General features: G+C 43.5%; 4 protein-coding genes across 7 annotated transcripts in view; 1 reads left to right on the forward strand and 3 right to left on the reverse strand.

Moving 5' to 3' along the window:
- Nucleotides 1-2,504, reverse strand: part of LOC146547110 (vesicle transport protein SFT2B-like) — an 8,704-nt gene extending 6,200 nt beyond the window's left edge. The window contains exons 1-4 of the mRNA XM_085264844.1: nucleotides 2,300-2,504; nucleotides 565-654; nucleotides 395-480; nucleotides 171-252 (exon numbers count right to left, since the gene is read on the reverse strand). Coding sequence (XP_085120970.1) covers nucleotides 171-252; nucleotides 395-480; nucleotides 565-654; nucleotides 2,300-2,368 — 327 coding nt within the window. The 5' untranslated portion in view covers nucleotides 2,369-2,504. The remainder of the gene's footprint in view (nucleotides 1-170; nucleotides 253-394; nucleotides 481-564; nucleotides 655-2,299) is intronic.
- Nucleotides 2,505-2,573: 69 nt separating this feature from the next.
- Nucleotides 2,574-8,010, reverse strand: LOC146547111 (uncharacterized). Of its 2 annotated transcripts, none has more exons than XM_085264842.1 (5): nucleotides 7,991-8,010; nucleotides 6,695-7,390; nucleotides 3,983-4,207; nucleotides 3,796-3,894; nucleotides 2,574-3,362 (listed from the first exon to the last, which is right to left on the reverse strand). In XM_085264842.1, the coding sequence occupies exons 2-5, from the start codon at nucleotides 6,986-6,988 to the stop codon at nucleotides 3,255-3,257; spliced, it is 726 nt and encodes a 241-aa protein (XP_085120968.1). In that variant the 5' UTR covers nucleotides 6,989-7,390; nucleotides 7,991-8,010; the 3' UTR covers nucleotides 2,574-3,254. The 2 variants fall into 2 exon arrangements, with proteins under 2 accessions (XP_085120968.1, XP_085120969.1); XM_085264843.1 differs by lacking the exon at nucleotides 7,991-8,010 and adding an exon at nucleotides 7,896-7,911.
- Nucleotides 8,011-8,084: 74 nt separating this feature from the next.
- Nucleotides 8,085-20,485, forward strand: LOC146547112 (uncharacterized). Of its 3 annotated transcripts, none has more exons than XM_085265098.1 (12): nucleotides 8,085-8,188; nucleotides 9,359-9,561; nucleotides 10,322-10,390; nucleotides 13,107-13,202; nucleotides 13,290-13,388; nucleotides 13,471-13,594; nucleotides 13,686-13,986; nucleotides 14,080-14,126; nucleotides 14,979-15,091; nucleotides 15,296-15,809; nucleotides 18,326-18,781; nucleotides 18,892-20,485. In XM_085265098.1, the coding sequence occupies exons 1-12, from the start codon at nucleotides 8,185-8,187 to the stop codon at nucleotides 19,104-19,106; spliced, it is 2,241 nt and encodes a 746-aa protein (XP_085121224.1). In that variant the 5' UTR covers nucleotides 8,085-8,184; the 3' UTR covers nucleotides 19,107-20,485. The 3 variants fall into 3 exon arrangements, with proteins under 3 accessions (XP_085121224.1, XP_085121225.1, XP_085121226.1); XM_085265099.1 differs by having other exon boundaries at nucleotides 13,110-13,202; XM_085265100.1 differs by lacking the exons at nucleotides 8,085-8,188; nucleotides 9,359-9,561; nucleotides 10,322-10,390 and adding an exon at nucleotides 11,715-11,849.
- Nucleotides 20,486-21,914: 1,429 nt separating this feature from the next.
- Nucleotides 21,915-60,123, reverse strand: LOC146547113 (prothrombin-like). The gene is made up of 9 exons (XM_085265101.1): nucleotides 59,966-60,123; nucleotides 40,813-41,106; nucleotides 40,608-40,724; nucleotides 40,322-40,445; nucleotides 25,519-25,686; nucleotides 25,270-25,443; nucleotides 24,510-24,688; nucleotides 24,206-24,276; nucleotides 21,915-22,151 (listed from the first exon to the last, which is right to left on the reverse strand). The coding sequence occupies exons 1-9, from the start codon at nucleotides 60,036-60,038 to the stop codon at nucleotides 21,996-21,998; spliced, it is 1,356 nt and encodes a 451-aa protein (XP_085121227.1). The 5' UTR covers nucleotides 60,039-60,123; the 3' UTR covers nucleotides 21,915-21,995.
- Between the last annotated feature and the right edge of the window lie 2,650 nt (nucleotides 60,124-62,773).

The raw sequence follows: 62,773 nt of genomic DNA on the forward strand, positions 1-62,773 counted from the left end.
TGAAGATGTCTCAACTTTCATCCAAGAGCTGAAGAAGCTTCTTGGATGAGAGGTGAAATCTACATGAAGCTTAAGTGAGTCCAGTAGCTTTCTTTTCAAGCTCCTTAGACTACCTTGATCTGGATGACTGAGAAACTTACAGACAATAATGAAAAGTTATTTGTTCTCACCAGCATGATGACGGTGGCGAGCACTCGCTCTTTAGCCCACATGGTCTTCAGCTGCCGGCACGGACCCATCAGGAACATGGTGCTGAAAAAGAAAAAGATTTCGTCAGTCAAAGCTCTGATTTCTACCACTAGAGGACGACGTTTCCCTTCATAAAAACACTGAAGTCAATACCGGCCCTCAGTGATGATGGGTAATGTAGTATCAGGTTAGGTCTGCTTATTACCTGGACAGAGCGCAGATGTTTCCCAGACTGTAGAGGACAGCGAACACAGCGAGACCAAAGCCAGGGACCCACAACAAGCAGGTACCCTGATAAAGGAAAACAGGAAGTCACCACAGCAAATCTTTTGTCATAGAAACAGTAAACACAGTCCAGGAGTGTCTTTTACTCACCAGGATGGAGCACACGACTCCTAAAACGAAGCAGATCAGGAAACCCTTCACCCGTGTCCCCCAGGACAGCGTCGATGCCTGATTGGCTCTCTGCACAGAATTTGTCGTCATTAGCATCATGATGATCTCACAGACTAAATGTTTGCTATTGATGTTTATTTTTTAGTTGGTGACTTTAGTATTAAAGGAGTTTAAATTGAAGATTGTATATTGACTCAGAATTCATGAAATTGACATTAAGAGTCTTTAGGTTATTCTTCTTTGTGTCAAAGGCAAGTAACTAAAAGCTTTAAAGTGAATGAAGACTAATAACAGCTGTTACTATTGTGACATTAAAGTGTAATATCTCAGAAACATTGTTCAACTAACATTTACTCTTCTTCAGTTAACCAAATTTAAACGGTTTTAGCACTTGTTTAGTGCAGGCGAGTCTAACACGGCACCAAAGCGTCCGATTCGACCCACTGGACGCTCATTCATCACTCCAGCTTTTCAATAAAAAGCACTTTTGTTCATTTTGTGGCGATGCTTGATGGAAATGTTTGGCAAGTTCAAACCACAAAACCACCACTAAAAAAAACAACTGAGGTAAAATAACATTGCCTTATTGGATAAAACAGACAAATTTTACCTGTTACTTAATTATTCAGCGAATCACAAATCTTAAAAAAATTGCAATAATATTGTATCGCAGGATTCCTGTTGATTCCCACCTTTAGTACCTGGGTTTAAAATCTCAGTTTTTCCACCTTTGCTGAGTCTGAAAAGGGAAAGTGACTCTTCACTAATCCTTTCAACTATTAATTTAAAAGATGATTAAGTGGGGAGGGTGTGGGAAAATGTGACACTTTAAACAGCTGCATATATTGACAATAGACAATAGAGTGTGGGAAACTGAGCTGTTTTAATTCTCAGGCCGTCAGGTGGATGAGGTGACAGGTGTTTTACTCTAATTTAAGGTTAGAGATTTTTTAAATCCTGGTTATGGTTCATGTGAGCGTGAGCAGAAACTTCCATATACTCTTTAATGAGGGAGGTCTGTTGTATTTGAGCTTATGTGGCCTAACAGTTAAAATGAGTGTGACAGCCCTGGTTCATGACAGCAGTGGTAGTCTATCCAACAGATGTCAATTTGATGATAATAAAAACACAATCCCGCCCCGAAATGTACATTTGCGAGCCTCTAAGTATTTCAAATGTGGAAGTTATTAATGCATTGACTTCCTTAAGTTACAACTGTCAAAGTTATTAACTATCAAAAGTAACTTTATTGCCTTACTTCTAGTGCAGTTTTATGATTTGTGCAGAGGTTAAACAGAAAGAAGCAGTAGTTTCGCCTGAATTAACTATACTTTACATGAACATTTGCTTTTATCTTATAACACCAAGTATGCCGAATTAAACACTATAGGTTCCTCTTCGTTATATATATTATCCATGTAATGATATCTATCTGAGAATAACCGGGACATTGAAGGAAAATTAAAATCGGTTCACTTCTCAGCCATGTTCTGCAGCGTGTTACTTTCTAAAAGCGCTTTTACGAAGGTTTACTCTGGATGAACATCACACATAATGTTTTCCCCTGGAGGTCCAAGTCACACTGGATCTAAAAGTACCATTTTGAAGTCTGTGAGTTCACACCTGGCTGAGTTATATCTGCAGATTCTGGCACTACGTCCGTTTTAACAGGTTAATTTAGCGAAACCAGCTAACCGGCTAAAAACAACATCACCTCCAGTATGCCGCTCCCATCTGCGTTCCCATCATCCTGCCCGCTCAAAACCTTCTTCAATTTATCCATGAACTCCTTTTGTTCTTCAATAAAGGCGATAAAACGCTTCTAAAATTTCCAGAAGCTTCCCAAGCGCTGGAAGTTTCAGGTGTTTTGGGGCGGTGAAGTTACACCGAAGAGAAGAGCACATCAACAGGTGCAGCACTTCCGCCTGCAGTACCGCCCCTGGCCACAATGCACACAAAGGAGGCGCTGTTTCCTTCAGTTCATTTATTGGTAGAGCTCGTTCAAAATTGATTACAGAGATAACTGAGTGATTATCCGCAAATAAAATATAGGAATATTCACACCAAAAGACAAATGAAATGATAAAATATAGAACAAGAAAAAAACAAATAAAAACAGAGCATAACAGACTAGCAGAAGAAACTATAATTAATTTTAGAAATAAAAAAAACCCAAACTTTTTCTAAGACTGAGAATTTGTTATGTCTGCACCATATTTTTCTCCTCGGACACAATTACATTTTATTTTAAAGTCATTACTGATTACTGTTAAAGTTGCCATAAAAAGAAGACAAAAAGAAAAAAACATACATGAGGTTATTTTGGTTGTTCTCCAGCTTCAGCGCTGGTCCTTTACTATATGACTTATTTGTATCACACTGAGACGATATGGGTGTTAAAACAGGGAATACACTCCCTTATTCTCAGGATAACCTGGTTGTTGAAGCCAGTGTGGCTCAAAATGGAGACAAATAAAAGACAGAGGATGTTTCCTTATATAAATACTGAGTGCTAATCTTTTTGTCTTTTAATCTATTAAATAACGTTTTGCGTCAAAAGTCAGGCTCCTCTTCTGATAATATTCTGAAAGACAATGATAAATTCACTGGGCTCTAATAAAGCGGTTATCCAATAAAGTCCAGTTTAACTGACATTTTTCTTGGTGATGTTAGGGGATTATGACCCTGCTGGAGCTCCAGTAAGATGGCTGTGGCATGGACACCTGAACGTGACATGTTGGACAGCACTGTTTCCTCCACAACCACTCCTCGATACACTGAGGAGAGAGAAGGCATGAGAGAGTACGTTACCATCATGGAGTCCTGGAGCATCAGCATGTAGAGGAACAAGACCATTGAGTCAAAAAGATGTCTTTGTAGTGGTTGCATCTTTTTCTCACTAATGAATGGCCTAAAATGTCTCAGAGGAAGACTGGACTAACATGTCTTTCATTTCTTACAAAATCTTAAAAAGGGGGAAATCAAACTTGTTTTAAACCTATTTTAGTGACTCTGTCATTGTATGAGTGTCTGCAGTCATCTACTTGACCTCTTCAGTGTCATCCACCTTAGACAGGGCCTTCATTGGACCTCTATAACCCTCCAGGGTCCATCTGTCTGTGCTGAGTTTACTTGTGACCCGTCTATAGTTGCCCAACTTTTAACGCAAGAAAAGGTTTATGTGTTGATGTTGTTGCTGGTATGTGCTACCTCTTTGTGGAAGGTGTGTGTGCACTGTAGCTCTCTGGTGCCGCCAGCGCCGTTATTTAAGTCGTTATGACAGATCAGACACACACTATAAGCATCGCTCTGGAACACACAAACAATTAAAGTCACAAAGAGCCTAAAAACACAATTTAATTTTGTCTTATAAAAATCGGGAAGTGCGTCTACACACCAGCGACATGACGTTACGTCTTCTGAACTGTCCCCGCCTCTCAGGTGGCACAACCTCGGGGATTGTGGTTATGAGAGATTGCCTGCGCTCTGAGGTGGGCACAGCGGCCTCCATAGGTGATGGAAGAAGGCGGCGGGAGGAAGAGCGACGCAACAAAACCCTCGCCGTCACCGGAGCCTGAGTGGACGAGTGGAGACGAGACAGCTGCATGGCCGACAGAGTGGACTGAAGACAAAAGATCAATTAATCAATCAAACTTGATGCAGGGAGCATAAACGCTAAATGCAATTCAAAGTAATTTACAGGCACAAAATGCTGAATACGAACTGCAAATATAGTATATAAGATCATAAAGCAAATTAAGGAGAAAAATATGACTAATAAAGTTAAAAAGTACACATTAAAGTCAATACTCACTATACAAAACTGAAGGATGATTTAAAAAACTGAAATGTCAGTGGACTGCTTATAATAAACATTTAACTCATTACTCTCTGTAAATATTTGCCTTCCTTCTTTCACACAGTTTTATTTCTTTGTTTCTAATTTTTTTCTGCCGTTAAAAAAAGTCTTGAACAAACAAAAGACTCACTGATCCAGTTATCCCATTAACAAAAAACAAACAAGAACATGTACCTAAAAGCTCCATTAGCACCTCTGGGAGTCTTTACTTCCCCTATAACCAAACTGCAAGGCTGAAGCTTAGAAAACAGTAAACAAGACATTGGTTTATGGATGACAGAGTGTTCATGAGCTGTGAACACCCTGAAGACTGAAAGTATGACTGATATAAACTGATACAACTGGTTTGTAATGGTAACTGCATTAAAACGGGCACCATTTTCTCCTGATCATCCTTCACTACAATGTTATGAAAAAAGGAAAGAGCTAGATGATAAAGTCTTGAAACAAGATATCCATCAGTCTCCTACTCGCTAGCCACCTCCTCCAGGACCTCTGAGGGGGGAGCAAGGTGAATCCAAGACAACTCGAGGACAGACCATCTCCAACTTCTTTCTTCTGGTTGCAAATACCTGAATCCCCTCACCTATGAGGCGTCCAGGATGCATCATAACTCGATGTCCAAACTACCTCAACTGGCTTCTTTCAGTGTGCAGGAGTAGCAGCTCTGCTCTGATCCCCTGTCTCAAAGGGAGACCACAGCCATCAAAGGGAACTCGTATCTTCTGCTTCTATGTGAGATCTGATTCTTTTAACTCTTTCTTAACTGCAACAGACAAATACAGTGCCACCTCAGTGCAGACACTGCACCAATCTGACTGTCAATCACGTGCTCCTCTCTTCCCTGACTTGTAAACAAACCCTGATATAAACTCCTTCACTTTGGGCAGCAGCTCACACCCAATCCATAGTCGGAACCCATTACAACACATTATTGTGAACTCACGGTCCCTCCAAGAGAAGGATGAAGTCACTTTGATTACTGGCAAAATTTATCTCTCTAAAAATTATTGAGATACATGATGATACATCAAGACACACGTTTCACGATATTCCAACAACATGAGTAGGGTTATCTTGCACTGGATTACAAATTTCTAGAAGTTGTTTGTGACATTAACCCAAAAAAAGCACAGACAATGTAACCACAGTTAAATTACCACACTGGTTAAAGGGCAGACATTCTTAATGCATCATCGGTTGCCATCCACTGGAATCTAAGAGCAAGCCCGGCACATTTTCAATTCCAGAGTCCTATGATGCTCTCTTCCAGTTATTTTTCTTGTGATATGTGATTGTTGTATTTTTCAGGGTAAATTATATAGTGGTGCAGAAAAGTAAATGGCTGTGTTTACCTTGTGGGATGGACATGAAAGGTCTCCATGCTTGTCTGTTGGGTTTTTCTGGTAGCAGGCTAAGGATTTGTTCAAGTTGGAGGCAAATTAGATTAATTATTAGGTTCCTGCCAGGTACTCTGATAGTAGCTCTATGGATTCTGGATACAGTCTGAATACATCAAAAAATAGACCTCAGCTGGGAAGCTAAGGCTTAAGTAATGTTTGCCAGATATCATCCCAAGTTGTTCTTACCCAGTGTGCTCTGGGACTGCCACCAGGAGCATCAGATGCCCACACCAGTTTTCAGACTGAACTTCTTCTGGTAGCCTGAGCACTATATCTTATCTTTGAAAGCAAGACCAAAGACTGCATCAAAAAAAACTCTTTGGCTCCAAGAATTTCCCAAATTCCCAAATGCCTGTGGACAAGATATTGCAATGCATGAATTCAAATCTCATTACCTTCCCCATCATGGCAAGACGGGAAGCAGGTCATGCACAAGTTAAAAGGAGCGACTGACCACTGTATCCCAATTAGACCGAGTATCCACACAGCCAGATGGCCATGACCGTCTGGACTAAATGACTCTTCCTGAATGATAAAGGAAATGAACTTTTTCTTGACCTTGAAGACAGCACTTGACAAAATGAACAAAATCTCAACAAACAACCTATTACTGTCTGCTCTTGAGCTTAGGACTGTATCACTAAGGAATGTTTCCAATTTTTAAGTATTTGAAGAACTTCTTGTGCTTAAGTTCCTGTGATTGACGACTTGTCCACAACAACATTTGAATCTTGATTATGGCTCAGCATATCAAAGAAGGCAAGCATTAATGACTACCCCTCCCTTTGACCACACACTACTGCACTTTACAGTTGGTCTGGAGTTGTACAGTTACTGGTGTTCTTACCGGACATGGCAGTGATGCTCGGCGGCCCGACTTTACCGCTGCCGGAGGCTCTGGGCTGCTTCTGCTTTTAAGTCTTCCTCCCTCTGACTCGTCATCTTCATCTTCTTCCTCTCCTACTTTACTCTGCTGTTCCCCTCCCCGGTACCGCTGCATCCAAGCGTTGAAAATCCTGGCATCTTCCTCATCATCATCCTCTTCCTCCTCATCCTCCTCCTGTTCCTTATCCTCTGCTGTTAGAGCAAATGGGTCCTCGGGGTCCGAAAATACTTCAGCTTCTTCTCTGTCAGGATCCATTACGAGGATATGTATGTTTACCCTTGTGGTGCAGAACACTACAGCAGCAACAAACAGACTGTTTCCTGATAAAACTGTGGTGTAAATCGTGAAAAAGCTACAAGCACACTTTGTTAAAAGCTACAATAAATTATTTCAATGAAGAAACAAGAAACACAGCGGCTCATTTCCAGCATTTGGCAACCAGACGGCCATAGAGGAGGCCAGCAGGAGCCGAGGAGCCTCCAAGGAACAGGCCTGACTGTCGACCTTTCTCCACCCCCCGCAGATCCATCCGAAGTCCACACAAAGTCCGGCCTCCAGCTCTTCCACATTCACTGCTGGTATTGTTTGTGTTTTCTGTATTTCGAGCGTCTCTTTGCTCTCTGTGCTGCTCTGGCCTCAAGCCTGTTAATCCAGCTACTGAAATCCAGGAGAGAGAGCAGGGAGATTACTGGACAGGCTTACAGGATCTGTGTCACTTCACTGCACCCCAGCTCTTTATTGATTAATGGTGTAATCAATCTGATAAATGTTGGAAACCAACACCAGCCCTGTGTGTTTTATTTTGGCTTAAAAAAAATTCTAATTAACAATATAATATTTTATAACAAATATTTAAGATGGAACATCCTGCACCTTTATCAATGTACTAAAATGTATTTAAATATATATTTTAAATAACTGAAAATGCCTCATATCAGTATTCATATCAGTATTTAAACATTAATTGTAATATTTATTTAAATTACAAACAATTTCAACTAATGATTTTTTTTAATTGTTAACATTTTTTCTTTAAAGTAATTATCAATATCAGATTTTGGATTTTAGTTAATTGATACAATTTTGTCCTAATCATGATTTTTGCTCTCTAACTCTTTATAGAATTAAATACAATCATATTAAATAAATAAAGTTTCTCAACTTGTTCAGGAGTGAACCTGCTGAGGAGGTAAAACGAGGATAAACTCTATTCTTAAGCACAAATAATGACCTTTGAGCCACACCTGTTCCACTCACCTGGATCACCGACGAAAATAAACCCCACTTCTACGCACGCGTGCACCGGATGTGTTTCTTTGGCTTTTCAAAAAAGGTTCCGGTATAAAGGGGGCGGAGCCGTCGGTAGCTGTAGTGTAAACAGTTAACCGTTAGCCTCTGTAGCTAACATTTTGGAAAAAATTGGGCTTACAGTGAGTGGGTTTGCACGCGGAATGGGTATGTGCTTACTACTCTGTTCTCTTATCGGTTATTTTGGTGCTCTTTAAAAATAAATCAGATTTTTGTCTCTTTTGATAATTACCGAGCTATAGCCAGCTAGCACCAACTTGTGCGCATGCACCCATACTAACCAAACTCTATGCAAAAAATTAGCTTTTTAAATATGTTCTTAGTTTTTGAAACGTTAATCTTTATTGATTAGCCTCTACCAGCTGATAATAAGTCGATTGTAGCTACATTTTAATTCGGCGTATTTGTAACGCATCAAGCGTGGATTGCTTATGATAAAAGTCGTATATATCACTGATAGCAGATGGCTGCTTGTATTTTAACGGTATTTAAACTGTTAATTAGCAGCAGTTTGGCTGTCATGTAAGTCACTAATCCCTGTATTGCCAACAGTGCATTCACAATAGTAGAATAAGCTGTAATTCACCAACACACCAATCATTTAACGATCACTAATGTGACTAAAGGTAAACATGACACTCCAAGGTCTAAATAAAGCTATATTATATCAAACTGTGCCGATTTAAAACTATATATTGTAATTATTTAGATGTATTTAGTGCGGTTTTATTAAATGCATTCAGTCGATCATAAGCATTGACTTTTAAAATGCTGAGACTTTTTTTTTAAACAGAGTTTGGTAGCTTCTTTTGTCAGGCAAACTCCCAAGTTACATTTTTCAAACTTCTGAATTCTCTGGTTTAATCAGAAGATCTTCAACATCCTGAAATATTTCCACCTCATTTGTTTACTGATAACAGTTTGTCTGTTTATAAATTGTAATAATTATCAATATGATTAGGGTGTGGCCAAATTGGCACACCTTAATGAGCCTTTTTTTATTTTATTTTATATGGGCACATCTCTAATTTACCTCCCCTGACAAACTAAAGTATGTTACATTCTGAGTTTCCTACATATTGTTACAGTTGCATTAAGTAAATGGTAAATGACCTGTATTTATATAGCGCTTTACTAGTCCCTAAGGACCCCAAAGCGCTTTACATATCCAGTCATCCACCCATTCACACACACATTAAGTCACTGTAAGTAAGAATAACATTAGAGTCCTGGTTGGTGTGGGTGCAGCAGCTCCTGACACTGACCCAGATAAGTGATGCTTCCTGCTCTGACATGTCAACCTGTCCTCTCCGGCAGCTTCCCTCCTCTCCCTCTCCTCCCTGCGTCTCCTCGTCCCGCCTCTCCGCCTGCTAACAGCGGCGATGTGGCAGGTCGCACGGCACGAAATGGTGAGGCATTATGGGATGCTGGAGGACTTTGTTTCCCTGGTGACTGAGGCCGTCCCGCAACTGCTGACGGACAGACAGAGGTGTCTGCTGCTGCTGGCTCTGAGGGCAAAGGTTGGTGTTTTGCAAGGAGAGAATGTAACACCTGAATTTGAAGGTTTCATGCACTATCCAATAGTTCCCTTTTCCCACCTGTTTTTAACACATTATGTTGGCTGGATAAGGAATAACAACTTTAAGTGTTAATTAAATCTTTACCACACCTGGTGTAAATGATGTATATGTCATGCATGCTGTACAACATCTGAGAGAGGAGCCTATAATCTGTGTGCCTGGGTATTAGTATAATAGCAACAAAGATACTGATGCAATTTTCATCTCCAAGTGACCTTCGATATTAAAAATAAATAAAGCTTCTGAACAAGTGATGAAATATAGTAAGTGTCGGAAGTCTTTATCAAGATGGTTGCATACTGGCTAGACTTTACTTAAAGGTTCCTCTTGTGCTGCAGAGTGCCTGTTCTGTAGTAGAAAACCCCCAAAGTCCCCAGAATGGTTTTATATTAACATTGATAATTCCTAGTTTCCACAGTGTTTAGAGGACGAAACAGTTACAGGAACTCAGGAAAGTTCATGCACAAGTGTTAGATAAGCAATGTAAATGTAATAAATAGGGGGGGGGGGTTCTCCGTGGTGTTCCTCAGGGTTCTGTTCTTGGTTCATTTGAATTTCATTTGAGTTATTTTATAGTTAGGTATATCAACAAATGTTAAAATCTAAACTTTAAACAAAATAGAGTGTGTTACTTTTCCTTTTTAACATTGAAGGGACATGTCAGATTATGTTGTTGTTTGTTGTTGTTTTTTTTCTTTAGGTCACGTTGTCAGAACCAAAATCAGCTGCCATCCATTCCCACCTAGACAGGATCCACTCTGAGGCAACGGTGAGACCACAAGTAATTCAGACTATGACTGTGTCTAAAAATTATTTTTATTCAAACAGTTTCCTGTGATTTCAGTAAAGGATTCAACATGAAAAGTCACTTAACTGGAAGCAATTGATTAAATCCTTTATTTCATGACAAAATCAAAAGAAAACCATGTTAATAGTGAGTGTGTGTCTACAGCTCTTCAGCTTGTTAAATGTTTGAGCAGCACTAAATCGGGACCTTTCTCAAAAAAAATAATGACTTGAAATTCTCTCATTTAATACCAAAAGCATCTCTTTGCTCTCTGTGCTGCTCTGGCCTGAAGCCTGTTAACCCAGCTACTGAAGCCCAGGAGAGAGAGCAGGGAGATTACTGGACAGGCTTACAGGATCTGTGTCACTTCACTGCACCCCAGCTCTTTATTGATTAATGGTGTAATCAATCTGATAAATGTTGGAAACCAACACCAGCCCTGTGTGTTTTATTTTGGCTTTTAAAAAAAATCAAATCAAATCTAATTAACAATATAATATTTTATAACAAATATTTAAGATGGAACATCCTGCACCTTTATCAGTGCACTAAAATGTATTTAAATATATATTTTAAATAACTGAAAATGCCTCATATCAGTATTTATTTTACATTTTTTTAAACATTAATTGTAATATTAAATTACAAACAGTTTAAGCTAATAATTTTTTTTAATATGTTAAAAAGCAGTGAATCATTAATGCAGCACATTTCAATATTTCCTCCTTTAAATGAATTGCTATGACGTTTTCGTGCTTTCAGTCGTCCATATCTAAACTTTGATTGTACAATTGGTCTTCATGACATCAACCATGTCGTTGTTCTCCATTATCAGTTGAACTTCTGCTGCCTTTCATGCAGTCATGTGAGAAAATTAGGACACCCCATTAAATAATCTGCTCTTTATTAAGTAATGTTCATATAACAATGTCCAATCATGTTTTCATGTATTACTGGAAAAGAAAGTGACTTAGTTGCAATTAAACAACAACAACAAAAAATTACACATTTAAAAAACAAATGTGAACAAAAATGTGTATTTTAATGGAGGACAAAGTTAGGACACCCTACCCCCTAATAACTAGTGTTGCCCCGTTTGGCTGATATAACTTCAGTGAGACGCCTTTTACCAGTCTCTGACATCGATCAAAAGCAAGTTTGGTTCACTCCTCAATGCAGAATTCTTTCAGCTGTGAGATGTTTGGGGGTTTTCTGGCATGTACAGTCTGTTTTAAGTCACCCCACGTGACATGCAACGTCATGTTGCAGTGTCCAGTTCCGCTTCAGCTTTAATGTTTTTTTACAGATGGTTTCACATGTTCTTCAAGCACCCTCTGATACACACAATTCATGATGGATTCTATGATGGTGAGCTGGCCAGGTGCTGCTGCAGCAAAGCATCCCCAAACTACAATACTGCCACCTCCATGCTTCACAGTTGGTATGACGTTCTTTTCTTGGAAGACTGTGTTTGGTTTATGCCAAACATGTCTACTGTTCTGGTGTCTAAATGATTCAGTTTTAGACCCATCTGTCCAAAGAATATTATTCCAGAAGTCATGGTCTTTGTCTACATTCACTCTGGCAAACTTCAGTCTGCCCTTAATGTTTCTCTTAGTGAGCAAAGGTTTCCTCCTTGCACACTTCCCATGAAAGTCAAACTTGTGTAGTCTCTTTCTGATAGTAGAGTCATCCACTTTCACGTTGACAGTAGCCAGAGCCTGCTGTAGTTCCTATGATGACATTTTTGGGATTTTTGATGACTTCTTTGGGCGTCTGCTCCGCGGGTGAATATGCTTGGACGGCCAGACCTGGGCATGGTGGCAGTTGTTTTGAATGTCCTCCACTTGTAAACAATTTTCCAGATGGTGGAATGGCTGATGTCAAATTCTTTTGAGATCTTTTTGAATCCCTTACCAGACTCATAAGCGGACACAATTTTCTTTCTGAGGGCATCAGACGGCTCTTAGATCTCACCATGGTGCTCACTTCAACACTTCAACAGTCAGGAGACCACCAAACTAAATCTGAGGTTTAAATAGGCAAGGCTCCTTTAAAATGATGGTTAAAGATTTACTGATCATGTGCACCTGACGTGATACACCTGTGTGTGATTTTAACCATTTTAAGTGGGATAACGGGTGGGGTGTCCTAATTTATTCCACACCAGAAATTGTTTTTTAAATTACATTTCACATAAAGTTTTAAAAAGGCTTTTCTTATTTTTAATTGTTTAGTTATATTATTTGGATCCCTCAGTATCATCAAAATTCATATTAAATCTCCATATGTCCAAATATATTTTAAAATATACAGGCTTTCATAGGGTGTCCTAATTTTCTCACATGACTGTATTAGCATTACCATAAGAAAACGTATGGTAATGCATACCATATACCGAGACATTATTTTAGGAAAAAATATTTAATGGTTTCTTCCTGTGCTCATTTGGCCAAGAATTAACAGCTAGAATCAACAATGGAAACGAGTCTTAGAAAATGACAAGAAATAAGCAGAAAAATTATTATTAGAAAAATTATTAAGCAGAAAAATTCTTGGAGACTAATAAAAACTAGCATCATTAATGATACGACCACCCATAAAATTATAACTAGAAAAATAATAGTAACTATTGGCTGATGTCCTCAGTTGTTGCTGAAAATAAAAGTTTCTTTTTGTGTCTCGTCTGTTCTCTCAGCAGCTGGATGAAGACGTAAGCGAATGCTGGTCTGCTTTGTTGATGCTCACCGACAAATTGATAAAGAGTCCAGACAATTCTCAACGCCTCCTACAGGTCAGAGCTGCCACCTTGAATTATCAGCTTCACACAAAGCTTCATCATTCAATCCGTCCATCGTTCACCTCTGTGCTTGTCTTCCAGGAGGTGTTTGACCAGAGGTTTGACTCCGCCCTCCAGTCCCTCATATCTGACTTCCTGTCCAGGATCGAGCAGCTCTTTCCTGTTCCCGACTTCAAACAGGTGATCAGTAAAACCTTGAACAGTCAATCTAGTAATTCTGCTGTATTTCATTTTCATTTATGTGGCCATTCATCCATCTCAGGCTGCCTCCTGGTTCGATGCTGCCCCCTCTGGGCTGGAGGACTGTCTGCAGAAGGCGGACAAGGATGATCTGAGGGAGCTGCTGACCAATCAGACCTGTTTACAGGGACAGTCACTGGTGACAGGTAAATAAGTAATCAAGAACTAATCAAATTAAATGAGAATCGGACTCAGTTTTGCTGATCTTTAATGTTTTGGCGGGGGGTTATTTCTTAGTGGGTTGTGATACAGAGGAGACCCTCCTGTCTGTGTGGTCCCACCCCCTTTTCACTAAACTGATCAATCCCAACCCTCCTCCACCTGAAACGGAGATCCAATCAGATGTGCTACCTGAGGTTAGTAGCCCCTTGCAGCTGGATGTGGAGCTGGTGAAGGTGGAGGTGGTGGTGATAACAGAGGACGAGCAGGAAGAGATCGAGGAGACTGTGATTGGTTCAGAGCTGGAGGCGTCCAATGAGAGCTCGGCAGCAGTCGGCAATGAATGTGTAGTCACACCTGTGGTTGTGGAGGTGGACAGGTGAGACCTTTTTTTGTTTGTTTGTTTTTTAAATAATCCTGGATCCCTCAGAGTCCTCAGAGCTTGAAAATATAACCAGCTTTTGCTTGTCAGGTTGAGGGACTCATGTGGAGACATTGTCAACCAATCAGAAGACACAGGTAACACACACACACGCACGTAGATATAAGCTGTGTCCCAATTCCTAGGCCACATCCTTTGGCAGCCACATTTGTAGGCCGTTTACATCACAGCCAGACTTGAAAGTTGGGTCGGGTGTATCATTCGTAGCCCAACCTATCCCAGAATTCATAGCGCGGCCCAGCCAATTCCCATTTCCAACAATGGCGGCAGCTACTTAGTTTTAATATGACTCTTTCTGGGTTAGAAAATAAACTTTTAAGGTATTTTCAGGTGAGAATGTAGCTGTGTAAACTTCAAATATTTGCTTGGTTTATCGAGACATCACATATTTGCAAATATGCTCCGACGTTTTCTGAGACGTCTCTTATCCACCAACTCGATAGCTGACCGGGAGGTCAAGGCTCACTAGAGCCGGTGAGAACAGTGGACTCCGGCACATTGTTTCTAGACCCTGCACGGTCTTTCGCTACTCAGGTTAAACATGATATATAAGTTATTAAATAACTTTAAAAAGTTATTGTTTGGCTTTTTTCAGTATTTTATTTGTTCCTGAGTAAATCGGTTTGGCTGACATTAGTTATAGTTTTCACACAGCTGAATAAATGTCAAACAGAAAACTGATTAAACAGAAGCGTGAGATGGTCGAGAATGTACTCTAATGTCCTGTTATAATTTAGATAGCAAGGAGTTTATTGAACTCCACTGAGAAAGCTGGTGACGCAAATCTGAAGGCTAGACCGTCCTATTTCACAGGACCCGGCCCACGTAGACCACGAAGGCCGGGTCCTTCAAAGGATGCGGCCTAAGAATTGTGACAAAGCTATAGAAACTGAACTAGTCATTAAAGCTTCCTGTCTTTCTTCAATCAGATCTCTCCTGCTCAGAGGTCACAGCTAATGCTCTGCACAGCATTTCCCACAATTCCCAGCGTGTGGCTCACAAGTGTCCTCAGTGTGGCAAATGTTTCATCTACCGCTCACAGGTACTGTGTCAGTGTCTCAGTGTGGCATGACAGTAACTATATGGTCACTTTTTTGTCTGTTTGAACAAAAAAAGTATCTTAAAATAAATCAATAAGACCACACATAAAAATGAAAACACATTTATTTATTTTAAATTTTAAAAAAAATGTATATATACATCATATATGCATCACTCCCTTAAATGTTTGTCTGACTGTCTGCAGGTGATCCGACACCTACGCACTAACAGGTCCTGCGGTTCGGCCTTAACGACGTCCGTGCTCGAACAGACTCAACCTGGCGGCGCTGACAAAGAGCCCTGCCTCCCTCAGAATAGGCCCCCTCCCCGACCCGTCAGGTCTCTGTCCTGCTTCCAGTGCAACGCCATGTTCAAGACCAAAGCCGAGCTGCTGTCGCACCAGCGCACACACCGGGCCCGCCCCATCTACCACTGCGTCCAGTGCGACAAGGAGTTCCACCATCTATCCAGCCTGACCAATCACAAGCAGACACACCTGGACAAGGGAGGTTTCACCTGCAGCCGGTGTAACAAGGTGTTCGAGTCGGCCAAGGACAGGGACGCCCATCGGCTGCAGCACCGGCTGCCCGACCTCACCTGCACGATGTGTGACCAGACGTTCAGCTCACAGACGCGGCTGCTGCGACACCTGCAGACGCACTCGGTGGAGGGGGCGAAGCTCCGCTACAACTGCCGCTTCTGTGACCAGACCTTCTCAGGTAGACCACTGAAAGCGGTGAACCCCACTAATAGAGCAGGGCGATATGGCCAAAAATATTTATCACGATATATATTTGAAAATTTGCGATAACGATATAACCGACGATATAATTGATGCGAGACAAAATACAACTCCACAACATTACTAGCGCAAAAAGACAACCTTCCATTTATTTTCACTTAAACAAGAAGCTGGTTTTTATGTACATTAAAGCTTTATAAAAATGTAACAGTGCAAATGCAAATTCCTTGCTGAAAGTTTAACTAAAAGGCATTTCCAGTAGAAATGGGCTGACATATCCTGAGCATAACCATGTATAATATCCACTGAAGTTAAAAAGAGGTGCTTTGCAACATTAAACTGTAGTGTGCAGTACGTATTTTTCGGACCATAAGGTGCACGGGATTATAAGGCACATTAAGCGAAACAAAGCAGTCAGATAAATCAAACTTTATTAAACTCATTCTTCTTGCTTCCTCCACTTCTGTACCATTGATTCATTAATGTTGAATTCTCTGGCAGCTGCTCTATTCCCATGTTGTTGCAGTATATTAATGACTAACCTCGTATTGTGGATGGATTATCTCAGTTGTTCTCCTGACTGAAGTTTGGTCCGTTTACAGCATCCTGCCATGCGATTGCATTTGTTTCTAACCATGAAGAACCTTCACGTTAACTTTTATAAGTGGAAAAGTGTTAGTGTTCGTCCTCCAGCTTCACTGTTTATGTTATGCTAACATAGCTGTGTCACTAGCGATCACGTAGCACATCATTATATACCAGCTAGCCCAACTTCAGTAACCCTACAAACGTCACTGCTGTTTAGTTTCCTGTCTTCATTTATGTTGGAAGTGACAGCAGAGCTGTACGTTTGAATTTTTTCAGAAATCTCTCAGTCAGAACATGCAATATCATGCTTAGGTAACTAGCGAAACTAGCGAGCTAACTTCCGCTAGCTTCCTGCTAACTTCTAACTCCGTTAAATGTAATAACTTTTGTTTTCATGGATGCCTGGAAGTTAAACTTCATAGTTACACCTGGTAAAGCAGCAATGCTGATCGTTTTATTAAAGATGAAAGAATTTAGACAGTTTTTAACTCTAAGTGATGCTGCAGTGTTGTTTGACCTGAAGTATACGGAGTTTAGGACCCAGATTACTCCCAGATTTAAGAGCATCTTAGTCCGACAAATACGACAATAACAACGGCCGCTTGCATGTTCTGCAAAAAAATGTGCTTTGTTGTGTATCTGACGGACAAACACCAAACCAGTTCCACATCACGGAAGTTGCACCATTTTTACAAACCAATTCTGGTTCATCTGTTTCACTCAACAATCGGCCATGTGCGTATGAAAACAAAGGCACTGCGCATGCGCGTTTTACTCATATTCTATCGCGATATTTCATTTTCCTATCGTTGCCTAACATTATACCGGTATTACCGTGAACGGTATAATATGGCCCAGCCCTACCCACTAACTCAGAGCACTTTCCACAGGCTCATTGACCTCTGCAGCTTAGCAGCAGATCTGGTTTTAAAAGCTCAGCGAGGCGGCTGTGTGTGTTTGACTCACTCGGTGAGCAGCAAACAGCAGGTTCACATCAAGTTCATCTGAGTCAGCCCTCTGTTAAAGATGTTTCTGGGAAAAAGGATGACGGTGGAACAAAACATTGCTGTTGAGCTGCTGCTCTAAAACAGTCAAGAGTCTGATGCTTTCATTATTTTCCTTTATAATTATTTTCCATTTCAGAGCTACAACACAATGTTAAAAAACGAAAAGCCTGCTCATCAACAACCGTCATCATCTGAAAATTTATTTTCCAAGAAAGAATAATTATTTTTCATCCTATTAACCCTGAAGCGACAAAAATACTTGGCGAAATAATCGAGCGCTATACTTTTTATTTTTTTACTTTTCCTCAGACCTGCTCAGGTTTTGCAGTCACATGATTGTTAACCATGTACTGTTAACCTGCCCGCTGTTTTCTTCCCTCCCCCTGGTAACCACCGTGTGCTAGGGAAAAAACATGAAAACCATCTCAAAGAGGTATTACACAGCGAGTCGTCAGTGTTTTGGTCACTAGCACTTTGCTGCCAGCTGCTGTAAAACAAACACGTGAACAGAGCCTATAGAGAATTTGTAGAGCTCATCTTGGGAAAGTAAAACATTTTCAGATCATAATTCACATTGTAAAAGCAGCTGCAGGATTTAGGAAAGGGTTTCATTACATCCAGTGTGGTGGCAGCTCTCGATGCACATCTGATTTTTACGCAAAAAGGAAACAACACAAGCTTAATGAACAAAATGGCATTTATACTCACTGTCATTTTATTAGATACACCTTATCAGTCCTGCGTCCAGTCCTTGTTTCTTATTTCTGTGTTGCGCAGATTGAACAGAGGTGATGAAAACATTCCTTGGAGATCCTGATCCATACTGACTCACATCCATGATGTGAGTCTCCTTTTCCCAGAGGAGGTTAAACATGTGTTTAAATGTTTGTGTCTCCAGGGGTGACCCAGCTTCGTATCCACCAGCGCACACACACCTTCCGCACGTACCAGTGCGACCTGTGCAGCAAGACGTACGGCTCGCTCACCGGCCTGCAGTCCCACCGGGCGACCCACACCGCTGAGAGCCGCTTCCTGTGCTCGCAGTGCGGCAAGCGCTTCAAGACCCGCGATGGCCTGGAGGGCCACCTGAGGACACACACTGGTGAGCGGCCCTACCGCTGCCCCTACTGCTCCAAAGACTTCACCGCACTCGCTGGCCTCAACGTGCACGTGCGGCGGCACACCGGGGAGCGGCCGTACGTGTGCACGGTGTGCGGTAAAGGCTGGCCGTCCGGCGGTGACCTGCAGAAACACATGAGGACGCACACGGGCGAGCGGCCCTATGTCTGCCAGGACTGTGGGAAGGCCTTCTCCATTTCCTGTCACCTGACTGAACACCGGAGGATACACACAGGTAAGACAGGAAGCTGGTCACATGATCACGGTACACAAAGATATGCTGTCGTAACTCCAGATGCTTTTGTACCGGTTCTGAACCCGAGCGCCTCTCGGTCTGTTTTCCAGGAGAGAAGCCGTTCTCGTGTCCGGAGTGCGGGAAATGTTTACGGAGGAAGTTTGACCTGAAGAAACACATGTTGTCCCACAGCAACATCCGTCCCTACGCCTGCACCTTCTGCACCAAGAGCTACACCCGAAAAACTCACCTGAACAGACACCTGCTCACACACCAGACTGCCGACAGCGAGGTGGTGGTGGTGCAGGTGGTCGAGGAACCCTGAGGATGTGCTTAAATCAGAACTGTGCGCGTTGTACGAGTTTCATGCGTTCATTCCTGCAGTGAGTGAATCGATCGCAGATTCCCGAGTCTGAGTCGACTTGTGGTGATGCAGTTTGAGGTGGGAGCAGGTGATCTGCGTGGATCTGATTTACAGGCAAAACTAACAGCTGGAAACAACAGAAAGCAGTTCTGCAACTTCAGCTGATGAAGCGAGTTTGATCATTCATTCACGAATCAAAGAAACTTTATTTTGAATGTTTATTAATATTTTATTTGTATTTTTTTAATACTTAAAACATATTTTACTGATGTGTTTTTATTGACATGCTCTCATTTACGTTTTTCTTACATTCAAACATTTTTATTTTACTATAAATGGAAAAAATCTTCAAATGTATGAAAAATGTAAATGACAACACAATCGACTGCTCACCTGAATACACAAGGTCAAAAATCAATCAAGTTGAAAACACATAAGTATTATTTCATAAAAGTATTAATTATTATTAAAAAACAGTAATTAGGTAATCATGCTCAAGATTTATAGAAATAATAATAAATAAATACTAATTAATAACAATGAGCATAATAAATATTTTACATGACATTTATTTTTAATATTTTGTGAATGACATGAAATATAAAAGTAAATGTTTCACTCTTAAGTCTCGACTAAGTTAGCAAAAATGTCAGTAATGTATAAATAAATAATGGAGTATACATTTTTTTAATGTTTAAAAAGGTAAATATAAAACATGGAACATAGTAAATTTTTAACATTGCAGGTAAAAACTTGATTCATTCAAATTCAGTATTGATAAAGTAAATTTCTGGTCTCTCATTTTGTATTGAAACTAAATTTCACTCAGTTTCCAGCTGTTGGTCAAAAAACGTCAGATTTTTCTAAAGTTTTACAAAGAAAATTCAAATATTTGCTGCTCAGTTCACAGCTGCATCACCGCAAGCTTTACTGATGAGCAGCGGAGCTGAATACGCTGTCCTGTTAGTGGAGTAAGTCCAGGGTCCGTTGCTTCAGGTGCTGTTGGTAGTAAATATAATGAATGACTGTTTTCTTGTACAGTGACACGTTACATTACTACATCACTAATCTGTTAGTTTCACATTGGTGGGAAGCGCTTACACTAATAGGATAATAAAAGGCCATTTTTTTCATGATTTTGACTTAAAAAGATGTTAAATTCTTATTTTTGGTGATCTTAAACGTGAACATTGCAGACCCTGAGGTCGACTGGAGCACGTTAATGTTTACTCTGCTGTTAAACAAAGTGTTTAATCAATTTGTGTCACTGACTCTGTTTACATGTACAAAAATTGTTCCAGCCTTTGTCCTTAATCTGAAATATACACCAAACTACAAACCTCTTTGTTTGTCTATCTGTAGTTGGTATTATTATGTGGTATAACAAGATCAACCCAAACAAGTTTTTAAAGTTTTCAGCTGTCTGAACTCAGCCTTCATTTATCAGTCCTCCAACAGTCTTCTTGGTAAGTTCAGTTTTTCATATTTATACAAAAAAATCATCTGTTCTGTATTGTGCCATAACTAGTTGAGCACAGCAAGGAACGGGGCTCCACCTTGTGGCACTTTTCAGCAATTGTGCTCTACTTTGTTAAATTATAAAGAATGGAGATAACTAAATCGGGGAAATTAAACAACCAAAATCTTGTCTTCTCACCCAAAACACTTAGCCTCTAAGGCAGGAATACACACACACAATCTGAAACACCAAATCTGAGTCTAAATAACAGAGCATCTTCAATGGGTCCCTTATCCTGCCAACAGATTTTAACTACCATCTTGGACTGCAGCTTGCGATGCAGGTCCGTGAAGAGCTTCTCCACCTCTGTCAGGCTCTGATCTTCAACTGCATTCCCAGATGTTGGAGTTTTAGTCCATCCAGCTGCAGACTAAGGAGAGCTTTTGGCCTTTATTTGGCAAATGTTGGAAGGAAACACAAGCTTATCACTCTACCTCTTAGAGTTCGTTAATAGTTAATAGCCCACTGGTGCTCAGGAAAAGTTGAGGTCATCTCTGGGCTTGGATTTGGTGGTTAGTTTGTATCACTGCTGTAACTGCAATGCTTTAAACTGAACTTTGGTTAACAGATCTAGAGTAGCACTGCTGGAGAAACTTGTTGAAGTCAAAGAGATCATGAAAATAGCTCAACAGATGAAGATGATTCAGGAGTAAACAAACATAATGAGAACATTTTAGAGCCTCTGTCATGTATGAATAAACAGTAAAGGGGTGTACAGTGCAGCTATAACCTCTGTTTATGTTAACAATCTGTTGACTGGTTGCTACAAACCTCTGGAAAAATTCCCAGAGAACTCCTAAGACCACGTTGGCTTTTTGGTTATTAAATGGTCAGAATGGGAAATTCATAGAGTTGTGCTCAGTTTACACAGCATCATTGCCTTAATAAATTACAGTATATGTAGACCTGTTCAATTTACATTTATAGTCAACACATTAAGATCCATTTTGAGCAGGGAAATCCTGCCCAACCTGAAAATTATCAACACATCCCACATGTGTTGTCTGTGTAGTAAATCCTGGTTTAGGATATGTTGTTTATCAGAATAGTAATGGACTATGAGGCCATGCCTGCCACTGTAGTGACTGCTGCTGTTTGTGCTATCTTGTTTGTATCTGAGCGCGAACTTTGACCTCCTTCTGCCGGTTTGATTTTCTATCTTTGTTCATATAAAAGCTGCTCTGATGGCACTTTAACTCTCTGACTCTTATTGCTGCAAACCAAGGCTTGAATAACACCAGAGGCCAGGGTACAATACGTCGACAATCTTTATTGGGGCCATGTTGCTTAACAGGCTTGAATGTGAAGTGATTGACGTCGATGGTTTGTGTCTACTCATCATCGCTTCCTCGCATCTTTTCGATAACTTTGCCTATCCACTTGGTCATCCTGAACAGGTGAGTGTAGAAGCCGTACTTCCCATCGCGATCGCAGCCCTCGCTCCATGACACGATGCCGATCTGATACCAGCGGTTCTCTGCCGGGTACTGCACAGGAAGACAGTTTCAAAATAAGACTCATTGTTTGCAAAGGCAGCTATTCTAAATTCTCAGATTGAACCTTTTGTAAATGGTAGAAAAGTCTTTTCAGAGCTGAAAGAACGAAAAACTCAATAAATATTTTAACTCCTTTTTCAGTTTTTAAGCAAAAATGCCAAATAACACTTAACTGTGAGTATGTATTGCTTTATATTGTAAGAAAATAAATGAAGATTTAGGCTGCCAGTTAGGCATATCTGAAGATTACGTAGTTATTCAACTTCTTGTTACTATCCCCCCTGTCTAGAGTTTGCAAAAAACCCTGCTTTTTAATATGTTATATTGTTGTTATGAGAAGAATCTTCAAATCTGTCTTTAAGTTTTAAACTCAACTTTGGGCATTAAAATTGATGAAGTTTTGGGCCGATGTTGACGAAACGGTTTGGGAACCCTATGTTTAAAGATCCTGCCAGAAAAAAGGCCATTCCAAAGAAAAACACAAGTATGTTTCATATGGGACTAAACAGCTGTGTAGGTTTAAGAAATTTGCCCAATAAACCTCACTAACTGGGAATCCTCACTAGTGAATAGTGAGTTTCAGTTCCTACCTTTTGGGTGAAGGTTTCTGGTGCCAAAGGGTATTTGGTAGGTGACCTGAACGTGAACTGCATAACGTTACTGAAACAATGCCAGAGAGAATGTCGGCCGTCATCGAAGCTAAAGGCAATCCAGTGAAATACTGGTGTATGATTGTGCAGTGTATATGTTTTAACACTATGTTAAAGTGCTGTGTGGCACTTTTCAAAACCTAGTGATTTTAAAGACCACAAAAATAATTTATAATCAACTACATGAAAGAATACGGAGTTAAAGCGATAAATAAAATCACATAAATCCTGAACAAACTGTGTGAATCAAATCATCATTGGTGTCCCAGAGAACACACATTTTCCCCTAGAAACCTTTGACATGGAGTTAAACTGGTCTCTAGGCCTGTGTGACTCTGAATTTAGTTGGAGAAAGCATGGCTGTATGACTTTGGCACAAACGAAGCATTGGTAATTCCTAATAAAAACATTTTGCATTTTCAGTAATTTTATATATTTGGGTTGTGGTAAAACATATTAAAGCCATAAAATACTGTTAAAATACTGTTAATGTCCAGATAGATTTTCAGGAAATGTTTAACATTTTTAACGTGTCAGGAACAAAAGTCTAATTACATTGTTCTTCTTGATGATTGAGAATGCATCAAGACGAGGAGTCAAGGAGGCCATTTACGTGAAAAGGGAAAGAGGGGGCCTAAGGGTACATCTTTCACCATCGTGATTGCAGCCATTCCCCAACTCTCTGTGAATGGTACTCATGGCCATTGATCAGTGGGTTTTGGTCAGTGGTTATTGATCAATGGTCATAAGAATTTGCATAATTAAGATTAAGGAACTGACCTCCCAGCCCATTGTTCCTTCAGTGGGCTGGTTTCAGTCATTATGCAAATGTACTGTTTATAAGTTTGGGGAAAGCTGCAGTCAGCTGAGACTGAAGAAGTCACTTAGATGAGTGACGAAACGTTTCTCCCACAAAACGCTACATCCAGATGAACAGAATCAACTTTTTGGATAATTACACTGTTGTTCAACTTATAAACAAGAAAGCATTAATTTTGGATATAAATGTTAATTTGATTCTATATGTAACAGTTAACACACTGTGTACATATTTTATTACTATGCGTTAATTAAAACAATGTCCTGAATTTTTAGCAGATTAAATTAATGTATATGTGTGATATTTACATTAAATGTTACAAAGCACTGAACAGAACATATGAAAATCTGTTTAAGTGTTAATATACTGTGTTTTACTGTGCTACTGTATCCTTCTGCAACTGTCTTACACTGCCTTCACTTCTGTGTGTTCTCGTGCCGTCGGTCTTATAATTTATTTAACAAATATTTTATTAAACAGCTGCTTGAGATATAAACCAGATGTTATCTAATGATAAGAAATGGTAAAGAGGAGACTTAATCTATCATTTGTTCTTCTTTCATTGTGATTCTCACCTTCATCACAAAAGGTCCGCCGCTGTCTCCCTCACAGGCGTCTCCACGATGGTTATCGTCTGGTTTATAACCTGAAACAACCAGAGACTGTAATTATAGAGAAACTATGACACCTTCAGGAGATGCAGGATCATCCTGAGAGAAACAGCCAAATTCCATTCAGTGCAGCCAATGAGATGGCAGCATCACTCAGCACACCAGGGGTTTATTCAGGATCAAACAGTTGGACCAAAAATAAGCCAAAGATAAAATATAAACAAGCATTTTCTTGAACAAATGTGGAAAATCTTTTGTTTTGTTTTACCAGCACAGAACATGTTGTCTGTGATCTTGACTGAAGTGGAGCTGCGGCAGATGTTCTGGTCCACTATCGGTAGGTGGATTTGCTGAAGGACTGATGTTAAATTTCTCACTGCAGGGTTCCAGCTTTCCTTCAGGCTCCCCCACCCGGTAACTCGGCCCTTAAAGCCTTCAGACATCAGACTGCCGGAAAAAATACCAGTCAGATATATCACAAGGCCTGTCACCATCCATAGTATAAACCTCACTGAACCAAAGTGTCTCTGACCACAGTTCTTAATAGCACCCTCTACTGGCGCAGTCTTTGCATTACTTTAGACTTTCCAAGAAGACAGAAGGAATCTGTGGGATCTGAAGAATCTTTTAACCCCCTGCAGGATAACTGGAGAAAGGAAAATCGATATCTATGGAGAAATAGCTATGTGACCAAGTTTGAGGACCTGACTTGATTTAATCAAATTGTTGTTTACTGAGGACTTTAAGCAAAGTCCTTGGCACAATAATAAACTGTGTTGATACCTCCCCGATTAATATTTCTAGCAGTATTCAACACCATATGAACAAAATAATCTCTCCAGCAAGCTCTATGTCGGACCCAGAGTCTCCCCCACATAAAAACGCTCCAGATCACTTGACAGAACTGGAAATTCAATTCTCCATTCAAGACACATTTTCACTTGTTTCCTTTCATTTGGTGGGAAATATAATTAAAGAATTTGGTCTGAACTTGTCAACTTTTAATTGGTTGCAAATGTTTGTCTTACAACTTGGCGACGGGCTTGCTGGGCAGGCAGATAGGATGGATCTTATCAGTGAACGTGACCGGCCTTCTCATGTGCAGCAGAGCGATGTCACAGTTCAGGTTTTCCTTCCAGTTGTACTTGGGGTGGACAATGATTTCATCAATTACCACAATCTTCTCAATGCCACGCTCAAACCTAGAAAAAAATGACATAATTCCAACAGGCCTTCAAATGAAACTAATGATAATTAAGACAGACACGCCTTTTTACATGGTGCTTCTGTGTTTTCCCAGGCGGCCCAGTATATCGCTGACAGTGAAGTTCTTGTTCCAGGGTGGGTAAAGGATGCAGTGAGCTGCAGTGAGGATCCACTGATCACTGATCAGACTGGCTCCACACAAAAACTCCTGTGGGCTACGCCTGTACAGCATCACCTGCCTGCAAACAACAAAATTATTTATTAAGTTAGAAATATAAGTTGAGTCAAAAACAGTTTGTATCTTAATGGTTCTTTTATTTATTTCTGATTGGCAGGATCCCACAACCTTTTTTCTTTTATTTATTAATTGTAGTGAGTCAATTTTTCTTTCTTGGTGTGTTTTCTAAGGACATTGTCAAGATTTAAAAGCTATTGATGTTTCTTCTTTTCGGTATATTCTTGGCAAAGGAGAATCTTCATTGGATGTTTGCTCTTACAGTTCTAATGGGCAGAGTGAGGCCTGTAGATTCTGTTGGATCTACAGTGTAAAAAACTTTCGTGGGAAGAATAAATGTGTCAGGATTGCACCATTTGTGAGGGGAAGAATGTAATCACAGATATATTCCTGCAAACAGAACATTTCTTTGGCCTCAATATTTAACTGCTCACTGTGGAATGTATACATATTACTAATTTGTCACTTACCACTGTTTAGATTCCTCCATCAGCTGACACAGAGGTCACCCAAATGAGTATGGTTGTGGCGTATGGCTATGCATAATAACTGGAAGACCTGGTCCACCCTTTGCATCATAACCTGGGCCGGCAGCATGACTTTCAAATCTGTCTCAGCTTTTTTACAACAAAGAAAAGATACCGAAAACCTTCCCTGTTTCATACTTTTATTTATTTGCTTGATGTTACTTACTGTAAGTCTTTGAATCAGCGAAGCCTGCAAGCACAGACCTAACAGAGCCCTTCACTTTTTCTATTTCCTTGCTACCTCAGCTCTTTCTTTTGGGTATTTTATTTACCTTTGAAGCTACTTGATTTTCAAATTCCAATTTTATTTGTCACGCTCACAATCATACACAGTACAACATGTAGTGAAATGCTTATTGTTATGCAATGCCTATAGTAAAGAAATTTGCAAAATTTACAAATTTTATGTTTTAGTAGTTTACAGTAAAAAAAATTACACTTTGAAAAATGTACATAAAAAGAGGCAATAAGAGTTCCATAAAAAACAGATTTAAAGAATAAATTAAGAATTTAACCTAACAGGTAAAGAGTAAACTAAGAGTTAAAGGTAAATTATAAGATAAAAAAAGTAGAATGTACAAATAGACAATTTAAAAAAGAAAGTATAAGAATCGTGCAAATAAACAGAGTGTCTGCGGCGATTTGATGTATAAGAGCCCAGACTACCCCTGGTTCAGGGCCCAAATAGACTGGGGGAAGAAGCTCCTCCTCATTCTTTCTGTTTTGACCTTAAAGGATTGACCTCAACAGTGAGAAAAGTTCATTGTTGGGATCGGAGAGGTCTATCATGATCTTTCTGGCTTTGGTCTTGCAACGTTTAGTGTAGACAGACAGCAGGTCAGGAAGCTCAGAGCAAATGATGAGGATGATGATGAAAAAGCTTTATTTATCACTTGCTTTTGGCTGAGCGCACCACTCTTTCAAGATCTTGTCTGTCCTGCTTGGTGCTGTTCCCATACCAGGTGCAGATGTTTCCCATCAGGATGCTCTTGATGGTGCAGGAGTAGAAGTTAAGCACCCTCAGCAGCAGATGGAAGTTTCTAAGTCTTCTGGGGAAGAAGAGATGCTGGCGAGCTTTCTTGAACAGGGTGTTGATGTGACATGACCATGACAGGTCCTAAGTGATGCAGACACCCAGGTACCGGAAGCTGTCCACTCTCTCCACTGGCGCATCACTGATGATCAGGGGCTCGTAATTCCTTGCCTGCTTTGTACTGAAGTCCATAATCAGCTCCTTAGTCTTGCTGAGGTTAAGCAGGAGGTTGTTCTCCTGATACCACTTCTCCAGGTCCATAATCTCCTCCAGGTAGGCCTTCTCGATATTGTCAGAGATCAGGCCCAACACAACAGTGTCATCTGCAAACTTGACAATGGAGGTGGTATCTGATGTGGCTACACGGTCGTAAGTATACAGTGAGTACAGCAGGTGGCTTAAAACACAGCCTTAAGGCACGTACTGAATGAGATGTAGGGAGAGACTTGTTTTCCCATCCTCACTGATTTGGTCTGTCTGTAAGGAATTTGAGGATCCACTGGCACAGTGATGAGCTGAGTCCTAAATCCTTCAACTTGGTGAAAAGCTTTAAGGGAATTATTGTCTTGAATGCAGAACTGTAGTCCATGAACAGCATCCTAACATAATTCCCTCTGCCAGTGTCCAGGTGACTCAGGGATGTGTGAAGCAGGTGTGATATGGCATTGTCTGTGGAAGATTAGTCTGGTATGCAAACTTAAGTGGGTCAATGGTGGCAGAAAGTGAAGAAGTGATGTGGTCTCTTACCAGTCCCTCAAAACACTTCATCACTGTTGATATCAGTGCTACTGTGGCTGTGCGATATGACCGAAATCTCATATCCCGATATAAGACATCTATCGTCCCGATAACAATATAAATTACAGAAATGTCACATTTTCTGTAGATTCTGTGAATCTCGGACAGCTCGATTTGCGTGAATTGTTTCCAGCTGGGCGTCATTTACCTGGAGTCGAGTGTTTTAACCGATGTAAGAAACTTTACATTTTTAGACATAAGTTGTAACAGCCGCCGTTTACTTTGTAAGTATTTATTACACAGCGTGCTGTGGAGAAAAGCCTGTTCTAACATTTGAGTCTAAGGTTTATTTTTTAGCACCTGACGGCTCTTTTTGCTTCTCATCCATAAAAGCATACTTGATTCAGTTTATTTTGAAAAGCCTCAACAGGATCTTGAGCTTTATTGTGAAAGGTTTATGTAGAAAATAAACAAGCGGACATGCGTTGATTTTACCGTCGTTGTTGCTAATGACAACACATAAAAACAGGCGCTTGTCTGTCCGTAGTGTGGTTATATTAAATATAAGAGAAAGAGAGAACTTTAAGGAATGTAATATAGCCACTACAGTGACCATCCAAACTATGAAAAAATATTGCTGTAAACAGTTTATTTTGCGACACCACGAAACAAACGATAAATGAAACAATAGATGTTTTTATATCGTCATCTGATATATATTGTTATATTGATGTGATGGCATGCCACACATGGTAAGCTCCACACCTCACCACCAGTTGATTCACGTTAGTTTAATTTACAGTCACTACTTTAATATATTCTACTTATTGTTCAATATTGTTTCTTTATTAAATGTATTTATTTTTCAATCACACCTTCCAATGTTTATATGGCGTGCACACATATTAACCTTGCAAGGTCAAAGTTCTGTTTTATGTTATATTAATACATCTTTCTTTGTTTGAGCTACCTGGGGTTTGGCTTCTCCTCCTGTCTGGTAAAAGGTGTGGCAAAGGGCTGGGAGACAGCCTAATTGGATAGCACCACATGCTTCATTGCCTGGGGGGTGTTTCATGTTTGTTTAATTGTTTTGTATTAGTTGGTTATATGGCAGCCATCTTGTTTTCCCCCGTGTGTGTCATTTGGTTTAGCTAAGTCAGTATTTAAGTTTCCCCATGTGTCATTTCAGCAGGTCAGTTTATCATATGTTTGTTTGAGGTTTTTGTTAATTATTATCTTGAGTTTAGTCTATTGAGTTGACCTCTTTTATTGGTCTGCCTGTTTAAGTTTTGGCTTTGTTAAATATATTTTCATATTTTTGGGTCAATAAAACCCCTTTTTTGAATTAAAACCACCTGTGTCCTTTATGCTTTACTGCTTGGTCCTTGACAATCGAACAGCCCTAAGTGCTACTGGACGATAATCATTGTGGCAAGCGGGCTGTTGTTTCATAAAAACAGGAACAACGATGGACTGTTTGAAGTACATGGGAACCACTGCTTGGGCCAGGGAGAGGTTTAAGATCACTGTAAACACCGGTACTAGCTGGTCAGTGCAGGCTTTCAGGACCCAACCAGGGATTGCATCTTCTCCTGCTGCTGTTCACTCTCCTGAACAGCGTTGAAAGCATTGTTCCTTACTGGTCCTCTCTGCACACATGCAGCCATTTGTTGTGTTATTTGCTGCAGCATTAAAGCGAATATAAAATGTGTTCAGCTTATCAGCCAGTGAAGCGTCAGCATTCATCACTGTCATTCAGCTGTCTGTTTATAGTCTGTTATTTTCTGCAGTCCCTTCCATTGGCTCCTAGAGTCGCACTGTTGTAGCTGTGACTCTAGTTTTTCCCCGTAGCTCCGCTTTGCCTTTGCAACCACGCATGCGCACATTGTAAACAGCCTTGTATTGGTCCACATTACTGGAGATGCGACCCGCTTTGTAGGCAGTGGTGTGCGATCTCAGAGCGTCGTGGATGTTTTTATCCACCCACGGCTTCATACACTAGTTTCCTGATATATCCCACAACCACTTACGTAAACATGTTGATGCCATCAGAGCTGCACCAAAACATGTTCCAGTCTGCGTCATCCAGTGCATCCATCCAGCGTGCAATCTCTCTCCTGATTGGTGCTTCCTGCTTTAGTCTTTGTAAACAGACACGAGGAAGATGATGGTGTGGTCCACTTTTCCAAATGCCGGCAGAGACTGTGCTTTGTAGCAGTCTTTGAATGGATTGGTCTAATGTCCTTGTGCCCCTGGTGGGGAAGGGGATGTGCTGGTGAAGGTTATGAAATGTGCATTTGAGATTTACTCTGTTAATAGCTCCCATAACAATGAGAGCAGTATCCTAGTGAAGTGTTTGTTTTTGTGTGAGAGCCTCATGTAGTTCACATAAGTCTGAGTCCGAGTCTGAGTCCGTGTGTGACAGAATATAAACAGTGCAGGCAATGACCGCAGTGAATTCCTGAGGAAGATAGAAAGGGTGACATTTAACGATCAAAAGTTCCAGATTGGGTGAGCAAGAGCTTGTGAGTGGAAAAATGCTTGTGCAGTCGCACCATCTCTTTTCTTCCTCGGTGCCATTGTTCTGTTCATTTCTTTTCTTCGGTAGACCGAGAAAGTATCGCTAGGTTCAGCAATGTCTCGGTGACAGTGTTGGGAAGGTTCGTTTTAAAATGTATTCCACTACAGATTACAGAATACATGCCCCAAAATGTATTTTGTAACATATTCCGTTACGTTACTCAATGACAGTAACGTATTCTGAATACTTTGGATTACCTATTATATTATCGTGCTTTTTACAACTAAATGAATGTACTATTGCTGCGTGTGAATTATTACTTTTACTGAAGGTTCCTCGCCATACCAATACCGACAAGATTTTTAAATCTTAATATAAAATGAGTAACAGTAGCGTGGGCATTCGGTAAGGCTGCACATTTTGCAGTGATCTCATATAGAAAACTATTCTGCACGTATATAAAACAGGTCCCCGGCTCTGAACCGTAGTAAAGGGACCTCTGGCTAATGCGTTGGGTTGGTGTCGGGCTCATAGCCAAAAACTAGCTTTACTTTGTTGTGTGGGTCAACTTTGCTAGCGAGAGACAGAGAAAGGCGTCGAAAGGCTGCTCCAACGGAACTTATTGTTTCGGAGAAAAACACGAAAAAAGTGTACAGTCGAGTCTTAATAGCTTACTTACAACTGGGCTCGTCAGGCACTTTTTTTGGCTGCAGTGGTTATTATTATATTTGCATGGTTCCAGCTCCCGTTTCTGCTCGATGACAGCTCGTACTTTTCCTTTTTCTCCCTCCCTCGCTCACAGACACATAACGTGTATAGCAGTCCATTCTCCCTGCAGCACAGACTAAACTGTCCATGAGGCTACATTCTTTAGAGCTATGCCTGTAACACTCTGCCTATTGCCTTCATATTAAATCATTTTTGTGAATATCTTTTTAAAATATTTCTTCACGTCATTATGTGGGCTGCAAGTAGAGGTGACATGGGCCGCGAGATTGAGACACAGGCATTAGAATAGAGAGGGCATAGCCGAACATATGAAACAGGAAAATACCGCCGTGTAATCCCTTTATTTCAGCAAAGTAACTGTATTCTAAATACCACCTTTTTTAAACGGTAACTGTAACGGAATACAGTTACATATTTTGTATTTTAAATATGTAAAGGCAGTACATGTATTCCGTTATTCCCCAACACTACTCGGTGAAGCAGAGGATGATGCAGTCCCGAACAGAGATGGGCAGTAACGCGTTACTTGTAACACGTTACTGTAATCCGATTACTTTTTTCGAGTAACGAGTAAAGTAAGGGATTACTATGGCAAAAACGGTAATTAGATTACCGTTACTTTCCCGTAGGAACGCTGCGTTACTGCGTTACTAAAACCGTGATTTTTTTTGCAAGAATGTCTCATGACAGTGACGTAAGCAAGTGCGACGTTTGTGACAACAGCTGTGTGCAGATCAACAATAGATCATATATCGAGTGCGGGAGAGAGTATGAGCGTGCAGGGTTTAAAGCGTGGAAGTACTGACCTTACTTTAAGTTTGATTCCATAAAAAGTGACAAAAACATTAGCGTCCATTGTGCGTGGGAAGAAAACTTCTTTTTACAGCGAAAAAAAACCCCCTAAACTTCCAAGCAAGCACCGAGTGCACAACGACGTAATGGGAAATTCACAGAGCTGCCATATCCTTCCACTGACCGCTGCGGCTCACCTGCACCAGGGTAAACCTCCGCCTACCCTGCTCCTGCTTTACAGGTGAAAATAGAGCAAAAGGACCACTAGTCTTTGACTTTATTTTATTTTCTGCTGTGTTTTACTTGCATCTATTTGAAAGACTGAGTGTAAACACAAAAAAAAAAAAAAAAATTATGTGCTGGAATGTGCAGAAAATAGGTTTTGTCACGGCGAGTGAGAGGAGCCGTGTGGAGGAGGAAAAGGAGGATCCACACGCAGGCAGTCGTGAAGGTGTAAAAGGTGATTTATTGAACACAAAAGGAGAGGCAAACGGCAACACGGAGAACTAAACTAAACTGGGAAACAACTAAAACTACAAAGCACAAACCTGAATGAGAATGAGCAGAGGAGAATGATGATGGACAGCAGGGAGAACACACGGGTGAGACATGGTAGATACACAGACGGACCAGCAACTACAATAACGGAGGACATGACTTAAATACACCCAGAGAACACAGGGGAATTACACACAGGTGGTGGACACAGCTGGGAATGATCAACAAGACGAGACAGAGGTAAAACTGAACACACTCACATGAGACCCAGACCTTCACAATAAAACAGGAAATGAGAACACCACACCAAGACGCAGACCTGACACTGAGAGACAGACAGAATGACACATGGAACCTGAACTAAACTAAACGTGAGATACAACAGAGAACAAATCCTTAAACATGAAACTCAAATAATAAACATCATAATCATCATCATAAACACAACAAGAGAACAGGAAAACAATCCCTGATGCAACTAAAACCAAAACATAATAACCTCAAACATGGAATAACAAAAACATAAAACTCCACATACTGGGTCCAACGGACCCAGACCCGTGACAGTACCCCCCCTCAAAGGGCTGGCTCCTGACAGCCCCAAACAAAAAGCACAAGCACCAAGCCAGGGCGGGCGGAGGGGGCCCAGGAAGGAGGGCCCAAAACACAAAAACCAGGAGCACGAGAGTCCGGAACCAAAACACGACTGTTCACCAGTCCATAACACAGTCAGGGGGCCGACCATGCACACAGCAACGGCGGCGACGGGCAAACAGTTCTGGGGGCCGACCGTGCACACGGCAACGGCGGTGACGGGCAAACAGTTCTGGGGGCCGACCTCTTGGAAGGTAGTGGCGGCCACTGAGCAGGTCGGGAGGACGGCCGCAATGCCAGCGGCGGCGACGAACTCTTTCCGGAGGCCGTCCCCGAAGGCCATGATGCCATCTTAGAGGCCCGGAAAACGGCCAGCAGAGGCGGGGCGGCGTGGCAACCACAGGACCAGACGAGGCCGGACCAGACGAAGGCGGAGCTGAAGCTGGACCAGACGTGGATGAAGACACGGAGGCCGGACCAGACGAAGGCGGAGCTGAAGCTGGACCAGACGAAGGCGGAGCTGAAGCCGAAGCGGAAGCTGGACCAGACGAAGGCGGAGCTGAAGCCGAAGCGGAAGCTGGACCAGACGAGACTGAAGACACGGAGGCTGGACCAGACGAGACTGAAGACACGGAGGCTGAAGCTGGACCAAGCATGGATGAAGACACGGAGGCCGGAGCGGAGGCTGAAGCTGGACCAAGCATGGATGAAGACACGGAGGCCGGAGCGGAGGCTGAAGCTGGACCAAGCATGGATGAAGACACGGAGGCTGGACCAGGCGAAGCCGGAGCGGAGGCTGAAGCTGGACCAAGCATGGATGAAGACACGGAGGCTGGACCAGGCGAAGCTGAAGCGGAGGCTGAAGCTGGACCAAGCATGGATGAAGACACGGAGGCTGGACCAGGCGAAGCTGAAGCGGAGGCTGAAGCTGGACCAAGCATGGATGAAGACACGGAGGCTGGACCAGGCGAAGCTGAAGCGGAGGCTGAAGCTGGACCAAGCGTGGATGACGGCAGCGGGACGGCTGCGGAACCTGACGGCAGCGGGACGGCTGCGGAACCTGACGGCAGCGGGACGGCTGCGGAACCTGACGGCAGCGGGACGGCTGCGGAACCTGACGGCAGCGGGGCTGCAGGCGGTGATGCGAATGGCGATGATGTGAATGCAGCAGGCGGTGGCGTGAATGCTGCAGGTGATGATGTAGAGATGTGCTGGCTGGGTCCTCCAGGACCGTCAGCAGGTGTGAGGACGTGCTGGCTGGGTCCTCCAGGACCGTCAGCTAACGAGGCATGGTGCTGGGTGGGCTCCTCGGGCCCTCCAGCAGACGTGGCATGAGGCTGGACGGGCTCCTCGGGCCCTCCAGCAGACGTGGCATGAGGCTGGACGGGCTCCTCGGGCCCTCCAGCAGACGTGGCATGAGGCTGGACGGGCTCCTCGGGCCCTCCAGCAGACGTGGCATGAGGCTGGACGGGCTCCTCGGGCCCTCCAGCAGACGTGGCTTGAGGCTGGACGGGCTCCTCGGGCCCTCCAGCAGACGACACTTGAGGCTGGCCGGGCTCCTCAGGCCCTCCAGCAGAGATTGACGGCTGAATGGGTCCCTCTGGTCCTCCAGCAGAGGACAGGGGCAGAGGGGCGGACTCACTGGAGCTCTCAGCAGGGGATGACGGCTGAGACGGCTCAGTAAAGTCCTCTAATGACGCCACTGGTGCTGGCATCTCGACCTCTAGGGGTCCAGAGGTGGCTGGTGACTGGCACCCAGCCTCTGGGGAGGCCCTAGAGGGAGCAACTGTCTCTGAGATGGCCAGCTTAAATGAACCAGTTAAAGTCTGTGTGGAGTGTGTTCCCTGCTTGTAATGAACAGATGAAAAACAGTTCTTTTCGGGTTGAATGGAGCTAACTTGTTGTGCAGGAGGAGTTGGTGAAGATGATGGCTGAATAGGTGGCTGAGCTGATAATAAGGCTGATGAGTCTTCTACCAACTGAGCTATTGACTGGGCTATGGACTGTAACATAGTGTCTACTAAGTCTGGCTGAGACTGTAACTGGGCTATGGGTAGTGAGGCTGAATGTGATGGAGGTGACGGCTGGGCAGCTAACTGAGCTTCTGGCTGGGGAGATAACTCAACAAACCCAGCCCCGGTACAAACAGTCACATGAACTGGTGAAACAGACGGAGCGTCTTTTCCACTCACCACAGCCGGCAGTTCCGAAGTCCTATTCTCCAGCTGTGGGGCGACGCGCCGACGGCGCGATCGTCGCTTCCTCCCGGGCAACACCTCCGGCGGGCCGGGCAAAACCTCCGGCGGGCCGGGCAAAACCTCCGGCGTCCGGCTGGGTTGGGAAGCGGTAGCGGCTGGTGGGTGTAGGTGAAGTTCGTGAAGGATGAAGTCTTGCACGAGTGGGTGTAGTGAGTCCAATAGCCAGAGATAACAGGTAAGGAGGTGTTGTAGATCGGCTTCCACGGAGTTAAGAGGCGCTCCTCCCTCATGCTCAAGCAGCCGGTAAACCAACTCAGAGGCGGAGTGGATAGCGGCCTCCTGAAGCTCCCAGGGTGGGGTGACTGCCGCTGGATCCATATGTGGCTGGTCCGTACTGTCACGGCGAGTGAGAGGAGCCGTGTGGAGGAGGAAAAGGAGGATCCACACGCAGGCAGTCGTGAAGGTGTAAAAGGTGATTTATTGAACACAAAAGGAGAGGCAAACGGCAACACGGAGAACTAAACTAAACTGGGAAACAACTAAAACTACAAAGCACAAACCTGAATGAGAATGAGCAGAGGAGAATGATGATGGACAGCAGGGAGAACACACGGGTGAGACATGGTAGATACACAGACGGACCAGCAACTACAATAACGGAGGACATGACTTAAATACACCCAGAGAACACAGGGGAATTACACACAGGTGGTGGACACAGCTGGGAATGATCAACAAGACGAGACAGAGGTAAAACTGAACACACTCACATGAGACCCAGACCTTCACAATAAAACAGGAAATGAGAACACCACACCAAGACGCAGACCTGACACTGAGAGACAGACAGAATGACACATGGAACCTGAACTAAACTAAACGTGAGATACAACAGAGAACAAATCCTTAAACATGAAACTCAAATAATAAACATCATAATCATCATCATAAACACAACAAGAGAACAGGAAAACAATCCCTGATGCAACTAAAACCAAAACATAATAACCTCAAACATGGAATAACAAAAACATAAAACTCCACATACTGGGTCCAACGGACCCAGACCCGTGACAGTACCCCCCCTCAAAGGGCTGGCTCCTGACAGCCCCAAACAAAAAGCACAAGCACCAAGCCAGGGCGGGCGGAGGGGGCCCAGGAAGGAGGGCCCAAAACACAAAAACCAGGAGCACGAGAGTCCGGAACCAAAACACGACTGTTCACCAGTCCATAACACAGTCAGGGGGCCGACCATGCACACAGCAACGGCGGCGACGGGCAAACAGTTCTGGGGGCCGACCGTGCACACGGCAACGGCGGTGACGGGCAAACAGTTCTGGGGGCCGACCTCTTGGAAGGTAGTGGCGGCCACTGAGCAGGTCGGGAGGACGGCCGCAATGCCAGCGGCGGCGACGAACTCTTTCCGGAGGCCGTCCCCGAAGGCCATGATGCCATCTTAGAGGCCCGGAAAACGGCCAGCAGAGGCGGGGCGGCGTGGCAACCACAGGACCAGACGAGGCCGGACCAGACGAAGGCGGAGCTGAAGCTGGACCAGACGTGGATGAAGACACGGAGGCCGGACCAGACGAAGGCGGAGCTGAAGCTGGACCAGACGAAGGCGGAGCTGAAGCCGAAGCGGAAGCTGGACCAGACGAAGGCGGAGCTGAAGCCGAAGCGGAAGCTGGACCAGACGAGACTGAAGACACGGAGGCTGGACCAGACGAGACTGAAGACACGGAGGCTGAAGCTGGACCAAGCATGGATGAAGACACGGAGGCCGGAGCGGAGGCTGAAGCTGGACCAAGCATGGATGAAGACACGGAGGCCGGAGCGGAGGCTGAAGCTGGACCAAGCATGGATGAAGACACGGAGGCTGGACCAGGCGAAGCCGGAGCGGAGGCTGAAGCTGGACCAAGCATGGATGAAGACACGGAGGCTGGACCAGGCGAAGCTGAAGCGGAGGCTGAAGCTGGACCAAGCATGGATGAAGACACGGAGGCTGGACCAGGCGAAGCTGAAGCGGAGGCTGAAGCTGGACCAAGCATGGATGAAGACACGGAGGCTGGACCAGGCGAAGCTGAAGCGGAGGCTGAAGCTGGACCAAGCGTGGATGACGGCAGCGGGACGGCTGCGGAACCTGACGGCAGCGGGACGGCTGCGGAACCTGACGGCAGCGGGACGGCTGCGGAACCTGACGGCAGCGGGGCTGCAGGCGGTGATGCGAATGGCGATGATGTGAATGCAGCAGGCGGTGGCGTGAATGCTGCAGGTGATGATGTAGAGATGTGCTGGCTGGGTCCTCCAGGACCGTCAGCAGGTGTGAGGACGTGCTGGCTGGGTCCTCCAGGACCGTCAGCTAACGAGGCATGGTGCTGGGTGGGCTCCTCGGGCCCTCCAGCAGACGTGGCATGAGGCTGGACGGGCTCCTCGGGCCCTCCAGCAGACGTGGCATGAGGCTGGACGGGCTCCTCGGGCCCTCCAGCAGACGTGGCATGAGGCTGGACGGGCTCCTCGGGCCCTCCAGCAGACGTGGCATGAGGCTGGACGGGCTCCTCGGGCCCTCCAGCAGACGTGGCTTGAGGCTGGACGGGCTCCTCGGGCCCTCCAGCAGACGACACTTGAGGCTGGCCGGGCTCCTCAGGCCCTCCAGCAGAGATTGACGGCTGAATGGGTCCCTCTGGTCCTCCAGCAGAGGACAGGGGCAGAGGGGCGGACTCACTGGAGCTCTCAGCAGGGGATGACGGCTGAGACGGCTCAGTAAAGTCCTCTAATGACGCCACTGGTGCTGGCATCTCGACCTCTAGGGGTCCAGAGGTGGCTGGTGACTGGCACCCAGCCTCTGGGGAGGCCCTAGAGGGAGCAACTGTCTCTGAGATGGCCAGCTTAAATGAACCAGTTAAAGTCTGTGTGGAGTGTGTTCCCTGCTTGTAATGAACAGATGAAAAACAGTTCTTTTCGGGTTGAATGGAGCTAACTTGTTGTGCAGGAGGAGTTGGTGAAGATGATGGCTGAATAGGTGGCTGAGCTGATAATAAGGCTGATGAGTCTTCTACCAACTGAGCTATTGACTGGGCTATGGACTGTAACATAGTGTCTACTAAGTCTGGCTGAGACTGTAACTGGGCTATGGGTAGTGAGGCTGAATGTGATGGAGGTGACGGCTGGGCAGCTAACTGAGCTTCTGGCTGGGGAGATAACTCAACAAACCCAGCCCCGGTACAAACAGTCACATGAACTGGTGAAACAGACGGAGCGTCTTTTCCACTCACCACAGCCGGCAGTTCCGAAGTCCTATTCTCCAGCTGTGGGGCGACGCGCCGACGGCGCGATCGTCGCTTCCTCCCGGGCAACACCTCCGGCGGGCCGGGCAAAACCTCCGGCGGGCCGGGCAAAACCTCCGGCGTCCGGCTGGGTTGGGAAGCGGTAGCGGCTGGTGGGTGTAGGTGAAGTTCGTGAAGGATGAAGTCTTGCACGAGTGGGTGTAGTGAGTCCAATAGCCAGAGATAACAGGTAAGGAGGTGTTGTAGATCGGCTTCCACGGAGTTAAGAGGCGCTCCTCCCTCATGCTCAAGCAGCCGGTAAACCAACTCAGAGGCGGAGTGGATAGCGGCCTCCTGAAGCTCCCAGGGTGGGGTGACTGCCGCTGGATCCATATGTGGCTGGTCCGTACTGTCACGGCGAGTGAGAGGAGCCGTGTGGAGGAGGAAAAGGAGGATCCACACGCAGGCAGTCGTGAAGGTGTAAAAGGTGATTTATTGAACACAAAAGGAGAGGCAAACGGCAACACGGAGAACTAAACTAAACTGGGAAACAACTAAAACTACAAAGCACAAACCTGAATGAGAATGAGCAGAGGAGAATGATGATGGACAGCAGGGAGAACACACGGGTGAGACATGGTAGATACACAGACGGACCAGCAACTACAATAACGGAGGACATGACTTAAATACACCCAGAGAACACAGGGGAATTACACACAGGTGGTGGACACAGCTGGGAATGATCAACAAGACGAGACAGAGGTAAAACTGAACACACTCACATGAGACCCAGACCTTCACAATAAAACAGGAAATGAGAACACCACACCAAGACGCAGACCTGACACTGAGAGACAGACAGAATGACACATGGAACCTGAACTAAACTAAACGTGAGATACAACAGAGAACAAATCCTTAAACATGAAACTCAAATAATAAACATCATAATCATCATCATAAACACAACAAGAGAACAGGAAAACAATCCCTGATGCAACTAAAACCAAAACATAATAACCTCAAACATGGAATAACAAAAACATAAAACTCCACATACTGGGTCCAACGGACCCAGACCCGTGACAGGTTTAAATATTAAACAAATTTCTTCCAGTCAGTGAATGTTGCATATAATTACATTTTTGCTTGATGCATGAAGTTAAAAGATTAAAACTAATAAAACAAGTTTTAAAAAGGGACTTTTCCATTTGATTACATTTTGTATGATGGATTATGTAGAAAAAGTAGAATTGGGCTGAGAGATCTATCGCTTTATCACCTATTCAGGTTGTAAATCGTGTTTTTAAAAAGTAACTAAGTAACTAAGTAATTAATTACTTTTGAAAATAAGTAATCAGTAAAGTAACGGGATTACTTTTTTGGGGAAGTAATCAGTAATTAGTTACTGATTACTTTTTTCAAGTAACTTGACCAACACTGGTCCCGAATGTCTCTCTGAAACTTGACTCTGGCCCTGAGGTCATCACCCTTGTTCTTGATGGACTGAAGATTGGCTAGCAGTATACTGGGCATGGATACACTGTGTGTGTGTGAGCCCCTAGCATATGTTACTGTTTTTATGTTTTAGGTGCTATAGCACTGCAGTCTCCTGAATTTTGGGATAAATTAAGTATATCTTATGTTACTTTGATAATCTCCTGATGGGAGTCTGATCTGTTTTGACAGACATCCAGAACAATTTTGTCAATCATCCTTAAAGTCATGTTTATCTAGTGTCATTACCATGGAGCCGAGGCCACTTCAGCGTCATCATCCTGAATGATACGACACCATCTGCTGAAAAGCATGCATGCTTCGTTTGCATCTGTTTTGTTCTTCTTTTCAAACAGGGGACGCTGTCCACAATCTACAGCACAAGAAGTAAATAAAAACTTTGATAGATGGTCAAACACAACAAAACTATTAACAGGCTAGATGGATCACCTGCTTCTTGAATTGTTCTCTTTCAGCTTTTTGGGGTACAGGGATTACCTGATGCTTGCTGTCACTGCCCATTAAGTGCACTCACCATCCTCTCCTTGTCCAAACGTGCGAGGACTGAAAAGGTTTTTCCTGGCCTGACCTAAGACGGAGCGCTCCCTGCCTTCGGTCACAGTTGTTTGCTCAGGCCCTAATAGTGGGGCATCTGCAGGAAACAGGTGGCCAATTGGAAAGGTAAGGGGCAGGTAAACAGGTGGATTTATTTAATAGTGGATTGTAGGTTTGTACTCTACCACATAGCTGCAGATCACAGTAGTCCATTGTTATATTTCCAGCAATCCTGACATAGCACCAGGGGCCCTCATAGTCACCGTCAGGATTTCGGCACTTGTTGGTCTGCAGCTGAACTTCAGGGATGAACTCTTTGTCCCGACTGAGGGTTTTTACCTCCGGTAATGACCATGGCAGGCAGGTGTGACCTCCTATGGTAACACTTAGGTCCCCATTATATTCTATACCATAATTGGGCAAGCACAGTATAGGTTTGTGTGGTTTCGTGGCCACAGTGGGTGGGACAAAGTCTTCACCTTCAACAAAAATAAATAAATAAATAAAAAAGACAGATCAGCTGGCACAACAAGGAGTGGATACTGCAGAGAAATTTAATCCTAGATTGTATATGAGCCCTGAAACACTCCAGGATGTAAGAAGAGTTCAGCAATGATGTGGAAACCAAAGACTGTGGAAGAAATTCAGTGACTTGTGAGCAGCTCATTTTAGGTGTTGACATGGCTTTCCAACATTACTAGCACAAGAGTTTCAACTAGCCTAAAATGGTGCAAGAATATTAATTATTATCATTTGTGACACAGGACCCCGTGAACATACATATGCACGCACTGGTGTCAGGTTGGATTAACAGTCCTTTTTATTTGTGGCAATGCAACAACCATGGCGCCAACTCCTCCGCAGCCCCTATCAGCTGCTCCAGCACCACAGTGTGCCGATCCGCCTGGTTGGATTAACAAGGGTAGATTAACAATCATTTTATTTGTGGCAATGCAACTGCGGTTTTTAGCCTTGATCAGCTCAGGACGCAGACACTCCTTGCTTGTTGCCACACACTCCTCTCCTGCCTGACTGTCACTATCAAAAAGAGCAGACACACAGTCAATTAACCTGCGAGGTACACCTGTTCTTCCCGCCTCTGTGCCGCCTTACGAGCTCACTGAAACCAGAAACCATCGCACCTCCTTTTTGGTCTTGGAGCACGGGCATGATGTTATCGCCGCTGTCTTCTCTACCTGAGGGCGCATCTGCTGGCCCCCCAAATGGTACCCCAGATACTGTACCTCCCTCCGTCCAACCGCACACTTCTTCGGGTTGGCCGTGAGCCCCGCCTGCCTCAGGGACTCCAGGAGTGCGGCCACCCGCTGCACATGCTCCGCCCAGGTGTCACTATAGATGATAACATCATCCAGGAAGGCGTCAGAATATTCAGTGTGTGGCCGCAATACCCGGTCAATGAGGCACTAGAATGTGGCCAGGGCTCTGAACAAGCCAAACGGATTGGTACAACCCACGAATTGGTACAAACCGTACAAAGTGAAGAAGGCAGTTTTTTTCCCCAGGACAGACACGTGAATCTGCCAGTTCTTAAGTTTCTCCAGTGCCAGTGTGAAAAATTGGGCAATGCCCAACAAAGAGTTCGTCGACCCGGGGCATTGGATGCACATCAAACCGTGACACTTCATTCAACTTAAAATAGTCGACACAGATCCGTATTCACCCATTTTTCTTAACCACTTAAGAACTATGGGGTTATACCACCCACTGTGAGACTCCTCCTATTACTCCCAGCTTTAGCATCTCAGAAAATTCCTCCTGCACTAATTTTTTTTTTTGTTGCGGCAGCCTGTAGGGCCGTGAACACACCATCACGCCAGGCTGTGTTTCAAAATGGTGCTCTATGAGAGAAGTACGGCCGGGGAGGGGGGAGAACACATTGGCAAAGCACCATTGCAACACAGCAACATCCACTCTCTGGGCCTGTGCAAGATGGTCGTCACAATGGACGGAGGCAGGGATGGTGGATTTTGGCACCTCCTGCCCCAACTCATCTTTCTCCTTCACCAGGCTCTCCAAAGAAGTGGTTTCACCCGTGATTGTGCCCACCCCTAAGATCCTATATGTATGTGTAATGAGAGTGTGAATAATGTGAATGTCTAAGTTGTGGGATAAAATTGAGGCAGAGGCAGCCAGAAGGGGACAGAGGGGGGGGGGGGGGGGGGTAGCCTCCTCTGCGCCCTGGTGACATACCCCTACTCCAAGGCCCTGCATGTGTGGGTGGTTGTGGTGGAGCGGGAAGAGGGAGGCAGCTGGAGATGGGGAGGGAAGGAAGGGAGGGGCAGGTAACCCCTCCCTGGGGCCAGCTCCCCCGCTGACCCCAGTAGGCACTCCCACACTCCGCGACCCGCCAGGGAAAGGGGGCCCAGGCCCATCCAGACCGGGGCCCAGTGCAGCAGCGCCTCCCGGCCCCACAGAGCCCGGGACAGTTCACCCAACCCCACCACAGAGAAAACTGCACCCACCCCACCATCCACTCATCTTCCAGACTACATAAGACAGTAAACGCCCAGGCTGAGAGCTTCCTCCACCTCTCCTGTATCTCCCCCTCCTGCAGAGAGAGTCCCTGAAGAGAGGAAAGCTCCTGCAGATGTGACCATCTCCCCCACCAGTTGAAGAGCCCCCCAGGTGGCTCGACGCACCGGCGGCACCCTGCTCCAGGGCTGGGCCCCCATGCACCCACCCGCCCACAACCCCGGCAACACACCAACCAGGACCCAAGCCCCCGAGGCCCGGCCCGGGCCCCAGCCCGGAGACGGAGCACCCCCAGAACCTCACGCCCATCCCGGACCCACCCAGGGGCAGCCAGGCTACCAGGTCAGTAACCCACGTCCGTCAGCACAGACCCTCCCCTAGCCCCGCTGCACGCAGCCGCGAGGAAATAGTCACCCGAGAGCCAACAGAGCCCCCAACCGGACATGACCGCTACCCCGGGTTGAGCCCCCCAAGGAAGATGCCTCCGGGGAACCCCCCGACGCCCTAATCATGGAGTCCATATTACCATCAGGGTGTACACCTCACCCACCTCTCAATTTTAAATACACTTAGACATTGAGGGCTATCAGGAGGGACTATGCGCTCACCTGCTGCTCTCTGGCAGGTAGCTCCATGCCCTCCTGGGTTTTAATTGCACCTTAGAACACACATGCATCAACACTACAATGAGCGGGTGGAGGGAGGTTTGGAGTCTTCTCCCACCCCCATTCTCTGCGGCCTGCTGGAGCGGGAGGGCTAGGAGGAGTTGGCCGTCCGACTGCGGTCTGGAGTGTGGGGCCTCCCTGCTGCTACGGAGTCGGGGTGGTCTGCCTCTCCCCACCGCAGGGAAAAGGGTAACACCACCTGGGTCTGGGTGCAGTTCCCCCCTCCAGGGGCAAGGGTACCTAGACCCGGTTTGTAGAGTACGCTTGGGGAGTGTGATCGTGTGTACAGCGTCTCTTTATGTCTGTCTCCACGTTGGTTGAGTGTGGAGTGAGTGCATATGAGAGCATGAGGGGGGGAATGGATGTTTGTGTCTGTGTGTGCCTGTATGTCTGTGTCTATATGTCAGGTTGGGTATCAGACACCACCTCTCTGGGGACACCTCAGGCCCTCCAAGGTTTGGAGGCCTATCTCCACCCACCACCACTTCCCCTGCCGGTGGCGGACTCCCTCAGGTGTCGGTGCGTTGGTGGTTCCTTGTGTCTGGGGGTGGGCGCCCAGGTACACACCGGCTCACTCCTTGGCGGCCGCTTATCGGGGCCTGGAACCTGGGGCTCGCTCGGGACCACTTCGGAGGTGGGGTGCCCCCGGCCTCTCGGCCTGGGGCTCGGTCACTCAGGCACAGCTGGCTGCCGGCGGAGCTCACGGGCGCGTCACTGCAACTCCCCCTGGCTTCTGCTCCGCGGCTGCTGAGTGAACCCTCATCTGGGACTCTCCTCAGCTCTTGCTGGGACAGTGGCGCGGCTGCCCCTCTGTTGGTTTTCCATGGTCTCTTGTGTTCTGGGGGCCTCTGGATGTCTGGAGTTTTGATCTCCTCCATACCTGCTTCATACCCTGGAGGACGGGGCTGTGGCCCCCCCCACACTCCCTAGCAGATCGTTACATGGAGAAACCTTTGGAATACAAGCACGCTGATCCACACAGGTATGCACACGGGTGTTCACTGCTCGTAGACTTAAATTACACCTTTCTTGGCTACTACTTCGAAGCACATCTGTCCTGCGTGCTGCACAACAACATTGAATATTTAGTATATACTGCTGTTTACACTTAGCTAGATTAATGCGATGGTGTTGTGTTTAGTATGTTGCTTTGTTTTTTTTGTCTTCTATTCTTCTCTCAACAGGTGATCCAGGAGATTTTTATTTTTTTTCTCCCCCCCTTTCTCACTGTCCCTCTCCCCTTCTGTTTTTCCTTTCCTTCCTCTTTCTTTCTCCCTTTCCTATCCCTCACTCATGTCTGTCCCGTCTGTAACATCTGAAAATAAAATATAATAAATAATAAAAACAAAGATCGACCAAATGGACCAATACGGCAATGCCACGAAGATCCATTTGGCAAAGTAAATCCATTGGGTATCCTTGTTGGTCTTCAGACAACAATTCTGATGGCTAAAGAACCAAATGGGACAGGCAAAAAAAAAAAAAAAAAAAAAAAAAAGAAGTGGTTTCACCCTCTCTCCAGGCTTTAAGGAGGTTGAGGTGGTAAATCTGTGTGGCTCCTCCCCTGTCCAACCGTACTACCTTATAGTTAAAGTCCCCCACTCACCGTGTGACCATGATGGGTGCTTGCCACTTGGCAAGCAGTTTGGAGCTGGAAGAAGGGAGCAATACAAGCACTTATCCCCCCGATGAAAATTGCCTGAGTCTAGCCGCTCTGTTGTACAAGCTCTGTTGACGCTGCTGGGCCTGGAGTAAATTTTCTCGTGAGAGCCACCCCAAAGAGTAAAGCTTTAATCTCAGGTCCAGCATGTATTGAGTTTCATTTTTTGCAGGGCTCGGATCTTCCTCCCAGTTTTCTTTAATCACGTTGAGCACTCCCAGTGGTTGCCTGCCGTGGCTACCTGCCACGGGGGGTGCCACAGCAACTCAAAGGGAGAAAATCCCGTGGAGGCCTGGCACACCTCCAGCACTGTGAACAACAGAGGATCTAACCAGCAATCCCAATTGCATTTATCCTTGTGAATTAACTTATGGATCATATCATGGATTTTAATGTTTTTAATGATTTTAACGTCTTATTCAGCTGATCCACCAACCCATCACTCTGAGGGTAAATGGTAAATGGCCTGTATTTGTATAGCACTTTACTTAGTCCCTAAGGACCCCAAAGCGCTTTAGACATTCAGTCATCCACCCATCCACATACACATTCAAAAGCTACATTGTAGCCACAGCCACCCTGGGGCGCACTGACAGAGGTGAGGCTGCCGGACACTGGCACCACCAGGCCCTCTGACCACCACCAGTAGGCAACGGGTGAAGGTCTTGCCCAAGGACACAACGACTGAGACTCTCGGAGCCGGGGCTCGAACTGGCAACCTTCCAATTACAAGATGAACTGCCAACTCTTGAGCCACGATCGCCCCAGGGTGGTAGATGCTAGTGCGAATAGATTTGCCCAATAATCCGTGTAGTTTCTTCAGCTGAGACTGAAGCAGTCACTTGGATGAGTGAAGAAACACTTCTTCCACAGACAACGCTACATCCAGATGAACAGAGTCAACTTTTGGGGAATCCGTATAGTTCCTTTAGTGTGCGAGACATGAACAATGTGCCCTGGTCAGTCAGTATTTCCTTAGGAATACCGACTAGGGAGATGACCTGAAACAGTGCTTGTGCCACGCTCCTCACGGAGATGGTGCACAGCAGCACCGCTTCCGGGTATCACGTAAAATAATCCACCAGGACTAATACAAAGTGATAGCCGCATGCACTCCGGTAAAATGGCCTGATGAGGTCTATACGAATACGTTCAAACGGGACCTGCATTAAGGGTAATAGATGCAAAGGTGCTTTTGGAATAACCAGCTGGCACTCTGGGCATGATGCACACCATCAGCGCACGTTGGCCCAGATGCCAGCCATTATATGCTCCACAGTTTTTTCACATCCCATGTGCCCTGCCGTGGTATGGTACCAACAACTGGGTGTCTCATTTGTGCGAGCATTGCGACTCACTCGATAAAGCCTATCGTTCCGCAATTGGGAATGCAGGTAAGCCAGCATGGCCTCAGGGCTGACCAGGTGACCAACAATATCCATCACTTGGTTGTAGGCTGAGTGTAGGGTGTTGTCCCGAGACTGCACCAGAGGAAAATCACCTCCGGTGGTGTGGCCCACGGATGATTAATATAAAATGATTAATAGAAACTTTTTGGGATTGGATTTACACAAAAATGCATTCTGTGGTCCCACAAAATGCATTTTTCTACTTTTTTTTCTTTCTAATATCAGTGAAGATTTTATCATATTCAAATGACACAATATGCATTGCTACATATATACATACATATACATACATATTGTTAAGATATGATTAGAATAAGTCCCTGGGACATTCTGAATGTTTAGACCAATTCTGAATCACTAGAAGGTCAGTAGATAACAACATTAGATTATTAGGGTTAGGAAGAGAGGTGTTTTGGTTTTCTGTCTCTTACAGAGAAAGGAACAGACACCAGACGAGGTCACAGAGATGCGAGGATCCTCCGTAGCAGAGTCAGACACAGTGACTGCCGAGACATCAACTGGGTCCAAGGGTCATGGCGTTTGGGCTCCAGCTAGTCACCACAAAAGGATGGATCCCATAAACACAGCAATAACCATGAAGGGGTTGGCGGAAATCCGGGAACACCAGACCAACGAAGTTCGAGAGGCTTTTGGGCAAAAAGGGGACACCTTCCTGTTCCTTTTTCTGGAGAATACACAGATCGTTGTTTGAAATCGGGGCAGAATAATCCCCTGATCTGTGTTACGACTGAAGGGTTGTCTAACCCCTAAGGTTGAAGAATTAAGAGCAGAGGATCACCCAACTGGACGACACTGGTAGCTGCAGCAATAGAATAAAGGCTGAAAGCAGTGGGAGACAAGGAGAGTGTCATCTGGACCTGCTACTGTTGGAATCATAGTTTTTCTTGCATCTGAATTGCGCAAACACAGAGGTCATCCCACATATGGTTCGCCCCTCAGGGGGACAAAGGACCTCAGGAGTGAGAAGAGATGAACCCGGCCACACTGAATTGAAGGGTGTTGGTGAGGTCATTATTCTAATGACCTCATCAGGGGGAATTGTTAGATTCTAATATTATTTTATGCCATGTTATACCCCGAATTAAAGATTGTGAATTATTATGTAGTTTTAGTTTGCATTATTCTCCTGAATTAGAAGAAGCTGATAACTATTACATTAGTTAAACTGATTTGCATTACATTAAATTGCTGACTTGTTGTGAATGAATGATATTGTTTTATGATGCATTATATTGCTGAGTTATAAGAAATACTGTTCGCAGAAGGTTATTGTCTAATTTGTCTGAGTAGAAGAGAACAGAGTGTGCTGGAGTTTTCTGCCCCATTTCAGCAGGAGCAGATAAACAGGGAGCCAAGGTCGTAGCTCAGGCGCTGTGTGAGAGAGAGCATGTGAATGTTTAGGCTTTGTATGATAAGGTGGAGGCACCAGAGGCTATAAAAGTTTGAGCAATGCTCCACCATTTTGAGATTTTGAGGCTGTCTGCATCAGTGTCCATCTCCCACGCGTGGGTTCATTAAAATCATCGTTTGACTCAACCCGGCCGGACCAGTGTTGTTATTGTGGTTTTTTCTCTTGTCTCCATCCCCAATATTTTGAACCTTAACAGCTTGGGGGCTCGTCCTGTGGTATTGGGGTGGAATTTAAAAGTTTGGACGGTCCGAGGTTGTCGAACGGACAGGCACGAGCCAGTGGTCTGATGTGAGTGGACAAAAGCCGGCTTATCTAAAGGTAAGGCACTACCTGTTGAATTATTTCCAATTTGTGCCAAATTGGATATGACTAAATTAAAGTCTACTCACTGAAATTACTGGTAGAGTGTCTGTTTTGATTTTGATGAGAATCACCGTGTGTTATGCAGTTAAAGTTGCTTAAGAATGTTTAATGAAGTTGAAGAAATATGAAACTGTTCTGGAGGTAACAGATATAATGTTGGGTTTGAGTCCTTGGATATTGAGCTGAAGGCTCAGGTAGTTTGGTAGGGAAATTATGACAGAAACTGTTCTGGAGGAAACAGATACTGTTTAATTGGCATGGTAAAATTTGTCAAAAATCGGTTAGGTGAAAATTATTATAGGACGGCACTGGAAGATGCTAAGAAGCACATAGCCCGGGGGTTATGCCCCCTCCTGGTCGTGGACGCGCGGCTTTGACCTGTCGGCGAACAGGGTTAGTTCAGTTTGGCTTATCTGTGGGGTACAGGGCATCCTGAAATAAGCTAGGAGTTACCGAGTCTCCTCATCGTTTAAAACGGTGTCATGTGCTTGTTTGGACAAAGTTAAATTGAGTTAGGGACTTTAGAAATCAGGCCATAGGCTGTTCTGGAGGAAACAGATACTGGTTAATTGATTACAAAAAAGTTAACTTTCTTCGGTTGGACCCGTTAACTTAAATTTGTCGAAATTTGTTAGGTGCAGAATCTGTCAGGCCTGTCAGTGATTGTAAATATAAGACGTCTTTGTAATATAAAATAAAAGAGTTTTGTCTGAGCTTTGTGTGACCCTGTGTGTGACGACAGTGCACTGCAGCGCTGCGAGCTATTTTTAGACGGTGTGTGAACATGCAAATGAGCTGTGACGCGCACAGAGGACTTTGCTTCCTGTTTAGCGTGTTTTTGAGTTTTATAATTTTGATTTGCAAACAATGATACATGCCTGTAAGTAAAACGCTGATTTTGCTGATTATGATACTACAAATAAGGTGTTGAATGACTAGGGTGTGAATGATGTTGGAGTTTAAAGCGGAAACTCAGAGAGGAGTGTGTTGGGAGACTGGCATGTAGTCTGCAGTGCAAAGGTGGGCATCTTGCCTGCTGGTCTATTTAACAGTGATGAAAATGATATTAAATAAATCTCTCAGTGTGTTGATACAGGTGGCTACGGGGCTGGACCAACTGCCCCCACAAGCACAGCGGCCGAAGCAAATTATAGTAATGGAAACCAAATTCAGCAAGGATCAGCAGCTGTGGAAAAGACAGCAGCTAGCAGAGAATTAAAGGAGAAATTAAGAGAAGTTTTTACACATAAAATTGCGGCCAACAGACTTGTGGAGGTTGGGAAGGCGTCCGGAGCATCACAACAAGAAGGTGAAACAAAAACACACACAAGCAGAGAAATGTGAGAGAGAGGCACGTGCTAGAGAAATGCCTCGTTTGAGAAAAAACGTTAAATTAGCCCATGTACAAACGCACATACACGCAATGAAGAAACAGCTTACACCCATGAACACGTGAAGATTTTCCAGCAAGTTTAAAGCAGTGAAACTTAACATACATCCGCCGTTAAATAATAAAGTTTATCCACTACTAACAAATAAACCCTCTGGGTTGCAGGACAACAACTTAACTTCAAAAAAAAAAAAAAAAAATCACAACCAGTGATAACACGACAAATTTGGTGGTTAATAAAAGTCAAATTGTGACATGTTTTCTGTTGATTGATTAATACAAGTGATTGCTAAATGAAAGCAAATTTCAATTTTTGTGCTTTTAAACATGATCTTAAGAATTTTAACATGTACCTGTGTTGTCCTGTCAGCTTAGTGGGCCATGAGTGGATTATATGGAGAGAAAAAACAAAAAAAGGGGGAGAGAAGGCTGACACAGGGCCTGGTCCCGTTGTTTCTCCCCCTCTGAATAACACAGCCAATACAACATCATTTTCCTGTTCGTTTGTTTTTGTTTTGTTTTGTTTTGTTTTTTCTCTTTATGTTTGATTACAGGCTGCTTTGTCGGCCCGGAAAAGCCGAGGCTGACCCTGGACTCCTGCTCTCCCCTCTACCATCTTTGCTCTCTCCTCTACCATCTTTGATGTGACCCTGACCAAATGCTAAAGCAGCTGAACCCGCAACAACAACTTGAAAATGTCAACAGTGCTGCAGGAAAATGATCTCATGCAGCAGAGACGGAGAGCGGTAATCCAAGGCCCATTTCACTACACGGGGAGATTTCTGTCAGCGTCTTTTCTTTCTGAGAAGACTGAGAAAGGCCCGGCTCCCACCACCGATTCTGACCACCTTATATAAAGGAACTATTGAGAGCATCCTGAGCAGCTATATCACTGTCAGGTTCGGGAACAGCACCATGCCGGACAGACAAGCTCTACAGAGGGTTGTGCATTTAGCTGAGCGCACCATCCGCTCCGAGCACCCTGACCTGCACGCAATCTACAGCAGGCGGTGCTGGACCAAGACCAGGAAGATCGTGAAGGACCTCAGCCATCCCAACAACAGACTGTTCTCTCTGTTGCTGTGTACGTGACAAATAAACATCTGGATTTGGAAAACGAGGCACTCGCAAAGCCACCAGCATTGTGCCTGATTGGACACACCCCTCTCACACACTCTTTACATTCTTGCCATATGGAAAAAGACAGCTTCAGCTGACAGAGCTGTGACGAGACGCCCATTAAGCCCAGATGAAAAGTGAGGCCGAGCAAAACCATGCTGACCTTAACAACTCTGCATTAAAACTGTGCAGGACAGTGACGGACCAACAATGACCATCGGGCAGCAGAAAGGGCGTGCCAGAGACAGGAGGAGTAACTGAGGTCAGGAGGCACCTCAGAATGGACAAAACACCAGGAGAAAATAAGCTGAAGGCACAGGTGTCGGGGCTCGGCCAGGAGCTGACCTCTGAGAAGAGCCGAACAGCAGAGCCGCAAAAGGACGTGGAGCAAAGCAAGGAAAACATCGATGTACTTCAATCTGAAGTGGACGGAAAAGATTGTGAGGTTTCTGCCCCTCAGTAAGAGCTCAAGGCATCAGAGCAGAAAACTGAGCATGGCTCAGGAGGAGCTGGCTGATTATCGAACCCATCAGGCTTGGAGTCCCAGACACACGACTTGAAATCAGCCTCAGGACCTCAGCAAAGAGATGAGAACAAAGCAGAACGAGAAGCAGTGACAGCAGCTGAACTTTGACCTGAACAAAATCTTGACTTGGCTGGGAGAAACAGAGGAAGAGCTGGAGCAGCAGCGTAGACTGGAGCTTGACACTGACATCCAGACGATTGAGCTGCGTATTAAAACCCTGAAGGAGCTACAGAAGCAAAAGGGTCAAGCTAAGGAGGAGTGGAATAAGGAGAAGATGCAGGATACTGGAGAAAAGCACTGCCTCAATTGGGGACAGAACCAGTATGGACAGAACTTTGAGCAGCAGCACCAACGGATGCAAACGGACTGAAAAGGAGGAGGGCAGGACCCCAGGGCACGCTTCAGGCCGTGGTTTACCCAGAACACCAGAACAGGAAAGTGATGAACACAAACACCCACACAAACACACACATCTACATGCACTGACTCAGAATGAAGAGAAACACATACGAACATATGCACTCGTTGATTGAGTGAGAAATGACACACACACCTGCAAAAAATCAATATGCTGATTCACTTCACTGAGAAGTGATCCACACACACACACATCTACAAGCTTGTGCAATAAAGAGTGACACACACACACGCTGATGCAATGAAGAATGCTTTACTAACAAATGCTGCACACAAACATCCGAATATGGAGTCGGTGACAACAATAAGAAGCCATTGATTGTTTATTGGTTAAATGCATTTCATGCCACACAGAGGGCATCTGTGTAGATTTAGGGGACAAGGTTTAAAGTAGTTTGGTTGTGAAAACAATGTCTGTGCGTGATGTCTGTTTATGGCTTGAGGCCTCCACTGAATTGTGTACTGTGCTTCACACACCCTGATAAGGAGCAGTGGTACAGAGCGAAAATGATGAGTGAATGATGTGAGTTTTATTTCGGAGAGAATATCAAAAGGTTGTGTTGATTTGACTCAGTTGTTTAAGTTTCCGCCAAAGCAAAACATTTGTGTGTAACCAGTGTCTACTATTGAATCAAGTCAATCCAACATGTCTTTGTCAGTGAAAAAAAAGGAGTTACGGTGCCTGTAGGCCTACACAATACAGTGTGTGAAGTTTTGGTTGATTTTTGGGTTTTGTTTGACACTAGGTTGATTCTATCAGTGAGGTTTGGATTGTTCTCTTTCTCTAAGAGAGAGAAAGATGGTTTGAACTTTGGACATGTTTGCAATGGGCCCCAGTATCTGTTATTATATGAGTGTTTTATTGTTTATGTTTGTTTTTGCTTTTGTTACAGTGCACTGAGATAAGAACATCTGAGAGGTGTGATCCACCGGTGGTGATATTTTGGTATTTTGTGAGTTCCTGATTTAACAAATCAGCTCTTTAATCCAGGCCTGAGAGATAGAACTTTAAAGCGCTATAAAATATTCTTATTGAAAACAGTCGCAAAGTATTTTTTCTCCATGATTATAATGAGCTTGGGAGAAAATTCACTTATATGGGACACTGATCCTGAAGCCTAAAAGGATTGCAGCGAGTCAATCCAGTCCAAAGAAGGAAAAACAAACAAGGAGCTGTTTCCTTTAAAATGATGACGTCATCTTGCTGGTGATGGAGCCTCGAATAGGCTGCGCGTGAGACTCCATTATCAGCAACTTTTGGTATGAATGTGTGTGGATGTATGCATATGACTGACGACTAAAAGTTTAACTGACTTGATACTGAGACAAAAACGGTGCTGACTTTAGGATTATTGAATGTCCACAGACAATTCACCCAGCCTGTAAAAGAAGGGTGGATGTTTTGTTTTGCTTTGTTTTGTCTGCAAGAACAGAAGAATGACAGAGACTAAAGAGCTGTAGCTTCACAGCAGTGTGAACTGCAGACTGAACCCTTTGGTTGCTAATTTTGAGCTACTGATGTTTGCATTAAGGAAATTGTGTTTTAGTAGCTGTGTTTTAATTAAGGTATCACATTATATTGTTGGGAATATTAAATGCTATAGTGAAGAAAAGGTTTGATCCCACTCATGACTGAGCATGTTATTATTAACCATAGTGGGTCACTGTAAAGAGTCAATTAATTGTATAAAGAAAAAACAAACAAAAAACCCTCCACCGAGGTCTATGAATAATAGGGGAATGATAGACAGCCACACTCAAAATGGAGATATGTAATGATAAACACTGGTCCCCGTCTTTTGGGCGCTCTCTTGAAGTAGTCAACAATTTAAAAGTAAGATAAAATAACAGGGGCATGTGCTGAGGGGTGGTGCTGCACAAGAACAAGAGTAAAATAAAGAAAATATTGTTTTTAGGTTTGAGAAGTGCAAATTAGAATGTACCATTACACTCAGAGGATCAATATGAAGCTTGATATTTGTTAATTCTGAATGAAGTACATGACTGGTGACTGTTCTGTCCTGAGCTATTGTTTTTACAGCACCCGCTGGATCACACCAACAGTTTCTCGCCACCGAGGAGGGGTACTTGCAAAAAAAAAAAAAAAAGAACGGGGAGGAATATCATCAAAACTGGCAAAAGGTAATCCCCAAAGGGGGTGATAACGCCCTAACTTTCACTATGGTCAAATTCTCAAAATTTGACCCTCAAAAATTCTTCAAACATTTAGACACAAAGTGGAGATTTAGATAAATATAATGTCGTAAACCACATAAGCATGAAGTATTTGATTCAATAAGATGGTGAAATAACAAGCAGCAAAAGGTTGATCATGTTAATGGTGTTTATTCAAGGGTGCAGAGGAGATTATTATTATTAAAGACAACAAATGAAATAACGAAAAGTAGAAGTGGAAAAATTTGCACAAAACTAACTAAAATTAACTAGATTTATAGCAAAATGTGTTTGGTTGCACTGATGTGTGCGTGCCCTGCTGTAGTGAAATTAAGGTAGTACGTTAGTCGAGTCGTCTGTGTTGCTGCTCCGTCCACGTGCAGAATCAGGTCAGGAAAAGTCGGGAGACAGCGCCAGAATAGAATTGAGGATGATTTTAATATGACTGTTTTGTAGACATGACAAGAGTCTTGTAGTGGAGAGGGACATAATGTCCTCCTGAGACCCAGAGAAGAAAAAACAGGGAGAAATGTTTTCGTTTTTTCTTGTTTTCTTTTTTTTTTTTCTTTTTTCTTTTAAATAAATCAAGTGTTATTAAAATAACAATCTCATAAGATGAAGATCAGGGACCAACCCAGAAGTCACTGACACTTCACTAGCTGTAAACTATTGGTTCAGGAATAAGTGATGGCACTGAACTTTCTACTTCACAAAAGTCAATTTATTTAGGAAATCTGAGGAAGTACTGATTTTATTTGGAGACACAAAGGAACATTTGGCACTTCCCTCATCTCACATCTGTTTCATTGTTGTACCCAATCATTCTACAACTGAAATGCCTTGGACTGCTAACCATTTCAGGCAAGTGGAGTGAACTATATTTTGCTAGACTCTCATCAGATTGGGGCTTTCTTTTATTGATCTTTGGAGAGAAGTCTCCATTACTGGTACTATTCAGGTTTTGTTCACATGTTTGCCCCAGGGTTCTCAGCTAAGAGGAGCTTAAACCCCAGATACTGTGAGTTCCTTTCACACATTGAGATCACTGATAACTCTCAGCAACGACGTGATCTCGTAGAAACAATTAGGTGTTATGGATTCAACTATAATTGCGACTCTTATTTTTTACTTTACTGGAAAAGATTTCTGCATTTTACCCATATTTTATTTTTAACTCAAAATCAAAATTCCAGATTCTACTACATGTTGGTTTTGCACCAGATAGGACGACAGATTTCAGGTGGCCCTGTGTCTTTCTCTATTACATCTGCCACTGCATCTCGGTAATCTTTGTGTGGCTTCTAGTGGGTCCTGACCCTCTCATACTTTGAAAAATCTATGTTTGAATCTCCCTTAATAATTGTGTTAAGAATTCTCTCCGCCTTGGTCAAAAGTTGGGTATTAGGAAAAAGTGAAATAAATATAAATATAAAGTCCCAATGTGTAGAGCACACATTAATAAATTAGTCATGTTCCCTGTGAAAGTAAATGAGCCTAATTCTTAAAGACCCCTGAAATTATTTACTAGATGTTTATTTTTTGAATAAAATAAAAATCTGAGTTTAACAAAACATTTTAATTGTAAATATCAAGCTTACCTTTCTTTCTTCCATAAAATGTGCTTGTGGGCACGCCAGCCATTTTGAAAAGGTGGGAAAAACAATTGGCAAGGCCACACCCCCACACATGGGATATAATTTTAAAGGTTCTGTTGTCCTCTCTAAGAAACATCAGGACTTAGAGGAGTGGCAAGTAGAGTATGAGAGCTACAAGCAAAAACTAAATGTGTACTACAGTGCGCAAAAATGAATTACTGGGTCATCAGGGGGTCTTGAGGGACATTTATAAAACAAAAAAATCCCACAAACCTTAAAAGTGCACTTGAAAAGCTCACACAAGAAGGTTAACCTAGCTTACCTAGAAGACCTCATCAGGGGGAGCACACTCCCCCTCTTTTTAGAGCTCACCCACTTAACTCGCATCCCAAGAAAACAGCTAACCCCAGATAAGGCAGCGTGATGTATCCCGAGATAACAGGACTGGGACATCTAAATAAAGGTGTGAAACAATTGCCTTCAAAAGGTTATCAATTAACTTTAACCAAAATTAGGACCACTCGGTGCGGCAAGAGTTAATAGTTATTAGTCTCAACACCCAAGGATAACCAGAAGAGCATGATTGATATGATGGAACTGAGATTTTGTTACACTTAACTTTTGCAAAACACAAATAAAACTAAATTGAAACTAAGGATTTTCAGAAAATAAAAACTAGACTAAACTAGCAAAGAATTGGTAAAAACTAATTACAACTGGCAAAAAATTGAAAATCTGGAGTCGAAACTAAATAAAAAATAAAACCTAATGAAAATGGCGAAACGTTTAAAACTCTGGTGCAGAGATTGGCAAATCTGACCAGGAAAAGTATGAGATGGATTGTCAGGACAGTCAGCGTTAAAGCCACTTTTGACAGTCCATACTAGGATGGCATTGGACATCTTGGGGGTGGGAAGGGGTTGGTGTGACCAAGGTGTGTTTTGGCTTGTCGTATGTATATTTGAGATCATATGGCTCTGGATGGACCGGTTACCAGGGCATGGAAGGATGACAGACTCATTAAAGGAGGAGAAGGAACTTGCTGGGATTGGAGATCCTCTGGGTGAGTGGTTGATTAAAAGCATGCATAAAATAGAAGTTATCTGTTGTTATTGATTGGTAATAGATTGATAATTGGCCACATTTACAGCTGTATTGACTTGTTGTGGACGTAGTCGACTTCAGGTTTAAACACTCTAATTAACAGGTTGAAAATAGTGACATTAAAGGAAGAGTATGCAGCACCACCCTGTCAGACGCCAGTGATGGTGGAGCTCACTGATGAATCAGGTGAGCTGGATTCATGGCTGATTCAAAACTAAGATCCCCCTGCTGTGGTCAGTAAGGGGAGAAAAGGGGGAAATAAAATCAAGAATTAAAGAGGCATTTATAAACGTTTAGGTGTCAAGTGAAACGGGACAAAAGGGGGTGTTATACTGTTATTTTCAATGTCAGCATTATTATTGTATGAGAATCATGCAACAAGCATTGCATCGATGATCATTTATTGAAGCTTTTGACCTTATACTAACATCTGTGTTCCTGTGATTGTTATAACTTCTGATGAATCTTCTATTTACAGGTGTTAGGATAATGATATAATTTTTCATTGCAGGTGTAACCATGATCATTTTTATACATATTGCAACTTGTTGCTCATTGTAGAGTTGTGCTCAAGTTAATAAGGGTTAAAAGCTACAGTCAGCGCGAATGTCTGACTGATCTATTGAGGGGAAAGGCTTCGAGCATGGAGGGCCGCACGCGCTTACAAAACACTGATATCATGTTATTCTTTGTGATCTTTTCTTAAATTATGTCTTTAAGGTTAGTTTAAATAGTGGCAGTTAATTAAACGAGATTTATTAAAATATTAAATACCTGAGTCAGAACGTTACACGCGGATCACCTTAAGAGTCTGGGAAACTTTGTAGCTGCCTAACTTTTTTTTTTTTGAATGTTCTAGCTCCGTTGATTTGACACATTGGAATGTGTCAAAAAAGGGGGGGAAGGTTGAGCTTTAACATCAAACCAGGATTATTTGAACATTTTATAACTTCATTTGTGTCTTTAATAATTTAGGAATGGTAAAGCTTAAGCTAATAGCGGTCCGAGAAGACGGACCTTTTAGAGAATCAGTGAAAAAGCATAAACTATCACTTTCATGTTTAATCATTACTCATTGAAATGAACTGAATAGCGTTTAGAAGATTTGTTAATTTTTTGTCTTTTGTTAAAAAGAGGGGTTTCAATAATGTTCAGACACACCTTGCAAATGTGCTTATAACGAGTTGGCACTCGGCCTTTTGAAGGTCAGAAGCTTCGTTCCGCGTGACTGTCCGGACTGATAAAGTGTAGGAAACGCCTTGAGTGCAGAGGGCTAAATGCAAACACGCTTACACACACATAAGATATGATTAGAATAAGTCCCTGGGACATTCTGAATGTTTAGACCAATTCTGAATCACTAGAAGGTCAGTAGATAACAACATTAGATTATTAGGGTTAGGAAGAGAGGTGTTTTGGTTTTCTGTCTCTTACAGAGAAAGGAACAGACACCAGACGAGGTCACAGAGATGCGAGGATCCTCCGTAGCAGAGTCAGACACAGTGACTGCCGAGACATCAACTGGGTCCAAGGGTCATGGCGTTTGGGCTCCAGCTAGTCACCACAAAAGGATGGATCCCATAAACACAGCAATAACCATGAAGGGGTTGGCGGAAATCCGGGAACACCAGACCAACGAAGTTCGAGAGGCTTTTGGGCAAAAAGGGGACACCTTCCTGTTCCTTTTTCTGGAGAATACACAGATCGTTGTTTGAAATCGGGGCAGAATAATCCCCTGATCTGTGTTACGACTGAAGGGTTGTCTAACCCCTAAGGTTGAAGAATTAAGAGCAGAGGATCACCCAACTGGACGACACTGGTAGCTGCAGCAATAGAATAAAGGCTGAAAGCAGTGGGAGACAAGGAGAGTGTCATCTGGACCTGCTACTGTTGGAATCATAGTTTTTCTTGCATCTGAATTGCGCAAACACAGAGGTCATCCCACATATGGTTCGCCCCTCAGGGGGACAAAGGACCTCAGGAGCGAGAAGAGATGAACCCGGCCATACTGAATTGAAGGGTGTTGGTGAGGTCATTATTCTAATGACCTCATCAGGGGGAATTGTTAGATTCTAATATTATTTTATGCCATGTTATACCCCGAATTAAAGATTGTGAATTATTATGTAGTTTTAGTTTGCATTATTCTCCTGAATTAGAAGAAGCTGATAACTATTACATTAGTTAAACTGATTTGCATTACATTAAATTGCTGACTTGTTGTGAATGAATGATATTGTTTTATGATGCATTATATTGCTGAGTTATAAGAAATACTGTTCGCAGAAGGTTATTGTCTAATTTGTCTGAGTAGAAGAGAACAGAGTGTGCTGGAGTTTTCTGCCCCATTTCAGCAGGAGCAGATAAACAGGGAGCCAAGGTCGTAGCTCAGGCGCTGTGTGAGAGAGAGCATGTGAATGTTTAGGCTTTTTATGATAAGGTGGAGGCACCAGAGGCTATAAAAGTTTGAGCAATGCTCCACCATTTTGAGATTTTGAGGCTGTCTGCATACAGTGTCCATCTCCCACGCGTGTGACTATTAAAATCATCGTTTGACTCAACCCGGCCGGACCAGTGTTGTTATTGTGGTTTTTTCTCTTGTCTCCATCCCCAATATTTTGAACCTTAACAGTTGTAGGCTGAGTGTAGGGTGTTGTCCCGAGACTGCACCAGAGGAAAATCACCTCCGGTGGTGTGGCCCACGGATGATTAATATAAAATGATTAATAGAAACTTTTTGGGATTGGATTTACACAAAAATGCATTCTGTGGTCCCACAAAATGCATTTTTCTACTTTTTTTTCTTTCTAATATCAGTGAAGATTTTATCATATTCAAATGACACAATATGCATTGCTACATATATACATACATATACATACATATATTCAAACCAAAGTACAATTTTGATCTAAATTATTCATATTACTGTTATTGTACACATTGCAAATACCCTTGATCCTACTTTAAAGAGGAAAGGAGTTCATTACCATGGTTTGCCACACAGCTGTGCAGGAGAAACAGCAGCAGAACAGCAGCAGGTTTTGATGTTGGTTCCATCATGATCCAGACCTCTGAGCAGATCCTCAGAACCAGATCAAGCAGTACTCAGTGTGTCCTTCTTTGTTTGTCCGTCTATGTCTCTCTGTCCGTCCTCTGGAGGGGGGGGATTATTGACCAAAGGGTCAAAGTTTGAGCCAGGCTGATGAGTCGGTTATGTTTAAACCTACATGTTTACTTTTTCTCAACAACTCGAGTCCTACTGTGAGTTAATACTGCTGCAGTTTAACACAACGGCTCTGAAACTATACATGAATTATTGTTTGGTATTAAAACATATGAGATTCATATGACAAGTCACAATTTACAAAATAACAAGTCCCTAAAAAATCTTAAAATGTCTTGATTTGGCCTGTATCATCTTTGGGACATTTCTTACATTCGAACACCTGCAGTGTTTTTGAAAGTAATAATAAAACCAGTTGTTCTGGTCTTTCATTACAGGCTAAAGCTATCACCTGGCAGTAGATAGATTCAGTTATCATAGTCTTGAGTTCCTGAAGTCAGCAAAACGATCCATTGTTCTGTCCAAACCCATTATACACAAAAATTATTCAACATTTAAAATAAAAAAAATTTAAATGTTAGGTCAAGTTCATTATTGGAGATGACACCAACCCTACCCCTATGGGCTGTTTTGGTTTTCTCTTAAATACAAGTATGGAGTTAGGCATCACCACCCACAGTTAATATGCACCAATGTGTTAGGGCTACAATGGGTTTTTGTTTTGGCCATGTGCTCAATAAGCAATGCTCCAGAAACTAGATGTTACATTTTAAATAAATACTCAAATTTTGACATCAGACTTTCATTTGGGTGTGAATATGGTCCTTAGCTCTTTCACCTCCAGTAAGTCAATTTTTCAACCATAGCAGGACATCAAGAAAAGACCACAATCAATTGTTTTCAACGTCTGATGATTGGTGACTGGAGATCAGTCGAAGGGCATATCTCTCACCAACAGGGACAGTCTCCAACCCTTCTCAGAACCTCAATATGTCAAGCAGTTAAGAAAATGGCTGGACGTTCAGTTTGCAGTAACAGTGATTTAGAAGGAATTCGTGTAATTCCATGATCCCATCAGAGGGTGCAGTTTTACTGCTGTCAAAGATTTGCTGTTATATTCTGTGTGAAACTACAGCTTGGAGTTTATAAAGAAACTTTTTAAAACATGAACAAAAACATATGCAAACAAATTTGACATGAACTACTTTTTGTAGTTTTTGATATTTTACATTATTAGTATATATCACTGTTGTCCAGATAATGTGTGGAAATGAAAAGTTGAACTGTAAGTAAATGTCATGCTCTAATCATCTTTGACGTTCAGCTCAAAATGTTATTTGTTCACTACACGATTTCTGTCTGCTGGTGGTACTAAACTCAACGATATTGCATTTGTGGTTTGCACCAGTTATTTATTTATTTATTTATTTGACTCAGAGGTCGGTGAAGTCAGGTGCACTTTTACTGTTACTAAGCCTGTCAGACATATGTCATTTGTGTAAATAAAGGCCACTACTGAGGTCAGAGGTTATGTACCGAATCTGATACTTTACCTTGTCTCACTGAGCATGTTATGAACTCATATAGCAAGCAGCATATTGGAAATAATTAACATTTATTACTGCAAGATATGATACAAGTCTTTAAGACAAAAATGAGCTTTTTGTGGCGTTACACCAGAGTGACCCATGATTCAGCCATTGAAAGGTACAGTTTACTATACTTCATTTTTATTCTAACAAATCTGGGATATTTTGCTTAGGCGAACTAGTGCAGCTCGATTGTTTCAGAACTTCATCCGCTGAGTTTCTGTGAATTTTGGTTAATAAACTGGAATTTATTTATTTTTGAGTAAATTTAGAGTTCCAAACTTCATCAGAGACTGGTTCACTGTTGCTTTGGCGAGTTTTTAAGTAACCGTATCTGAAAAATTTAATGGGTTTTAAGTTCCTCTCCATTTTCTGATGAGTCAGATGATGTGATGTACTCTGTTTTCACCACTAAAATAAATTTAAAAAATCAGTTGAAACTTGTTTTTGGCCCATGCTTTGACAATTTATGTACAACTAAGGCAGATCTTGGCTATTGACCTCAGGCGGATTAACAACATTGCACTCCCAGGGAAACTGAAGTTCTCATGCTTCCAGTTTGTGTTGTTACCCAGACTACTGTGGCCGTTGACAATGTACGAGGTCTCGCTCAATCATGCCAATCAACCACAGAGGCTAGTGAGCTCCTATGTTGAGAAGTGGCTTGGACTTCCCAAATGCCTCAGTAGCGTTGGACTCTACAGCAACGGGATACTGGTGTGCCTATCCCTAGCCTGGTAGAGGAGTTTAAATGTGCAAAAGTGAGGCTTGAGATGTCACTCACAGACTCCAGGGACCCCATAGTGATTGGCACTGCTCCCACCCTAGCAACGGGGAGAAAGTGGACCCCAGCCACATCTGTGCTAGAGGCCAAATCTGATCTTCGCAATCATGACGTGGTGGGTCACGTCCAACAGGGCAGAGGAGGATTTGGTCTTGGAGCAGTAACACCTCAATGGCAACAGGCATCTGTATCTGAACATTGAAAATGATGGTGGAGGAGGCGCGTCGACAGGAGAAAACAGTAAGACATGCCAGAGCTGTAGCGCTTGCCAAGCAGGGTCGCTGGATGAATTGCAAGAGTGTTGAAAAGAGGAAACTCTCATGGAGTGAAATCTGGGGAATGGAGTCTAATAGCTATG

The sequence above is a fragment of the Mchenga conophoros genome, linkage group LG23, assembly GCF_057382185.1.
Source record: "Mchenga conophoros isolate Kocher_MC1m ecotype Shallow Benthic linkage group LG23, M_conophoros_male_GT1.1, whole genome shotgun sequence".
In the NCBI taxonomy this organism is placed as follows: domain Eukaryota; kingdom Metazoa; phylum Chordata; class Actinopteri; order Cichliformes; family Cichlidae; genus Mchenga; species Mchenga conophoros.

Excerpts from the sequence above, each read along its gene's own strand:
- LOC146547113 (XM_085265101.1), bottom strand. The coding sequence starts at position 60,038 with ATGATGGAACCAACATCAAAACCTGCTGCTGTTCTGCTGCTGTTTCTC. Across the intron at positions 25,687-40,321 it reads GAAGTGGCCTCGGCTCCATG|GCAGGTGATGCTGTACAGGC; the intron begins GTAATGACACTA and ends TGTTGTTTGCAG. Across the intron at positions 24,277-24,509 it reads AGACAACATGTTCTGTGCTG|GTTATAAACCAGACGATAAC; the intron begins GTAAAACAAAAC and ends TGGTTGTTTCAG.
- LOC146547112 (XM_085265098.1), top strand. Across the intron at positions 13,389-13,470 it reads CTGTTCCCGACTTCAAACAG|GCTGCCTCCTGGTTCGATGC; the intron begins GTGATCAGTAAA and ends CATCCATCTCAG. Across the intron at positions 15,810-18,325 it reads CTGTGACCAGACCTTCTCAG|GGGTGACCCAGCTTCGTATC; the intron begins GTAGACCACTGA and ends TTGTGTCTCCAG.
- LOC146547111 (XM_085264842.1), bottom strand. The coding sequence starts at position 6,988 with ATGGATCCTGACAGAGAAGAAGCTGAAGTATTTTCGGACCCCGAGGAC. Across the intron at positions 4,208-6,694 it reads GAGCATCACTGCCATGTCCG|TCCACTCTGTCGGCCATGCA; the intron begins GTAAGAACACCA and ends TTTTGTCTTCAG. Across the intron at positions 3,363-3,795 it reads CACACACCTTCCACAAAGAG|TGTATCGAGGAGTGGTTGTG; the intron begins GTAGCACATACC and ends CTCTCTCCTCAG.